At 38.0% G+C, this 66,509-nt stretch overlaps 3 protein-coding genes across 9 annotated transcripts; all 3 read right to left on the bottom strand.

Annotated features, from left to right (window-relative positions):
* Nucleotides 1–9,103: 9,103 nt before the first annotated feature.
* On the bottom strand, nt 9,104–29,772 carry atp13a2 (ATPase cation transporting 13A2). 3 transcript variants are annotated; one of them, XM_051662034.1, is made up of 29 exons: nt 29,626–29,772; nt 25,698–25,795; nt 25,420–25,587; nt 25,215–25,273; nt 23,794–23,863; nt 23,639–23,718; nt 23,464–23,541; nt 23,298–23,367; nt 23,064–23,198; nt 22,911–22,977; nt 22,632–22,763; nt 22,068–22,229; nt 20,497–20,607; nt 20,343–20,389; nt 19,965–20,153; nt 17,189–17,395; nt 15,971–16,078; nt 15,671–15,827; nt 15,427–15,538; nt 15,078–15,202; nt 14,605–14,789; nt 13,986–14,078; nt 13,767–13,846; nt 13,500–13,652; nt 13,166–13,262; nt 12,811–13,034; nt 12,566–12,717; nt 11,935–12,107; nt 9,104–11,822 (listed from the first exon to the last, which is right to left on the bottom strand). In XM_051662034.1, exons 1-29 carry the CDS (start codon nt 29,636–29,638, stop codon nt 11,655–11,657), a joined length of 3,513 nt encoding a protein of 1,170 aa, XP_051517994.1. In that variant the 5' UTR covers nt 29,639–29,772; the 3' UTR covers nt 9,104–11,654. The 3 variants fall into 3 exon arrangements, with proteins under 3 accessions (XP_051517994.1, XP_051517993.1, XP_051517995.1); XM_051662033.1 differs by having other exon boundaries at nt 29,620–29,752; XM_051662035.1 differs by lacking the exon at nt 29,626–29,772 and adding an exon at nt 28,712–29,031.
* Nucleotides 29,773–30,958: 1,186 nt separating this feature from the next.
* Nucleotides 30,959–35,540, bottom strand: LOC127420096 (succinate dehydrogenase [ubiquinone] iron-sulfur subunit, mitochondrial). Of its 4 annotated transcripts, XM_051662087.1 has the most exons (9): nt 35,202–35,531; nt 34,302–34,464; nt 32,835–32,968; nt 32,635–32,720; nt 32,367–32,503; nt 32,129–32,245; nt 31,914–32,010; nt 31,561–31,688; nt 30,959–31,390 (listed from the first exon to the last, which is right to left on the bottom strand). In XM_051662087.1, the coding sequence occupies exons 2-9, from the start codon at nt 34,302–34,304 to the stop codon at nt 31,322–31,324; spliced, it is 771 nt and encodes a 256-aa protein (XP_051518047.1). In that variant the 5' UTR covers nt 34,305–34,464; nt 35,202–35,531; the 3' UTR covers nt 30,959–31,321. The 4 variants fall into 4 exon arrangements, 3 of the variants coding, with proteins under 3 accessions (XP_051518047.1, XP_051518046.1, XP_051518048.1); XR_007893771.1 differs by lacking the exon at nt 34,302–34,464 and having other exon boundaries at nt 31,561–31,683; nt 31,859–32,010; nt 35,202–35,540; XM_051662086.1 differs by lacking the exon at nt 34,302–34,464 and having other exon boundaries at nt 35,202–35,528.
* Nucleotides 35,541–42,577: 7,037 nt separating this feature from the next.
* LOC127420099 (transmembrane protein 240-like) lies at nt 42,578–65,587 on the bottom strand. 2 transcript variants are annotated; one of them, XM_051662092.1, is made up of 4 exons: nt 64,772–65,587; nt 64,351–64,541; nt 50,731–50,939; nt 42,578–43,790 (listed from the first exon to the last, which is right to left on the bottom strand). In XM_051662092.1, exons 2-4 carry the CDS (start codon nt 64,440–64,442, stop codon nt 43,636–43,638), a joined length of 456 nt encoding a protein of 151 aa, XP_051518052.1. In that variant the 5' UTR covers nt 64,443–64,541; nt 64,772–65,587; the 3' UTR covers nt 42,578–43,635. The 2 variants fall into 2 exon arrangements, with proteins under 2 accessions (XP_051518052.1, XP_051518051.1); XM_051662091.1 differs by having other exon boundaries at nt 64,351–64,457.
* Between the last annotated feature and the right edge of the window lie 922 nt (nt 65,588–66,509).

The following is a 66,509-nucleotide window of genomic DNA, read 5'->3' as shown; positions in this document are numbered from 1 at the left end:
GCACCAGTGGCATACACAAGACAACTTTATTTGGAGTGTAAAGTCAGTTGACCTAGTTACTCTGGCTCTTGCAATACAGTGTCTATATATGAAGAGCAATACTACCTTTTCTGACTGGAACTCCCTGCTTTTTTTTTTTTTTTTAACTCCTCTTAAACCATAATTTACTGTACTGTTCAAGAAAGATATCTGAAATGACCTGCAGTTTATGGAAATACCCTTTAATCTTGCATCAAATACTTGTCATTGTTCACTTATTGTGCTGTAACAAATCAGACCAGACAGGTTTATGCCCTGCCCTGCCTGTGAACACAGAAATCTGCCTGTAAATACTTTTCAAAATGCCCATTTAATAAAGACTTTTTAAATAATTTCTCTGATTTCCAGATTTAGGTGTTTGATTAACCCTTTAATGCATGGGAATTTTATCAAACACTCTACATATTTTGGTCTTTAGAGAACTGGCACGTATATCTATCAAAAATGCATCTACAAAATCCAGATTGTGCAACATTTTTACAAATATTTTCAAGACAATTAGAAAATAATAAAATATATTTTGATGTTTTATTTTTCATACTGTACATCAAACTGACAAATGCAACCAATCAGGACAAATCTAGATCAGGATTCATTACTTTCACACTGAAATGTCATGAGATGCAACTGGCTGTCAAACATATTGAGCTACACAAGTTACACTTACACAAGCGATTTACGATTCAGTTTACTTGACATTGCGTCACTAAGCTGACGCTATGGGGAGTGTCCTTTTACACGACCTAGTTAAAATCCTTCTACAATAACGGCAATTCTAAGATTGGCTATGGTGTTTAAGCCCCGCCCGCAAAGCTGTCTGGTATAAAAGTGGGCACACAAACACCATTCCTCAGAATTTTGTTCCTTCAAAATAGCGATTCATCTCTCATCATAGAAGCCGTCGAAATACATGTGCCAGCAGATGGAATCTTTGCAAGCTTAGATGACTCTCCACTCCCCTGCTGTATTCCAGCAGACATTCTACACCTCGCCGTTGACGCTTCGTCGGTGAACGGGTCCTCACTTAAGTGACACACACCGACGCAGCGCTTCGGTATATATACTATATTGCCAAAAGTATTCACTCACCCATCCAAATAATTGAATTCAGGTGTTCCAATCACTTCCATGGCCACAGGTGTATAAAATGAAGCACCTAGGCATGCAGACTGCTTCTACAAACATTTGTGAAAGAATGGGCCACTCTCAGGAGCTCAGTGAATTCCAGCGTGGTACTGTGATAGGATGCCACCTGTGCAACAAGTCCAGACGTGAAATTTCCTCGCTACTAAATATTCCACAGTCAACTGTCAGTGGTATTATAACAAAGTGGAAGCGATTGGGAATGACAGCAACTCAGCCACGAAGTGGTAGGCCACGTAAAATGACAGAGCGGGGTCAGCGGATGCTGAGGCGCATAGTGCGCAGAGGTCGCCAACTTTCTGCAGAGTCAATCGCTACAGACCTCCAAAGTTCATGTGGCCTTCAGATTAGCTCAAGAACAGTGCGTAGAGAGCTTCATGGAATGGGTTTCCATGGCCGAGCAGCTGCATCCAAGCCATACATCACCAAGTGCAATGCAAAGCGTCGGATGCAGTGGTGTAAAGTGAAGACGCGTTCTCTGGAGTGACGAATCACGCTTCTCCATCTGGCAATCTGATGGACGAGTCTGGGTTTGGCGGTTGCCAGGAGAACGGTACTTGTCTGACTGCATTGTGCCAACTGTGAAGTTTGGTGGAGGGGGGATTATGGTGTGGGGTTGTGTTTCAGGAGCTGGGCTTGGCCCCTTAGTTCCAGTGAAACGAACTCTGAATGCTTCAGCATACCAAGAGATTTTAGACAATTCCATGATCCCAACTTTGTGGGAACAGTTTGGGGATGGCCCCTTCCTGTTCCAACATGACTGCGCACCAGTGCACAAAGCAAGGTCCATAAAGACATGGATGAGTGAGTTTGGTGTGGAAGAATTTGACTGGCCTGCACAGAGTCCTGACCTCAACCCGATAGAGCACCTTTGGGATGAATTAGAGCGAAGACTGCGAGCCAGGCCTTCTCGTCCAACATCAGTGTCTGACCTCACAAATGCGCTTCTGGAAGAATGGTCAAAAATTCCCATAAACACACTCCTAAACCTTGTGGAAAGCCTTCGCAGAAGAGTTGAAGCTGTTATAGCTGCAAAGGGTGGGCCGACGTCATATTAAACCCTATGGATTAAGAATGGGATGTCACTTAAGTTCATATGCGTCTAAAGGCAGATGAGCGAATACTTTTGGCAATATAGGTATATATATATATATATATAAATATACATAAAAAGAGCCGCTTATGTGTTCATGTCTTTTTAAAGATGTCATTCCGTGTTCCTTATGCGAGGGGCACATCCCGCCGTCAGATCAACATGAGAGCTGCATTCGCTGTCTGGGCCGTGCCCACGCAGAGACAGCTCTCATGGAGACAGACTGCCCTCACAGTGAGGGCATGAGTCTCAAGACGCTTCACTCGCGAATCGCCCTTGTTCTGAGGGACGATTCAGCCTCCCGCGCCCTCCCACCCGCCTCTTCTGTGATTCCCAAGGGATCACACAACGAGGCACAACAGGGCCGCAAGTTTGAGCAGGATGAATTTGAGGTGGACCTTGTGCCGGCACACATCCTGCAAGCCCCTCAATCTCCATGTACTACATCTATGCCAATACAGAATGTGCATGACGATCTTCAGCCCTCTGCAGGAGCACACGACCTTGTCACGTTCAGCGGTTCTGACGCTGGGGACAATGTTATGTCTCTCGCTACATCTGGCGAGTGATCAATGGAGGACGTCGCCGCTCCTTCCCCCATCGAGGGTGAAGAGCATGCACATGAAGAGCACGCTCTCCTCCAGCCAACAAATCTCCTTGATGGGAGTTCGTCTCAACTCCATGAGCGAGCGTGCGCATCTCATGAGTGAGCGCGTTCAGGCCATTCTCCAGTGTCTGTCTCAGTTCAAACTGGGGAGAACACTTCCACTGAAGCTGTTTCAAAAACCACTGGGGCTTATGGCAGTGGCATCTGCCGTCATTCCATTAGGTCTTTTACACATGAGACCTCTTCAGTACTGGCTCAAGCACCATGTGCCACGACATGCCTGGCACCAAAGGAGCATGCGCATCACTATATCTCACCGCTTTCTAGCTGCTTTAGCACCTTGGACAGCTCCTGCCTTCTACCAGCAAGGTGTTGTGCTGGGGTAGATTTTCAGGCAGAAAGTGGTGACCACGGATGCATCCAACACAGGTTGGGGTGCACTGTCGGCTGTTTTCCTAGCCTTGAATGCTTTTCAATCCGAAATAGCGAATTATCATGTTCTGATTCGCACGGACAACACGACAGTTGTGGCATACATAAACCGCCAAGGCAGAATTTGTTCCCTGCCAATGATGAGACTGACGCGTCGCCTTCCCCTGTGGAGCGAGCGCCATCTCCTCTCCTCTGTGGGCGACATATGTCCCAGGCCATCTGAATTACGGTGCGGACCTATTGTCATGCCAAGGAGCGATGCCGGGTGAATGGAGACTTCATCCTCAGACTGTCCTGAGGATTTGGGAAATATTCAGCAAAGCGGAGATTGATCTATTTGCCTCCGTGGAGAACGCCCACTGTCCCCTTTGGTACTCCAAGTCCCAGGCTCCACTAGGAGCAGACGCAATGGCCTACAAATGGCCTGTGAAACACAAATATGCATTTCCCCCGGTGTGCCTCCTTCACTCTGTCATATGCAAAAAAGAATTCTATTGTTTGTGCTGAAGTGGCCCAATCAGTCCTGTTTTCCAGAAATGATAGAGATTCTGGATGGCACTCCATGGGAAATACCGCTGAGGAGGATCTCCTCTCTCAAGCGCAGGGCACAATCTGGCATCCGCAGCCCAAGCTGTGGAACCTGCATGTGTGGCCCCTGATCAGAACGCGCTACACGTACCAGAACTGACTCAGTCGGTTATGAACACCATAACAGGCTAGAGCGCCATCTACGAGACGCCTTTACGCACTGAAATGAATGTGTTCACTAATTGGTGCTTTTCACATGGCAAAGACCCAGTGAACTGCCCCATACCTGAAATTCTTACATTTCTTCAAGAGCGATTGGACGTAGGGCTCCCTCCGTCAACGCTCAAAGTTTATGTGGCGACTATATCTGCATATCAAGCACTTGAAGCCGGCACCTCTATAAGCAAACATGATTTAATCATAAAGTTCCTTAGGGGTGCGAGGCGGTTAAATTCCCCTCGCCCAGCTACAGTCCCGACTTGTGACCTAACTTTGGTCCTAAAAGCGCTCGCGGGGTCCCTCTTTGAGCCTCTGGACTCAATTGCGTGTGCTTTCTCTTAAGACTGCATTACTGCTGGCTTTGGCCTCAGTAAACGTGTCGCTGATTTGCAAGCACTGTCAGTCGACAATTCATGTCTGGAGTTTGGTCTGGGTCTTTCAAAAGTTACTGTCAAACCCAGAAAAGGCCATGTGCCTAAGGTTTTAACCACACCCTTCAGAGCACAGGTGGTTCACATTCAAGCCTTTTTCCCTCCTCCATTTAAATCGGATGAGGAACAGTCCTTGCATTTGTTATGCCCTGTGCGAGCACCACATATGTTGCGCGCACCTGCCAGTTCAGACTGGCTGACCAGCTCTTTGTGTACTACAGAGGATGCACGAAAGGAATGTCCATCTCCAAGCAGAGACTTTCTCACTGGATCGTTGATGCGATTGCCCTGGCTTATGAGTCACAGGAGGCAAATTGCCCGATTGGTATTAAAGCACACTCAACTAGAGGCATGGATGAATGGTGTGTCCTTACAAGACATATGTTTTGCAGCAGAATGGTCTTCAAAACACATTTGCAAGATTTTACAACCTAGATATAACGTCTCTCTCATCGCAAGTCTTCTGTCTATAGTGCTTGCTATTTTGTTGGTCAAACATAAACTTATGCCCATCTTTTTAAGTACGGGCTCCCCTTCATTTTACACAACCGCCTGCATTCAAACCGTTGTATTTCCCAAAAGTCACACGCACTTATAAATAAAACTTCCTTCCCGACTGGGTTCATGAAGGGGTTCAGTCATACTATATGACTATAGTTCATATATCCATTCTGAATGTTCCCCTCCTGGCTCACCATGAGGGTCATTCACTTGTGGCATGGTCATGTCGGTTGCAATCCTGCAGGACTGCGGCATTGTGTTTTCCTCTCTGGGAGGGTTATGTTGTGTAGTTGTGATGGGACTCTGTTCCCCATAGCGTCAGCTTAGTGAGGCAATGTCAAGTGTACTGAATCATAAGGGAACGTCTCGGTTACATATGTAACCTCCTGTGACAAAGTTCTTTAACTCTCTGAAGGAGGCTTGAGCCAGGCAAACATCCAACGTAAGATACTTTATTGTCAGCATTTTTCAGTGTAAGAAAAACATTCAACACCAATGCTTTTCAGCAGCACAACACACAACGGGGAGCTTTTCAGCACAGCACGCACACACACACCTTCATTGCGTCTCTCTCTCTCTGTGTGTCTCAACTGCAGCTCTGGTTGCGGCTTTATTCCTCGCCCGCCAACACACAATCACCAACAGCTGGGCGAGATAATTCTCTCCAGGTGTCCATCCCGGCCTCACTCGACCCCGCCCCATTCGCCACACCTCGGTTCCCTGAGATGAAGGGAACGAGACATGGCGAAAGCTGACCACACTACAGACTCAGAGTTTTTTGAGGTGCGAGCGATGTGGTTTAACCAGATCTCACAGCAATGCTACCTACAAGAGTATTAAATTATAAGAGAAATATTAGTTGGGTATAATAATAATGTTAATATAGATATTATTAGTTATTATAATACAATTGTAGGGCTTATATGCCCACAATTCTGTAATTTCTTAATGTAATAATAATAACCATTATTATTATTATTATTATTATTATCAGGGCATGAAATTCGGCGTGGATAGTATTGCGCACATAAGTGTATGTATGCTCCACTTTCATGATGCGGGGAATTTCCGCATTATTTTATTCATTTTAACATGTAGCCATAGCTGAGAACTGGTAAACCAATCCATACAGATGAACAAATCAAATCAATAATATTGTCTTTGTATCAAACTGTAATTCCACAATCTACATGAATAAATAATCTCTTCCGTGTCTCGCTCTCCCTTATACAGCTTTCAGCTGCTCATTAAAGGCTTGTTGAGTTCAGTGTGAGTGCGCAGTGAGGACACGCATATTTACTGAATTAAGATGTTACAGATGTAGAGAGGGGGTCAAATCTTTCCACAGAGACCTGCCACCACCGCAGACAGCTGTCACTTGGATCACACTCGTCCTGCCACTGCTGCAGACAGCTCTCACTAGCTCCGTCACTGTTTAAGCATCTTCCTCGTGATCCATCATGTTACCTGCGCCTCCATCTCGACCCAGCAGCGTCACAGCTATGTTTCCATCCAAGTTGTAAATTAAAATTATGAGAAAAATCTGAATATTGCAAAAACAATGTGTGGATGATAAAGCCGCGTTTCCATCCATTGCGTTCAAAAGAACAAAATCGTCACTTCCGGGGAAATTGTAGCGACTGTGTAACACTTTTATTAATAAAATAATTGCGGTTTAGGACGCGCAGACAAAACACTTTAATAACTCGTTTCATGACTGGAAATGACAGCGTGTCACACAGTTCTGGGAGCACTGTGTGTGTGTGTGTGTGTGTGTGTGTGTTCCTCCATCATGACTTTGCGGTGTGGATCTATAAGATATTCTTTAAAAGTATCAATAAACCTGTGCAAGTTTGTGTTTAACTTATTTGCTCTGTAAACTCTACGCAGGCTTTGGATTTTTAGGACACCGGTATTTCAGCGTAAACGTTTTCTATGCGCATTTTGGAGATTTTGTTTTCGCATTTTGTTGTTTCCATCCAGCAGATTTTATGCGATATCCTAAAATGCGCATAAAAAAGTGTTGATGGAAACACTCCAACACGCACCGTCTCCGTTACTTGTGCCTCTCTTGTGATCCGCCACCGTAGGCCTATACAAAGATGCGCATGTACTGTTTCCATACACTAGGATATTTAAAACATGAATATGCATATTCTGTTGCCTCTACAATCCTGTCTTTTTTTTTTTCTTTTTTGCACAAGAAAACTTGATCCAACCTCACAATGTACAGCCTACATCGCCTCAATATATGCAGATTTGCAACTTGCACAACAGTAAAAAGGGAGGTAGGCTAGTTTACACTTTAGCATAGATCTAGCTCACTGCGAGTAATACATTGCATATATTGTCTGTATTGTTCTTCTACGGAGTGTTCTGTTGTTTTTTGTACTAATATGTGTCTTTACTGGTCATGTAGGCTATGTTCGTATGTTAGTAGGCCTATTGCGGTTCAGAAGACACTGTGTTTCATTTCATCCCCTGCCAAACAGGAAAGAAACGATAATAAAAGCACTTGAAATTCATCTTACAGATTTAAACTTAGGCTGCTGCAGAGTGCGGTAATAAAGTAACGGGGAGACACAGGGGCGGACTGGGAAGAAAATTCAGCCAGGATTTTGAAATTGGCCCAAAAGTTGTTGAGTTTGCTGTCCTTTTCTGCATATCGCTGCCCCTTTCTGCATATCGCGGCGCCATTTTGTGGCACGTTCTGCATAACGCGGTGGCCCATGCGGCCCCATTTCGCGGCCGGCCCACCGGGAAAAGTCCCGGTTCTCCCAATGGCCAGTTCGCCACTGGGGAGACCATAAAGCCTAACTTATTTACAATAAAACCCTACCATCCAGTCAGAATGCTTTGTGTCCACGATGTCTGTGGCAGTGTGATTATCTAATTTTAAATGACAAAATATAGACTACATCAGAATTACAATTGTTGTCTGTTTGTGATTGTGGAAGAAAAGTTTTTTATTTTATTCATTGCTTGGCACCTTATTTTAATCTTTGTTTACTGTTATTCCGTCCTATTTTATTATTATCATATTTTATTTTCTTGTCAGTAATTGTTTTGTGTTAATGCTTTGGTAATATTTTATATAAACACAATGACCCCAATAAAGTACTTTTTATCGAAATGGAATTAAACTGTGTTTGTGTGTGTGAGAGAGAGAGATTGTTCACACACACACACACACACACACACACACACACACACACACACACACACGCACACAAATAAGCAGCATTGACATGTAGCATCATTTCTGTTCAATCAAATAAGACATCTAATTATACAGGATCTTATTTGACATTATCTTAAAGCTTGACGCTCCATAAATATGTTATACAAACCCTAAATATTTTTACATAAGAGATTATTTAGTGTTAACACTGCTTTTAGCAAAATAACCCTAACTTTACAGGAGGACAAATATGACTATTGTAATGTATACTGTTCATGTGTTGCATTATTATTGTAACTTTACAATCAAGTGTCAATCAAGGCAATCACTGCAAACAACAGAGCTGTACAATACTAAATATGTACATCAAAATGAGATCATAATCTTAAAAACATTAATGAACAAAATAAGGTGTTTTTAAATATTTAAATTGCATATATTAAGTTTTTTCCCTACCAATCTGAGTCACTGTCCCTCAAAATGTTTGTTCTGTCAGAGATGATTTAGCAGGGATTGACCACTTCTATTAAAACGAATGGGAGAAAGGAGCTCTGAGCACTCAACAGCCAAGGGATGTAGAAAGTAAGTCCCGCCTTACAGTAAAAAGAGACAATCACCTTTTAGGTACAGACATCACCTGTCAATCAACTCGAGAACGCGCATGCGCATTAGCTATTCAAGCCGGGAAACATGCGTTTGCGTTCCGTCAACGCAAAACGCAGCTCTCACACTCGATCCGTAAACGCAGGGGCATGTTTATGATTTCTGAGGCCCCAAGCAACCGACCAGCCCGGAGCCCCAATTTAGAAATGTTTTGTTTAAATAATTATTTTAAAATGTTTAATTCATTCTATCACACATCGTAGCCAAGTACATTCAAAATGTTTAATGAAATAAAATCTAGTTAAAGATAATACATGTTTTCCAGTTTTAACAATAAAGTGACAAAGAAGCAATACATATATTTCTACAAAACACTTTGTTTTTAATTTTTTTAAATGAACTGGTTGTGCAAAACCTGCTACTTCACTCACTAACATGTTGGTATTCAGCTGTAATTTTATTATTATAAACCAACAATTATTTATTGTTGTCGAGTTTGTCATTATAATATGATACAGTATTGATTTTATATCTTTGAGGATTTGTTGTATGCAATAGTAATATATTTCTGTCTTATCTACTTTCACCTGGAGGCTGCAGTGTATTGTTCAACATGTTGCAAAAGAGGTTGTATTTTATGTAAGCATCGTAGGCAACATTAGTAGCAGTATTGTAACAGTAAACATTCAAGGCACGGAGGCCCCTCAGCACACTAGAGCAGAAGGGGGTTAAAACATTGCCGTTCATCAAGCGCTGAAATTTGCTTGGTGCAGAACAATCTGGAATAACGTTAAACACTGTAGCAGTCACCTCTTTGTCCCTGAACTTGTTCAGAACGTTCAATCTTTGTGACTCACGCGCTAAAAACAACCTAGACGCAGCGCAACGAATGAAACAGATCGCAGGTGTCTCGAGGTGCGTTTTTGAGACCTCAAGTTATTTTTAACTTGACACAGTGCCTAAAAATGTGCCGGTCCTGCGTGAGACACTGAAGAAACAGCGAGACGTGGTGCAACAGGTATGGACGTTCATCCAGTGCGTGTTTACAAAGGAAAACAATGGAAAAGCAGAGCAGACGTACGTGAACACGTTCGATGTGAACGGCCCCTAACACATCCGTTCGCGTATGTGAGTGAGAGAGCGTGCTCGAAACAAGTTCGGAAGGACTGTATATTTTTTTCATAAATTACAAAACCAAACACAAAATCCTACTTGGAAAAACTGACTTAAAAACTCGGTGGACCTCTAACGTGGACTGCTCTGAGAGCGCTGACGACAGCATGTTCGCGCCGCACGTGTACCCAAACAAAAACGCAGCTCTCACACGCGATCAGTAAACGCCACAGGCAGCTCTCAGATACAATCCGTGAACGGAATCTGGATTCAGTGGAAGTCTGAATCACACTTAAAATGCACAGGACAGGACATTGTCAAAAAGGATATTAACCCCCAATTAAATAATAATAATAATAATAATTGCCTTGTGTGCAACCAGACCTGCTCAGCTTCAGGGTGAAAAAGAAACACTTAAACAGCTACATTTCATCTCCCTAGAGCAGTTTTAATAAATTTTGTAATATACATAAACAATAATGATATATTAATACTATAATATTAATAATAGACATAATATAATTAAAATATTATCAATCTCTCTTTAATATACATATTGTACAAGCAAGGTTCTCTCAGGATTTCATTTGTTTGCAGAGCATTTCCCCCTGCTTCAAGAGCTGAATTCTGAAGGAAACACTGGTATGAATATAGCACTAATTTCTCTTATAATAAACAAAGATGACTGGGGCAACTTGCTCACCTTTTAGTGGTAACAGCAGTGCTAGAAGCTCCTCAAATTAAAAGAGCTTAGTTTCTATCAGTATTGTAGTATCAGTAAGTTCATGTTGAACTCAAGTTCTCAGGTCTAATCTTTTGATCCACAAATATATCTGAGCCATCTCTCAGCCATACCTCAACTGGTATGAACTGGTAACTGCTTATAGACACATTATGCAGACTAGTCATCTATCAGAATCCAGAATGTGTGACATGATTCATGTAGATCTGTTTCTTTAGAAAGGGGGGTGACTGCCCAAATTCACATACAGTAAGTTAATTAAGCATTGTATACACCACAGATCCCCAATATTCACAAATATGATGAAATCAAATTACGGATACTTTTATGGCACTTTTGCCTTTTTGGAGCACTATCTATACACGTAAAACAGCAGCTTGCATTCTTCTAAACTAAAAAGCAATTATACAGGTTTCAGATGACTTGAGCAGTAAAATGATAATTATTCTTTAACTATGAGTCAAAAGAAAGCAAAATACATCTGGAGAACTTGTAATGTTCTGGTTTAGCAGATTTACATAAATCAGAAATGTGACATTTTGGATCATGACCAAACTGTTTTTTGGCTCTTCTGCTCCATTTGTAGTTTTCATGTTTAAAACAGAAGCAAGTGCATCATGGCAATATGCCCTTTATTTAGTATAAACTGGTAATTTGCATGTACACATTTCTAATTCACCAGTATTGGTTAAAAAATATCTTCAGATCACTCGTCTCAGTTTTCACTCCACATCAGTTTGGTCCCTAAATTGAAATCATTCAGCACACCCTTTCAAAACATTTAAAACGTTTTTATGCTTTATTTATATTTTGTATTAGAAACATCATCATCAACAGTGATTTTTAGTTTACTCCTGTTGCTGCATGATAAAAAAGTCATGTGCCATATATAATAGGCAGAAAAGGATAGCGTCTGATACGCATACCTCACTAGTGCATTGAGAGGCTGTAACAGAGTTTTGGCATCCTTGGATATGTGCAGAGGGAGAGCTGGACTTGAATGCTAAAGCAGGAGACAGGTGTTAGCTAACACCAATGATGGAGCACTGTGGTGGGAACAAGGGCTGGTTCAGTGGTGGCCATGAGGGTGTTTCTGCTAACAAGGTGTCCAGACGTTTGTACTGCTTCTTGGACTCGCGTTTCCCTTGGAAATTGCGAAGGCAGTTTAGGGCACCTCGGTCAATAAGAATCTGTTAAAAGAGTGCGGGAAGGAATTGTGAATGAGTACTTAACTGCAATAACTGATATTGGTGGCATGTTTCAAATGCCATTTACACATACAGTACATGTACTTGTCTTTACCTCCAGCAAGTAACATATGAAGAGGTTAAGTGCAGCTACAGCCACCAGTAGAAGTTTATAGCTCATATCGGTAATGTCATAGAGCTGCAGCAGTTTATGGATGATGGTATGAGGAAAAAGCACCAGCCAGATCATAATTCCAAAGAAGACCAATAGTGTGACTACGAACAAAACTAAAAAGGAGAAAAAACATGTAGTCAGTACATGTACTGTCAGTAAGCTTATTAAACTAAACATAAATATAAAGCCTCTTTCACACCGCACACATATGCAGTGCTGAAGTGTAACAGCAAAAGCAGGCTTGCAATGTGCTTGCAGGCTGACATTGTTTTTACCATGTAACTTAACTGCAACTCTATACAGAAAATAAAGTGATTTCTGGATCACCAAACTGAGTACTTCCCTAAAATTACTCCCCAATTTCTATTTTCCTGAGAAATAGTTTATTGTGCTAAGACGTTTTAATACCATGTCTGTTTGCAGTGCAAAGTCTAAATTCAGTTCCTGCATTTGCAGTTTAGAGATTTCACCAGCAGGTGGTAATAAAGTTAATGTCCAAACTCAGTGTGAAACAGGTCTAAGAATAAGAGGGCAAAAACAAACAAGATAGAGCCAATGTTTAGAATCTCACCATTATAATATAGTGGTTTTTTGTAAGGATATCCTTTAGTTATCACAACAGACATGATGATATACTGGAACCCTGATAAGGCAAACACGCTTGTGTCCTCCATGTTGGGAAGGTTTGCAGCCCCCGTTTTAGTGGAGTTTAGGGGAACATACCTAAACAGTCACAGAGGAATAATATAGAAGTAGTATCGGGCTAAAAAGTTATTTCCTGTTACTTGAAAATGAGTTCTTAGTTATCAAACTTACCAGTCTTGTGACACAGTGATAAGCAAGACAGACACCTGAGCTAGGATCAGTAGTACAGTGTGTACCAATAAACTAGCAAGAACTGGCAGAGACAAAAGGCTGGCAGCTGGTCGCTGTGGATGGAGCCTATCGCTGGGTCCTCCTCTTCCCATCACTATAGCCAAAACCGTCACCAAGATCAAGTCAAAGAAGAGGAATTGCAAGTCACCCAAGTTTGTTTTCTCCTACAAAAAAAATAAAATCACAAACTTTGTTAAATTGCTCGATTCATTTTATTATAAACTTTATTTTACTACACTTGGGATCTTGATTTAGCTGATGATTTGCAATTGAATTTGGATGTGCAAACACTCACAGTGTAGAGAATAAGTACAGAGGCAAACTGAATCAGACTGTACAAGGCCATGTACTTGAAAAGACTGAATGATGTCACCAGTGAACACCTGCCTTCCCTGTTTTAAAACAAATTTCAAACAAATCAGGCATTTATTTGTCTCATTCCATTACAAACAGATAAATACAATTTAAACAGTTTAATAACTATGTTGGAACAATTCATTATTTATTATTATTACATGATGGCTCCAATATAATATAATATAATATAATATAATACTACAGTATTGTATAGAATGCTGAGTGAACTAGACAATCCATGTATAAGAATTGGAAAAGTGTGTGCTATTTACTTTATAAGTAAAGGCACACAGCTAATGTTGTCAGACTTGGATGTGAAAGGAGAAGCCACAGAGGCCTCTGCTTCAGATAATGACACACCAACATCTGCGGCCCTCAAGGCACCACAGTCATTGGCTCCATCCCCACACATGCCCACTCTGTAACTGCACAGGAGTCAGGAGAAATGGATATTGTAATTAGTGTTAAAGGCGATTTTACAAACCTATTACATACTACTGCTCTTTAATGCAGCTCTCTGCCATTTAACCTGTACTCACTTCAGTTTCTGCAGTGCTTTTACCAGCTGGGTCTTCTGGTCTGGGGTCATACGGGCATACACCGTACCTCTCATCAGAATCTGCAACATGGAAACAATGCGCACTGTTGGAGTTGGACAAATAATTTTGAAAACTATGGTGCACACATTACAAGTCAAAAAGTGGAATGATATTCAATATCAATCAATATTAAAAGAACTTTTCTATCAAGTAAGTCACCTTTGGAAGATATTCAGGGAAATGATCACAAAGTGCTGCAAAGGACATTCCATTTATAGCTAAATGATAGCCAGCACCACTCTGATAGAGGCCCTGAGGGCACAAGAAAAGGAAATCTTAATCTCTTTGTTGCTCTTCTTAATTTAAGAAATAGCTCACCCAAAAATGAAAATTTCCTCATGTTGTTGGTGAATGTAAGAATATCCTAAATACACTTTTCCATATATTGAAAGTGACAAAAAAAAGCCAACACAGAAGTATCATACAAGTGAATAACGACTTAAATTTTGGTGTGTTCCTCACACAAAGCCATCATATGACTACAGAAAACTTGGAATATAGCGTATGAGTCATAAGGACTACTTTTATTATGATTTTGCAACCTTTTTTTGAAGCTAGAAATCTTTAGTACCCATTATTTGTAATTGTAAGGAAAAATCTCCTTTTGTTTCCCACTGAAGAAAGAAAGTCATATGAGGTTGGAACAAAATGAGGGTGAGTAAATCATGATAGCATTTTCATTTTAGATGAACTATTTTGATGACCCTTAATGAAAAACACAAGACATAACTATGTCAGTGGTAACTTTATAGCAATCAATTGGGTCAGCTGAGCAAACCTGTGCTAGCACATCCATCGTTTCCTGAGTATTAATGATGGCTACTGCACCATCTTCTTGATGAAACTGCAGTGAGGCCATTGAACTGGCAGTAGGGGGCGACGCATGAACGAAAATAACCCGCTCATGTGACAAAACCATTCCACATGCTCGTGCTACGTTCACAGCTGTGAGGATGTTGTCACCTGACAGAGCAAAAAAAAAAGAAAAAACTTGCTGAATCACTTTCACAGAACCACTTCTGCTTGCATCTCATAAAGCTACAACAGACAGTGCCAACAAAAATGATAATTCAGAAGTTTAGTAAGAATTCAACTAGGCCTGACAAACAAAAAGCAAATCATAGTTATAAACAACCAGTATAAAAGCATTGTTATTGTTGGCAAAATTATATAGTATAACAGTATTGTTACTGTTGGCACAATTATACAATTTAACAGTGTTTATATCAAGTTTATTATTTTTGGACGTACCTGTAACCATTACAGGCCGAAGGTTTGCCAATTTAAGGGTATGAATTACTCCAGCACTCTCTGGCTTCACCTGATTTTTCATGACTAACAGACCCAGAAAGTTCATGTCTTTCTCCACATCCACCCTACAAGCAAACATCAAGATGTCATGCTAATGCTGCTACTTTCCAGTTAGTCAATGTGAAATGGAGTTAGCAACCCGGGGTTCTTTGGACTAACATGCACAAAAGAATCATTCACCATAACACCAGAACGTGCATTAAGAAACAGGGTCAGTTTTAATGTTGACTAAACTACATACACCAAAAACAAAGTATAAACTCGATGTACATAAAACAAAACAGCTGACCTTTCAACAGTGCTTAGGTCAGTCTCCTTATCAAGTTGCTTGTAGGCAAATCCTAGGACCCTGAAGCCCTGGCTTGCATACTCCCGGAGAGTGGGTGAAAAATGAGTAGGCACTGTCACAAGGAGAGCACAAAGACAGGAACAAAACTGAGTGCACCAATAAATAGGCAGTGTTCCATATACCCCATTTGCCTTTCTCAAAGTGTAAACGAAACCAGGACAAGTTTTAGGGGTCAAGTCCTCACCACTTTCTCTAAGGCAGAAGCTGGCCACCATCTCAGGTGCTCCTTTAAGAAATGCGACAGGTGAACCTCCTCCTGGTCCTACAGTCACCACACTCATCCTTTGCAGTGAAGAGGAAAAAGGAAACCGCCGCAATATTGCCACTGGCTGAATGACAGACTAAAAAACATAAAACGTGACAACTGAGTTAGTTGATAAAGATTATCTTTGCTTTGTCGCAATTCATTATTTAAGTCAATTCCTTCTTTCATCAGTGCTCACAACCATGACTGTTTCCTTGTTTAGCAGGGTGCATCACTTACAGTTCCCTCAGAGTGGAGTTCAGATGCAGGAGGCCTCATCTCAGCTAGTACTCTGTGTCTTCCAAACTCCAGATCAAGTCCCATATCATTTGCAGGCTCAGTCAGTGTCTGCCATTTGCATGCAATACACATTAAAGTTGCTTTAACTGACTAATTGACTAACAAATAAATACAACAGCTCACATGAGTCATAAGGTTAAAGGAATAGTTTACCCAAAAAATTAACATTCTGTCATTATTTATTCATTCTCATGTCGATACAAACCTTTATGCTCTTTCCGTAGAACACAAGGAAAAATTCATGATATAGCTCTTTTCCACACAGTTCATAGTGAACACATCTGTCATGCTCTAAAAAAGCACCAAAGTTAATGCTATTTGTGGTGATTTTGATTCATCTCAGGGTGACTCGAATTATCACTTATTAAAATTTGCATCTATAATTATACTATGAAACTTAACCCCTGCAGTGTTAAAGCATCATAAACATTGGTGACTTTTTGTGAAAATCCACCAAGACAGTCTCGCGCTTCAAATTGGAACACTTTGGCTTCAAAAGGGAGAGACACAAGTGAACGAGAAATATGAGTCAGTGTATGGAGGTGAATGAGAACGATCACTTAAGATTTGTTCAAAAAGACAGATTCATTCATGAACAAACAATCACTGATTTGTGCACTATATTCCAAGTCTTCGTAATACAATTGCTACAAAAAAAAACGTACAATAGCTTTGTGTGAAGAACAGACTGAAATAAGTCATTATTCCCTCATAATCTTCATCTCCACTAAAACTCTGAAATCTTTTCCGCATCCATGTTCAGATTTAAAAAATGGAATTCAAAAATTTGAGACCTGCAGCAGAGGGGATGATTATTAGGGTATAATAAATTATATATTTGTTTATTCCTCAAAGCTTTCACAAGTCTTGGAATGTAGCGCTTGAGTAATTTTTACTACTTTTATGCATTTTTGTTTTTTTGTCCTTTTTGGAGCTTGAGAGATGTGGTCACTTTACAAATTCTTGTGTTTTCCACAAAAACAGCATATGAGTGTGGAACGACATGAGAGTGAATAATGACAGAATTTCCATTTTTGGGTGGACTATTCCATTAATATGCATTAGATTACTAGAATTTCACTGCAAAATGTATTCTGTGCCAGTTTTAACACTAAACAACAATAAGAATAACAACCACTGTGGAAAACGAGCCATTACCCAGCCAGTGGACTCAATCATTTTGAGCTCTAGTGGGTCTCCAAGTGGTTGATCAGCTAGCAAAGCCACAGAATGACAGGAAGCAAGTGCAGAGAGCATCAGCCCAGGAGGGAGAAGACGAGGGTCAGGGACCAGCTCGCCAAATCCTGTTCCACTAGCTTCCATCACACCCCACACATCCAGACCCTCTTCTGTAAGAGTGCCTGTCTGAAAAGATCACAGTATACACTTTTAAATAAAGACATACAAACTTTATAATTTACAAGCTTTTGCTTTACAACCGATTATTCACTACTGGTCTGTCATGACCTTTTCATTGGAATGCCCTGTCATTCTGAGTCAGTTCGAATGTATTGGAAGATCAAGGGGAACACCTTTAAATACATTAACTTAAACACCTAAGTAAATGCCTTGAACAGTCCTTTTTGTTGACACAAAATACATGCATACAATGTGGGAATAAGGATGTTTGATTTGGGTATACAGCACATCCAGGTTGTACTTATTTACTTTAGGCAGGATCTTGATATTTTTCATACACGGCAGTAAAGTGTAACTTATCTTATTAGTAATGGTTCATAATCTGGTCAGTAAACATATCCATGTAAACTAGCTTCTATGGAAATGACCCTAAAAGGAATATTCTTAACAAGTCAACTGATCTAAAATGGTAGTTGCCACAAGCTGAATAATAAAAGAAAGAACTACTCTATTGGTCTCATACCAGGACATTGCTGACGTAATCTTTAAACAAACAGAATGCATTTGCTGAGCAATAAAAGTTTAACAGCCTAAAATGCAAGACTCTGAAAAAGGTAACTATAAAATGGTATTAGGGCAAAAGTTTGAAACTACAATGATAAGAATATACCATACTGTGTAAGGTGTAGGCTTGCAACAGTATATGGTGTTACTGGTTATACTCGGTACACAGGACGACACCAGTGCATAATTTAATACCGGTAAAATGGGTAAACATTATGAAAGAAACGTACTTAATGACAACACTCCATATCAATAGCCAAACGAATAGAATTGCCTACATAAAGTCACCTAACGAGTTTGCCTAAATGATAAATAAACCTAAATGAATGCATTGAAAGCCAGATGTTCTTTATCGACATATCAAAATTACTGTGTACGTGCACTTACAGAAGACGTTACATTTAACGTCTTCTGTAAGCGGGATGTGGTTTGCCCCATATTGTAGTGACCCGCACACAAACTGCACCCGAACGTGTCACAAATTTAGAGAAACTGACATGAAACAGACACCATTAGCGTGAGTTGGAGATGCATCCAGCTGCAGACTCGCATCAGGTTCAACTATTGGCGAGTTGTGTGAGAACACGGACGCTACCTGACCAAAGCGGCTGCGGGCGAAAGATCCAAGTAAGATCAATGCCACTCTGTGCACGTCTTCTGTCATGTTTCCATCAAAAGCAGGAGAATTTAGTCAAATATTTAGTCAAAAATACAGCATTCGAGTGCAATATAATCGTTTCCCATCATTGTGATTCCAAAACACCAGTAAAAACATATTCATGATGGAGGAAGATGGAGAGAGACACAATGAGAACTGTAAAGGGAAAACTGCAGCACTTAAAAAAAAAAAAAAAGGAATATAAAGAGAAATACACTACATTCATGTAAAGCTTTTTCTATAAATTTTTTTTTTTTTTTTACATGTACAAAGACAGTGGCCCTGAAAGGCCAAATTTATTTTAGTGATACCATTTTAGCATGTTAGTCAAATACTATAAATGGATAAGCCCAGTTTTAAACAGAGAGTGCTTTTCGTTGAGCTTTAAAAACAGAAAAGGCATATTAATTACAGGGAAGAACACCGTTAACTGAAAAAAACACTGATTCGTTCTTTTGGGAAAGGTAGTGTTTATTAAAAGGAAATGTGGATATAATTTTTTTTCTTTCTCACTGGTCATAGCCTTTTCCATTAGGCCTATTTGTTGGGGCGGTTCATAACGAATGCTTATTTGCATCCATCAGTGCTGTTTTTCAATGTAATTATGTTCTAGTAGTTGGACCTCCTTGACAGATGAAAAAATAACTTCAAAATGCATCTCGATACACCTGCATTCTGCTTGTTGCGTCTTGTGTTGTTTTAGCTCAAGGGCGCATTTGGTGCCAAGAAGACCATTATCGGAATGAACGAATGTATGATTCCCATAAAAGAGTGACATCTCCTGTGGAAAGCCAAGAAGCTGCATTACCCACTGCTGGCAAACGTGGCAAAAAATATTTGTGCATTTGCGCAACAAGCACCGCATCTGAAACGGCGTGGAATGAAGTGACTCCCCCAAGAGATCACTGCTCAAGCCTGGAAAGGTGGACATGCTCTTTCGTGACAATTTTTTTTTTACATGACTACTGTATATATTTATTGTTTTGCATGTTTGTTTTGTACATAGCGTATGTTTGCTGTGTGGCGTGTTGATTGAGGTTTGTTGAACAACATACAATTTAATCTGACTACACTTTATTTTTTCAGTTTCATTTTCATTTAGTTAAAATAAATAATAAATCAATTTAAATGTTTGAAATCAAGCTACCTTGTATTATTGTGTAGGCCACTGAGCAACGAAAATTACACCATAGCCCCACTGAGTGTCCAACCAACGGTATTACCGGTATAACCGGTTTTGAAGGCGGATACGCCGAACGTATGACAATTGTGACATTGTGGCAAGTCTTGTAAGGCATGTAGGTATTTTTCAAAAAGCAGAACAAATGATCTTCTGAAACTTTGTTCTCTCACCTTGTCAAAACAGAAAAGTGATATCTTGCCACAGATGTTAATGCGAGGAGGGCTAATGCAGAACACCCCACATCGCTTCAGGCGATTCTGTGCATAGATAGCAGCTGTAGTTATAGCAGCAGGAAGAGCCGGTGGAACTATTATTGTCACAATGTCCAGAGATCTAATGATTAGTTCGTTCCAGGTTGTCTGATGAAACAAAAGTGGATATATTTAAGAAAATCCAAGAAATCCAAATAAAAAGTATTATGCAAAGAATGGAACAGTTTTAAAGCGACTAAGTGAACAATTCCTTTAAAGTGACAGCACAAATAATGAGGTAGTTTATAATAAAAATATGGTGGACACAGTCCCCTTAATCAACTTTAAAATACTTACCTTGCTCATTGAAAGTATGACAAGGCTATAAATAGTGCCGACCAGTGCTGAAACGCAAAAGAATTTCATTCTGATAAGGGCCATATTCTGCATTATAACCAACACAAACAATAGTCATGGAATACATGAGACGGTAGCCAGTAACCCAATTTACCTAGAACTCCTAGGAAAAGTAGGAACTTCATTGCATCCCTGTAGAAGCGGAAGTCTAATGGTTGAGGGTAAAGGATAGAGCTAATAAGATCCCCTTTGGCTGTGAAAAATCCTGAGTAACAGAAATGAATGTGGTTTCAATAAGAAAACAAAAACTCAAGATGAAAGTAATTTGATTGCTTCTTTTTTAGCCAAGATTAAGCATAATAGCATATTATTGAAGAGAATTTAACCCTTTAAACTCGGATGGGTTAATGGCTGGGTCCTGCCAAGAAAAAATATTAATAAAGTCTTGACCAACACATGTATCATTTTAAAAGCTTAGAAGCTGTACTTTACAATGCATTTAGGCATAATGACAAAACTGAACAAAAGCTTTGAAATTTGCAGACAAATCAGATGTGTTCCATTTGATAATTTTGCACTGTACATATAATTGTAATCGGTAAAAACATCAAACTGATCAAATATAGCCATGTGTCAAATGTCGTTGGAAAGCTCTCAGAGTAGAATACAACCAGACTATTTGTTTTACTCACAGACAAAAATATAGCGAGTAACAGCTAAGTATATATCTTTGACATACGTTACATGTAAACAGGTGTTGCTTCAGGACAAATGAACAAAACATAAAATATCACATACCATTACTTGGAGGTGATTATGTTTAAAACGATCTCACACACAACGTAATAGAATGCATAGATCATTAGATAATCCACACGAAGCACAATGTGCATATAGCACATAATGTGCTATCTGGATAAGAACACGTTAGCTTTCCTGGATCAATTGACTTCATCGGAAATGATAATGTACATTGTCCAGCACCATGGAACGCTAAACCAATCATATTAGGATTCAGATTGCTGCAACCAGAGTTGGAAGTCATCCAAATATGGGCAGAGAGGATCCTTAACTCTAATTACTTATAGCCACCAGGAGATGGCGTCAAGTACATGACTCGATGGCTCAAATGACACAGAATGGTACAAAATGAGACCTCGTTACTCATGCTTGCATGATTTGGAGAGAAATTATACCTTAAGTCATTGTTGTACTTGCATGTGTAATTAGTTCTTATGTACCATTATTATGTTTGGAGAGGTTTGTGGACACTTGGAGTCGTTTTTGATGCTAGGATATATTATTCTTGTAATGCTATAACTTTTGATTGCTTTGACGTATTAACACAAAATTGTAATCAGTTACAGGTGACATGACTGGGAACAAAACAAAAGTTTTTCAGAGCTACATTACTTATACCCTGAGATATATAATGTCAAATCAGAAAAATAAGAATTTATCATAATCTATATCATTATAAAAAGTTATTTAAAATGATACCAAACACTTGACTCTCCTTGTTTTTTGTTTTTTTGCCGAGTTAAAAGCCTTTAATTTTGGGTATGCCACTGAAACAGGAAATCTTTAAAAAAAAAACTCATAGCTTAAAAGGGTTACAGTATTTAACAAATTAATAAGACATGATCAAATTTTTTTCAGGAAGGTGTATCCACAGTATATCTACAGTACATGCTTAATAAAAAAAAAAAAAAATTTTTAACTTACCTGTGCATGTTACAACAGCAATGGCCCTTTTCCCATTAGAGCCGCCTCCTTTAGCCTGGATAAGATTTGTGCCACAAAACAACGTGTGTCTGCGTTGAGGCTCTGGACTGTATGTGGCCCCAGAAACCGGCAATGGAGTCTTCATCACAGGTATACTCTCACCTAACAATAAGCAGTAAGTGACAGAAAGACAGAAGAGCAAAAATGGTAAGGGTCTCAAACAGTATGCAATAAACCTATAAAGAATGCTCTGTTGGACTAATGATGACCATTAAGCATTTTACCCCTGATAGGTTTTTTATAAGTACAGTGTTTGGACACTTAATTTACACTTTAAAATGCATCCATATCTTTTGCATTATTAGTAACTGGACAATTTCTAGGAACATGTCTATTGTTAATAGAATCCTAGAATAGGATCATTTGTTTGCACATTCATTTATTCAAATGTCTACGCAACAATATGCATACATTTTATCTGTGCCTTAAGTGTCCAAATTCTTTTTGGGGCCACTGTAAATTCAGTTCAATGCATCATTTTAGAAGTTGTTTGCATCCTCTCACCAGTCAGCATGCTTTCATTCACCATGCACTCCCCTGCCAGCAGGGCAGCATCACAGGGCAGGAGCAAACCCTCAGCTGGAATTACAATACAATCCCCTGGAACCAACTCCTCAGAGCTCACAAACTCCTCCTCTAAAAAAAAAAAAGAAATAGAAGCAAACAAACAAAGATGTCAATAATGAATAAACACTTCGATAAACAGCCAACATACCACTGACTATTGCTAGAAATTACTGAATCTAGCGAGACTTATTTTTGCCATTTGGCAAACAACGTCACCTCCAGTATCTCTGCGCACAGTAACATTCACTACCAAGCGGGCCATTCGGCGGAGAGTTGTGCTTTGCTGTAGAAACATAAAATAACTTCTAACTATATAAAGTCACAAAAACACATAAGAACTGCTAAAAACAACAACAAATGTTTATGTACCTTACGAATCTCATAGAGGGACACAGCAATAGAAATTAAGGATATGATGAAGATACAAGCAGCATAATAATAGTAGTTGTCTGACATCCACAGGATGATGCTAAACACCTGAAACACGTAGAATGGATTGAGGACCTGGAATATACAAGGAAACTGGTTAAGTATATGCATGCTTCATTTGACAACATTTTCAACTGAGAAAACATCATTTAAAAAGAAACTGAGAAGGCCTACCTCCTCAAAGAGAAGTTGCAAGTATGACTTCACAGGTACGTCAATAATATTGGCCCCAAAGATCTGCTTTCTGAAGGATAGAAAGGGTGTAAGGCCAAGAAAGGCAGTGATTGTGCATGGTATGAAATATATTTGTGTGTCATATATGCATTTAAGAGTTACAAACCTTGCACTTTGGTCTGCTCGACTCAGTCCTTGCTGTCGGCCATGCAGGTCAGAACAGGTCCAGCCTTCATTGAGAATACTGGGAACAAATGATTATTTACTACTTTTCAGTCACTATAATAACCATGTAAAGCTTTCAGAGAAAACTAATACAAAAACAAAAAACAAGACTGTACCTTGCTTTGCAGAAAGCTCCTTTCTTGGCCATCCATATGTAACGCATGCCCTCAAACATATAGTATCTAAGCAATGTTTTCTAGAAGAAGGAAAAACAAGATATGAACAAGATGGTCCAGAAATATACAAAATACCCTGTTTTGACTGCATTTACCTTTTCTGTGTGTAGCTGCACAGTGTCCCTACATTCATTTTCATCTGCATCTCCTACCACAAACTCCAAACTGGAAGAGTTGAACACAAGAGTTAAATAACTCTTTTAAAAAAAAAAAAAAAAAAAAAAAAAAAAAAAAAATTGCCATAATACAATATTTAAAGGGACAGTTCACCAAAAAAATGAAAATTCTCTCATCATTTACTTACCCTCATGCCATTCCAGATGTGTATGACTTTCTTTCTTCTGCTGAACACAAATGAAGATTTTTAGAAGAATATCTCAGCTCTGTACATCCATACAATGCAAGTGAATGGTGACCAAAACTTTCAAGCTCCAAAAAGCACATAAAGAAAGTATTAAAATAATCCAAAAGACTCCAGTGGTTTGGATGAGAACAGACCAAAATGTAACTAATTTATTTTTGCTGTATTTGACGCATGTATGCGCAGACTGCTAGATGGCGCTAGGAAGTGTAATCGAGTTTGAAATCATGATCACCAAGGAGACTGCATAGATCAAGTGTCACTTGCATTTTATGGATGTAAAGAGCTGAGATACTCTTTTAAAATCTTCCTTTGTGTTCTGCAGAAGAAAAAAATTCATACACATCTGGGATAGCATGAGGGTGAGTAAATGATGAGAGAATTTTCATTTTTGGGTGAACTATACCTTTCATCAAAATAATGCTGTTTAAATTAAAGATTAAGCAATATTAAGCGAGTAGTAATCGGCTGGTCATGTGACCTAACATGGTGGACCCCATAAAGGGACTCTCTCCATGTAGAATAAAACAGCTTTTATAAGATTACTGATATGACTGGAGTCTTCATCTCATGTAAGTGCTCACAGTTTTATACAAGTTTCAAAAGTACTATTAATTTCTTTAGGAATAAATCTTCTTTAATGAGGAAAAATTACTGCGTGCACCTTTAAAATCGGAATAAATTACATATGGTACAACAAATACAAACACAATGCATAAATATTTTACAATTTAAATAATATATAATTGTTTGTTTTTTTCACATTACAGTAATGAGAATTAGGTATTGTTTAACATTAAAGAACTGAGAATTGTAGGGGTATGCTTAATTGTCATGAAAATGATCTAACAATGAAAAACACTTAATGGGACAATAAATAGGCTTAATCTTTATACAAAACAATGTCTTTGAATTTGGGGTGAAATAAGATCCAGACATGTTCTTGACAGGTTTCATGGGATTCACTACTCACTACTGATCTATGAAAACCATGTTTATACTCCCACAATTTGTAAAATAGGTAACATATAATAGGTTACCATATTTTCAATGCAAAAAATAGCACAAGTAGAGGGTTCATTTTTGAAAGAAACTCAGATGCAAATGAATACACAAAAGGAGAAATATGAGTAATAAATGTACTGTGGCTCTTACCTGCCTTCCTCAACCTCTTCTGTAAGCACATCTATAACAAACTGTTGTCCATATCTGTCCTGTAATAATCAAAACACATGCTTCCTTGTAATGGAAAAGCGGGACCAAGCGATTTATCTTCTTCCAGATTTTGTTCATGTTTTACCAACAGATATTGAACATTTCAGTAAAATAGACACTAACAGTCTGCATATCGAGACAATACCTTTAATAGCAGAACATCTGCCATTGGAATGGGACAGGCGGTACAACGGGCCAGGATGCCAAGGCGAGGGCGCCAGTTGAAGAGCACTAGCAGCAGGCCTAAAGTACATACAGCCACAATGCGGCACAGCCACACCTTCCAGCATACCCATCTGTATCCCTGAACATCCTGAGAAGCAGATTACATATATAAATATATATAAAAACAACAAGGACAATCTTATTATCAAATGTTATAGAATTGCACATTGTTTAGACAGTAGAATAGTGGAATGGTACCATATGTGACACAGCACTAAGGTCCTTGGGCCTAGGATCTGTTATGATAGGCTCTGTATCTGGGGAGGTCGGCCCATCCAACCCCTGACCACAGCTCCCTATAAGACAAGATCATTAATTAATACTTCAGTCCTGAGCAAATTTTCGTAAAGAGCGTTAAGGCAGCACAATGCAAAAGCATCGACACAACACAATGTACATCCTTTGCAGTGTTCACTCCCTTTCCGTAAATACAAGTTTAAACTCTAGAGTCTAGCATGTTAATGGTGATTGCAGAGTCTCACACGGTTTTAAAGGCTGTATTATTATCTGTACCTTCCTTCCTGTTTGCAGTGTACACTACAGCAAACTTATGCAACATTTGTAAACATACTGCCACGTTGTGCACCACTAAGTCACACCCTGGCCTGTAATCATCATGTCACCACGTTGCACAGATAATGACACCTTTATAAGGGGTTCACAACAATCAACATTGTGTTTGAGCAAAGACCAATGACTTAGCTCAGCTTTGGTCCTTCAAAAGCAGTAGCTAGAAGAATCTAAAGAATTATGTCTCAAACCAGTTACTGTAACTCTACTTGGTGTTCTCAGACATACTTTTTTTTTCTACTGTTCTCAGCAATATCAACTTATAAAAATGCTTATAAATGACATAGCAAATAAAATTTTCCATTAGATTGACTGCTATACGATCAACCTACCACCGTTTTTGAAGTTTGTAAATAAATCTTGTAAAAATTTAAGCCTGAACTTGATGTTATTCCTCTTTTTTTTTTTTCAGATCATGTGCTAAATTTTTGATGTTTCCACTCAAACCAAAAAAAGATTGTGCTGACATTCACTTCTCAAATGTTTGCTTCATCACGAGAAAAAAAGCTATAGCAACACATATATAAACAAACATAAATATATACTGTGTATGTGATATATATATATATTATATATATATATACAGACACTTTTCATACTGTGCTATATTATATTAGCGATAGACCAAAAGCTCCATTTAAGGAATTTTGGCTTTTTACTTTTCCAGATCTTGAAATACAGGTTCTGCACTACAATAGAAGTAGGAGAAGTGAAGACAAAAGAGGAGGGGGATGTCTAGCAGTAAATGTGCTTGAAATATGGGCGTAGAATACATGGGGGATGTGGGGGACATGTAGTACATTTTTAGTCTAAAGAGTCTAAGACTAAAATTGAGTCTAAAGAGACCCAATTCCAGTCATAACAAAATGTGTTGTTACTGTGTTTTGCCTTTGAAAGGCAGTATTGTTGTTAAACTAATATATATATATTATACACACACATACACGAACAAAACACACACACTGGCGGCCAAAAGTTTGGAATAATGTACAGATTTTGCTGTTTCGGAAGGAAATTGTTACTTTAATTCACCAAAGTGGAATTCAGCTGATCACAAAGTGTAGTCAGGACATTACTGATGTAAAAAACAGCACCATCACTATTTGAAAAATTTCATTTTTGATCAAATCTAGACAGGCCCCATTTCCAGCAGCCATCACTCCAACACCTTATCCTTGAGTAATCATGCTAAATTGCTAATTTGGTCCTAGAAAATCACTTGCCATAATATCAAACACAGCTGAAAGCTATTTGGTTCGTTAAATGAAGTTTAAGATTGTCTTTGTTTTTGAATTGCCACAGTATACAATAGATTGGCATGTCTTAAGGTCAATATTAGGTCAAAAATGGCAAAAAAGAAACAGCTTTCTCTAGAAACTCGTCAGTCAATCATTGTTTTGAGGAATGAAGGCTATACAATGCTTGAAACTGCAAAAAAAACAACAACAAAAAAATGAAGATTTCATACAAAGGTGTACACTACAGTCTTCAAAGACAAAGGACAACTGGTTCTAACAAGGACAGAAAGAGATGTGGAAGGCCAGATGTACAACTAAACAAGAGGATAAGTACATCAGAGTCTCTAGTTTGAGAAATAGATGCCTCACATGTCCTCAGCTGACAGCTTCATTGAATTCTACCCGCTCAACACCAGTTTCATGTACAACAGTAAAGAGAAGACTCAGAAGTGCAGGTCTTATGGGAAGAATTTCAAATAAAAAGCCACTTTTGAAACAGAAAAACAAAAAGAAAAGATTAGAGTGGGCAAAGAAACATAGACATTGAACAACAGATAATTGGAAAAGAGTGTTATGGATCTTAACCCCATTGAGCTTTTGTGGGATCATCTAGACTGTAAGGTGCGTGAGAAGTGCCCGGCAAAACAGCCACATCTATGGCAAGTGCTACAGGAAGTGTGGGGTTAAATGTCATCTGCAAAGCTGTCATCAATTCATCAGAACTCTTTGAAGCAGTTTAAGTTCTGAATTTTTTTCAAACTGTAATAGTAACATTGTGATCAGTTGAATGCCACTTTGGTGAATTAAAGTATCAATTTCTTTCCATAAGAGCAAAATCTGTACATTATTTCAAATATATACACCACCAGTGTGTGTGTGTGTGTGTGTGTGTATATATATATATATATATATATATATATATATATATATATATATATATATATAGACAAGTTTATTTATATAGCACATTTCATTCACAGAGGTAATTCAAAGTGCTTTACATGGAAGTTAATTTTAAAATCACTTAATAAAATTAAGTGCAATCAGTAAGTGCTGCACAGTACACACACAGTCAGTAATGCATTTATACAGTATAATTTAGCAGTGTTGTATATACTGCACATGTCAGGTAGCTTGTGTTAGTTAAAAATGTGCTTCATGGGTTCCTATAAAGTGCTCAGTGAGTATATACAGCATGTTCTTCATGTGCTAAACATTCCGTCCCCTTCACTTTTAAAATAGAAACATTATGTCCAACTTATTTGAAAAGATAGATGTCATATCAACTGTCTTTTAATCAATATACAACCAAAGATTCAATCGATTTAGCAGCTATCTGTATTTAAAACACTCAGTGTATTGAAGAACTACAGGTGTATATTACATGGAGGGCAAAATACTTACCACACTTTGTTCTTTTCCCTTCTGCAAGTCACACAAAACATACAATAACCTTCACTAAGAGATTTATCTACGACATTACGGTTGTGTCCGGCGGATCAAACATCCACAAGGGCTTATATTCAAAGTAAACCAAATCCTCCAGCTGGCGCCTGATATGATAGGAATGGTTACTGTGCAGGTAAACCGCACAATGCAGGAAATCGACCGCCCCGCCTACATTCCTCTACGACCAGGTGTGCTGATGAATGATGCCAACAAAGATTTGCTCACCAATAAAAACACCTACGCCGTGCCAGCAGACGAAGCATTTTGTATATTCTTATCAAACCTGGCGGTGCTCTCTACAAAAAGGGTAACAAAGAAAATCCTAATTAGCTTTTGAGACGAATATTGAAAATATATAACGACTATCAAGCTGTTTGGAGAGACATGGTTTGAAAGCGAAACCTGCAGTTTTGTGGTTCAGACAGCCTGCACATCTGATCTCAGATTATTTAAACAGGGAGTAAACAATCCGGACAAAATCCTAATTAATCCAGTTTCCAATGGTCATCCGCTGGACTGCCGACTGAAACGAAATCAAAATTGCCTGACAGTCTAACTGCAAATTAGTACCGATATAATGACATAACTTACAAAGTATGATGTTTTGACATGAGCAACGAATGATCTGATACTGACTTGACACAACTGAACCGAGCAGCTAAACAAATGAAGGACATTCACAGAAATGAACAAGAAATAGGCTTATTCCTCATACGAATCAAATCTAATACCCTGTAAATTGCAGCTGAATTCATGCAAGAATAAAATGCAGTCAAGAAGAGTTAGGGGATACAACTATTCGTATGGTTAGCTTCGGTGACAATTTCATTCAGTATAGACATGCGCCAGCAAATAACACTTACACTTACCAGGCGAATCCATCTATAAACTAAACGAGACTGCCAAAGCCCATACTTCTCAATCTAGATGCATTGTTTTATTATACACAACCGCGTAAGTGTTGTTTCCACTCTCAGTTCTCTAAATGTAAACCTACAGCCCTTCTTCCTTTATATTCTGGTGGCAACTCACCCATTGACTGGTTGAACAGTGCCCACTGGAGGACACCATGAGACTCAACGTTCTCTGACATTTATTTACGTGATTTAGAATGTGATTTATTCTTCAATTTAATGTAGTTCACAATGTGTCACAAAAATAGGCCTTTTTCATAATTTATGATAGAACCTGGGTACACAGTTTGTTAAAAGATGACTGTGTGACATCCTCAAGCATTCACTTTTCTCAAAGCATGAGTGGTATTATAGGAATAGTCTTTCATCATGTACTTACCCTCATGCCATCCCAGATGTGTATAGCTTTCTTTCAACTGCAGAACACAAACGAAGATTTTTAGAAGAATGTTTCAGCTCTGTAGGTCCATAAAATGCAAGTGAATGGGATCCAACGCTTTGAAGCTCTAAAAAGCACATGAAGGCAGCATCAAAGTAATCCATAAGACTCCATTGGTTTAATCCATGTCTTTTGAAGCGATCCAATCGGTTTTGGGTGGGAACAGACCAAATGTAACTAATTTCTTACTGTACATCTTGCCATTGCAGTCTCTAGCCAGTGTTGGCACGATCATGATTTCAAGCTCGATTACACTTCCTAGTGCTTGACGCATGTGCATAGCGCTAGATGGCACTAGGAAGTGTAGTCGAGCTTGAAATCATGATTGCCAACGACTGCAGATGTCAAGATTTATAGTGAAAAAAAGAGTTATGTTTTGCTCTGTTTTCACCTAAAACTGATTGGATTGCTTCAGAAGACATGGATTAAACAACTGGATTCTGATGGATTATTTTTATGGTGCCTTAATGTGCTTTTTTTGAGCTTCAAATTTTTTGGTCACGATTCACTTGCATTATGTGGACCTACAGAGCTGAGATTTTTCTCTTAAAAATCTTTGTTTGTGTTCTGCAGAAGAAAGCCATACATATCTGGGATGGCATGAAGGTGATAAATTGAGATAATTTACATTTTTGGGTGAACTATCCCTTTAAGTTCTCATGGTTTTATCACATTTATTGTAACCGTCAACTAGACATCTACCATACATAGAAAATATTAGGACACAAGCTAGATCTTAATGAATGTTATTTGTGTCCCACCCGAACACTGACAAATATTTTGTTTCATTATCACAGGCTATAGTTTATCCACAATCAGGTAAAAAATCAAAATGATGACATTAAATACTAGTCCTTTTATATATTTATTTATTTTTTGCAGAGCACAGAAAGTACATTTTAGGCTATTTTGCTAACTTAAAAAATGTTTGCACACACAGACATACACACACTCTCTTTTTGATTAATATATCCAAACACATATGAGGGCTGTTTGTTTTTCTTCTTCTTCTTCTTTTTTTTTTTCAAAAACATTTTTTATATTCCAGAATGTGAGGTCTGCATTAACGGACATGACAAGCAAACACTTAATATTTCTTATTATTGGAACACTTTGTGATGAATTTACCTATTTACACAATAATTTAAATGAACTGAAATCAATGTGTACACAGGGTGTGTTATTTTCCAAATATACAAATCAGCTAGCAGATTATCGGTTTTCTTTATAAACTGCCATCATTTTCTTAATTTGTGCGATGGCTTTTCCAGGATTGAGTCCCTAAAAAGGAAAGAACAAAAAAGAGATCAAATGAAATGGTTAAAATAGGCTACAGCAACAAAACGATCTAAACATACATTGTAAACAAGCTTTGACTTAATGTCTAACAGCAGTAAGACCGATTGAAGGTTTGTCAAGTAAATGGCAGCTATGCAGTTTAAATAACAAACCTTGGGACATGTCTTTGTACAGTTCATTATTGTGTGACAGCGGTAAAGGGAGAAAGGATCCTGTAATTTGGAGAGACGCTCTTCTGTAAAGTCATCACGAGAGTCAATCATCCACCTATATGCCTGCAGAAATAAAGTGGAAACAGCAAGAGGTCAAACATTGTTTTATTCAAAGTGTTGGTCTGAACTAAGACCAAAAATTAAGGGTATATGATTCAGTGTTTAGAATAAAAACAATGTTAAAGAAATTACAGTAATTATTGTATAGCATAAATATTGTAAAATATAACAGATTAACCTGTTTGTAATTGCTAAAATTAGCATCACTCTAGAGAGAAATATAAATAACTGCATAAGCACAGCTGGGCCAAGATATTTATCTCCATTCCACCAATAACTAGGACAACTTGTGCTGCAGCACGCACAGAGGATGCATTCATACAGGCCATCCTATGAGCAAAGTAAAGGGCAATTAAAAAAATTATTAGCAAAGATCGCAATCACCAATTTGCGAAATTAACAGATTCCGCCTAAATCCAAACAAAATACTTTGCAGGGAAGATCATACCAGCTTTTGACGGTCCTCGATTGACTGGAGGTACTGTTCCTTTCCCTGTTTTGACTCGTCCTTCTTCTTCAGATAAGGCTCAATGGACTTGTACTGTGCATAAAAGTTGCTCATATCCTAAAATGACAGCAATTATGAGTATAGGATAAGTTTAAAATTGCAGGTTCATTCTATTTGATAGATTTAAAGATAAAGATGGATTATTAGTGGGGTTTTCATTTAACAGTGGCATACTCACAGGGACAAGATCTTTCACAACATACATGTGAGGAAGAGGGTAAATCTTTGTCACTTTGCTGGTATTTGAATCAATTTTGTTTAAACAGGCTAACGTGTTGCCCCCGTTGATGTTCATAGCACATGAACCACAGATACCTGTAATGACATCACATACGGACATAATGATCCAACATTTTAACAAGATGCAAATACTGTATGTTTATAAAAGTAGCGTCTAAAGTAGTTATTTTCATTCAGAATGTCTAGTCTTGTTATGTTCCACTTACCCTCTCTACAAGAACGTCTGAAGGTCAGTGTCGGGTCGATCTCATTTTTAATTTTGATGAGGGCATCAAGAACCATCGGACCGCATCTAGGATGGGAAAATGTCAATTTAAGTGATGTTTAATTCTTCAAATGTAAAGAGCCAAGCAAAACATGGAAACTGTAATGACTGTAACAGATGCATGACTATGAGTGTACATACGTGTTCAAATCAATTTCATAGGTTTGCATGCGTGGCTTGTCACCAGGTGTGTCAGGGTCCCATCTGTAAATCTGAAATTTCTTTATTCTTGGCTCAGGGGCAGGGGCAGCAGCAGTCTGGGCATATCGCACCAGCTGTGGTAGGACAGAGGGGACAAAAATGGGTACATATGTGATGCAAAGTCCTTTATTGAGGTTACTGACTTCTATTTAAAGGCAAAGCATCAGTATTAGTAAAAGTTATTTTAAAAAGCTTTTGAAAGTGAAACTGAAAGGAATAGTTCACCCATAAATGAAAATTCTCTCATCATTTACTCATCCTCATGCCATCCCATGCCAATCCACACTTATCATATCTAGGGATGTTCTGATACCATTTTTTTGAGAACGAGTACGAGTACCGATACTTTTTTTTAGTTTCTGAACTCCATATCAGCAGTTTATTTCAATTTTATCATCAAAATGGTGTTTAAATAAATAAATAAATTAAAACTTTAATCAAATGAAAGTATAACAATTAATTTTCAACATGATATTGTATTATTTTTATCAAATTAAGTGATTTTTTACAAAACCTCACAGCACAATCCTAAATACAACATTGGAGTTATTTTGGTCAAATAAAGTGCTGCACAACAGACCATAACAGGTGTGAGATATTGCTTGAATATAATACAATTGCTATTTATTTATTATTAGTAGTATTATAACAGTGAATATTACATAACTAAACAGTAGTGATCTATTTCTGTCATACTTTTTTCATTTAAATTGAACTTTTATTTTGGCGGAGCTTTTATTTTGAAGTGTTTCTGTGTTGTTATGAACAAGGAGCTCTGACGTAATGACGGCAGCTTCTCAGTCTGGAAAAGCCGGTCGCTACATGACCCAAAGTGATTATTAAACCACAAAAGGCTACTATTTAAATAAATAAATATGTACGTATATGACTCGTGCTGAAAAGTGAATTAGCACTCTGCCTGCTGTCATCCACTACAAACAGAGCGTGCGATGCTCATAATAGTGTTTTCCATGTATGAGCCAAGGAGCTCTTAAAGGTATGAGCAGTTTGTGTCTTTATGTCAGCACAATACCGGCTCCACACATTCACAAGCACTCACAATTAAAATGCTGCACATGCAAACTATATATTTGTTACATTAAATCACAGCTTTTGCTGTTAAATAATCTCACTAGGACATGATGTGATTTTAATTTGTGTGCTGAATGTTTATGTAATCACACTCGTACATCAGATGGTTTCGGTTTTTGGTATCGGAGCATTTTTACAAGTACATGAGTGTGGTATCAGACCCGATTCCAATACTAGTTTTGGGACATCCCTACTTATAACACTTCTGAAGATACGGATTTAACCAGAGTTGTATGGATTGACTTTTTTGGTGTCGAATCCCCCATCACCGAGTGGAAGTGAAAGTGGAGATGTATTTTTCTCACCCACACCTACCATATCACTTCTGAAGACATGTATTTTACCACTGGAGTCGTATGGATTACTTTTAAGCTGCCTTTATATGCTTTTTGAGCTTCAGTATGTTGGTCAGCATTCACTGGTTCATTGTATGGATCCACAGAGCTGAAATGTTCTTCTAAAAATCTTCATTTGTGTTCTGCAGAAGAAAGAAAGTCATACACATCTGGGATGGCATGAGGGTGAGTAAATGATGAGAGAATTTTCATTTTTGGGTGAACTATCCCTTTAAGTGCATAAGCCATTGAAGCAAATGAGCTCCACTAGAGCGCCACTTGTAGGTATAAAGGAGAAGTGCGTTGGAGTTACATCACTGTGTTACTCAACTCACATTGAAACGGTATGGACAATTGTTTTCAATATCACTACTTCATACTATAATGTTATTAATGATTATTTCAGTATCGCTCAATTGAAAAGAAATGTTGCACAGATATCATTTGAGAAGACAAACATGCAACAGCGGTTAAGCAACTATAACTAATCGCAATGTTACAGGTTAACTTTTAATCTATCAGATAACTAGCTCAGCCTTATAAACAATACATTTGGGTACAAAGTTCCGTGTAACGATAAGTTACCACGAAGAAGTCAAGAATACGACCGAAAGACACTACAGTTTTCTGCAATAGTTAGATAACGCTGTTTGAGTCAGTGTTTAGAAATGTCTCCGCTTTTTGTTGATTTAAATATTTCTCAATCTCCGAGGTAAAGTTCATAAAGATGGCATTTTTATTGTTATAATGACGCGACTTCTTACCGGAAATTAAACATAAGACACCTACGTTGAATGTACAATTCTTCACTATAATCGCCGTACACCATGCGGACTCTTTCCAGATGTTGTTGACAGAGCAGAAGATGTAAACATCTTACCATCAGTGCTCTAGAGTTGCGAAAAGCATCAGCGCTGCGAAAGAGAGACGTGGACACAAACGACATTTTCCACTTCAGTATTTTTATGTTGGAGTTTCTTGTCTTCTTGGGCACCTTGAACAGTTTCAAATATGTAAGTGCCACCTGCTCCTCCTCCAAATGTCAACGCAGATGGGTGTGATATTTCGTCAACAAAAAGCGACAGCAGGACATGTAACTGTACCTGAAGTCCTTTTACGCAATAGAAATGTAACAACCTCTCAATATTGTGATTAACTGCAGTGTGTTTATTAGGAATCGAGCCCATGACCTTGATGTTGTCATGTTCTAAAATATACTGTGTCAAAAGCTCTAATGAAGTGTGGCTGACAAAATGAACTGTTAATAATAATAATAATAATAATAAACATATAATCCAGCTGCAACTGGGGCACGTTGTCACAAAAGGTGAACGTGTGTTTAATTAACTGTATCTTTTTTTCCTGGGAAATAACGTGTAACTGTTCAATAGCCAAGACTTTAACGGAATAGTTCACCCAAAAATAAAAATTAATAACATCCCAGGTGTGACTTTCTTTCTTCTGCTGAACACAAATGAAGATTTTTAGAAGAACATTTCAGCTCTGTAGGTCCATACAATGCAAGTGAATGGTAGCCAGAACTTTGAAGGTCCAAAAAGCATACAAAGGCAGTAATCCATACGACTCCAGCGGTAAAATATGTGTCTTCAGAAGTGATATGATAGGTGAGAAAAATACATCTCCACTTTCACTTCCACTTGGTGATGGGGGATTCGACACCAAAAAAGTTGATTCCTCGACTCTGACTCGTCCTAGTATCGGATTCTTTTGTATAGGAATCGATTCTTTTGTTCAACTTTGTGATTGGCTCAAATCAATGAATTAGCGTTCTTAAGAACCAATCACATCCCCTAAAATACCTGTTGGTTGGTGGGGCACTTTTTAGTAACATACTCACTATGAAGGACAGAGCTCTTGATGTGGGCACTCTGAAGGGAGCATGGTATTACAGGTTGAATGTACCCTTCACTAAAAGTCTTGTGTAGGGGACTTTGTAAACAAAAAGAAAAAAAAAAAAGTTCTTACTTTTGTTTGGAATGACCCTTCGAGTGGCTTCCTCTTCCCTAAGTGCCCTTCAAGGGCACAAAAATGCAGTGTGGAAAATGCCCTAATGTGTTTGCGAGCAAAAGAGAGAGAGGGTGTGCGACAGACAGTGTTGGGTGTAATGCATTACTAAGTATTACTTATTATTTTTCTGTAATTTAATTACAGTTACTTCTGATGTAATTGTGTTAAATACTTTATAGGCTATAGAACAATTCTATTTAAAACAATAGTGAATTTAAAATCGAAATGTAACGTCTAATGTTAAAATATATGTTTTCTAATTTAACGCTGCCCCCTTAAATTCTTTGGCCAGTTCATGAATAATTTATTTGATTTTATATGCTTTATTTGAAAGAATTATAAGAACAGTTTCATGTCTATCTATGTATTTTTCATCTGGTCGAGGTTGATAAGGTTTTTAGAAAGTAATTAATAATAAGTAATGCAGTTACTTTTCAGACAGAGTAATTAGTACAGTACTCTAATTACTCTGTAGAAGATGTAATTAGTAGTTAGTAATGAATTACTTTTTTAGAGTAACATACCCAACACTGGTGACAAATTTAAAATCTTTTGGAACTTTGTGGTTGGGAAAGTGGGTTCTTCCTATTTGTCTAGTTTCTATTTGACAATGAAGTAAATTATTTCGGATACAGCCTGTTTCTTGTTATTTTCTCTCATAAAGTTGGACATAAGCATCACCAAGGGAATGACAATGTTTCCGGTCATTTTAAGGTAAAGTTACACAATGTCTCTAAATTAGACTAAAAGTTCGCTGTTATAATAGCAGGAGTTTGTCTTCATGTCACACATTTTAAAAACTAAATAAAGAAAATAAAAACTACATTTAGTTTGTGATAAACACCGCAATCTTCACAGGGCCATCGCCAGAACATATGGAATAAGAAACACTGTTATCTAAAGTGTAAAGGTAAGCTAGTGATATTTTTCAAATCAATGACCACACCAAAATATCTGACCAGCAGTTACAAAAAAACTTCAAGTTTATCACAGAGCAGCAATCGGACGCAGTAAGCAATGGATTGAGCGAACTACAGTATATACAGGTACGAGTGAAAATGAAGGATGATTTTTATAATTCCATTTATTTTCAGCTCATGCCTGACAAGCAATTTTAGGGGGTGAAAATATATCACTATCTCTGCAGAACAAAAATAGGCTTTTCCCAATCAGTGGGCATTTTCAAACCATTGAGATTCCCTACTTTCATTGGATAGTTTAGAAACACCCATCCCGGTTTGAAAACGGCCACAGATTTGAAAACACCCATTACTGTTCTGCAGAGACCTATACCTGGACTAACAGCCACCTCTGGTGACGGCCCTAAATTTTTACACTATCCCGATTAAAAATAAATTGAGGCGAGGAGTCGAATCTATCGACTCTTAATGGCTGAATTCTGGAATCGGAGTCCAAAAAACTCTAAATTGAACACCCCTACTTCCACATCCATATTCTTCTTTTGTTTTTGGCAAGTCACATTCTTCGTGCATATCGCCACATACTGGCAGGGAGGAGAATTTATATTAAAATTAAAGACTTAAATATTGATCTGTTTCTCATCCACACCTATCATGTCACTTCTGAAGATATAGATTTAACCACTGGAGTTGTGTGGATTACTTTTATGCTGCCTTTATGTGCTTTTTGGACCTTCAAAGTTCTGTCCACCATTATTTTGCATTGTATGGACCTACAGAGCTGAAATATTCTTCTAAAAATCTTTGTGTTCAGCAGATAAAAGAAAGTCATACACATCTGGGATGTTTTTATTTTTTAATTTAATTTTTTTCCTTTTTGGCTGAACTATCCCTTTAAGGTATGTGGCTATGTAGAAAATTACTTGAAAAAAAAATAAACCTTCCTTGAGAAAAAGTCACTGGAGTAAAAGGTGTGAGAACTAGCCCATGGTCTCCCCATATTCTACAATAATTAAATAGTTTATTAAATAATTAAGAATATTACAACAAAAAAAATTCGTATACCTGCTAAATCATAACCCTAATATTCATAAATGCCCGGTTAATCCTAACTGTATTCCCAACCCTAACATGATGTAAAAAAAATATATTTATATATATTTCTGTAACCCAGTTATTCAGGTTTTTTGTTAAATGAAACATCCGAGCACTTGCTCTGACCCAGAGCAATATATTTAATGCCAAATGGAAAGGGAGTTATTCTACAGCTATACTCATCAGTTTGAGAGGAAAAACAGGAAAGACAGCATTTTAGAAACAACTTTGCCAACATTTTGAGATAAACCTATGGGAAAAGAGCACAATATATAGAAGTTCATTGTCTTTACAACCCATCACCCCATCACTGCTGTAACAGCCGAAAACTAGCCTACGGTGTGGTTCTGAAGATATATTTAATATCTATTTTTGGGTTCACAGGGTAAGAGTTCATCTTGAGTGAACTGTTCCTCACTTCTTTGAGAGATATCTAGAATTCCGGTTGAACAAGCATTAAAATCCCTTCAAGGTAAAACTCAAATTATGTTTATCGGCCTTGTCTCATTTCCAACCACTCCAGGAGTCATCTACGTTTATTTGTCAAATGAGTCCCACTTCTGCCAGAAGAGCTTTCTCTTTGACAAATCCCTTTGACCTTACAGTGCATCCGGAAAGTATTCACAGCACTTCACTTTTTCCACATTTTGTTATGTTACAGCCTTATTCCAAAATGGATTAAATTCATTATTTTCCTCAATTCTACAAACAATACCCCATAATGACAACGTGAAAGAAGTTTGTTTGAAATCTTTGCAAATTTATAAAAATAAAACTAATCGAAAAAAAAAAAATCACATGTACATAAGTATTCACAGTCTTTGCTCAATACTTTGTTGAAGCACCTTTGGCACCAATTTGGAATAAGGCTGTAACATAACAAAATGTGGAAAAAGTGAAGCGCTGTGAATACTTTCTGGATGCACTGTATATGTGTAGGGAATTTTGGGGCAAACAGGATATCAGAAAATATTTCACTCAAATGTGTCAAATAATTAATTTTCCTTAGTCGGGTTAAACAGTTAAATTATTTGATTCCACACTTAATGAAAGGTTTATCTTGTTCTCTCTTTCACTTAAACCAATTAAAAGGGTGATTCTTTTCATGAGTGATTGTCCTTTTTCTGTCCAATACAGAGTCTGTACAGCACTAGCTTTACATAGTTTTACTTTACATTAAAAAATAATCATTTGTTCTACATGCATTCTTCTCAGGCATGTGAGAAGATACAGAAGAACAAGTATGTGATCTCTATAATACTCTTTTTATAATCCTTTAGTTTTGCTGGTTTGTGCCAGTAATTAACAATTAATTAATTGACACGCACAGTTGATTTAGTTTACTTTGATCTTTCTGGACTGGAGGAGAGAGAAAAAGTTGCGTGGTTGTAACCTTTATTTAGCTAGGATCTGCTACCGCAGGTTTCATACATTTTCTATTAGAACTTTTACAATATTTAATTTCTCACATATTGTAAGATATATTGTTACTGAATGGGAAAACGTCTTTTGTTGTTGTCTCTGGAAATGCCAGCTATCTTTCAATATTTTAACATCAAAATCAATCAAAATGCTTTTTTATTAAATTTTCAAGAAGTCAATTACATCTTGACTGTGTGGTAAAAATGGTCATGCATTACAAGAAAGACACCAAGAAAGGGGTCATGTCTGGTTGTGAAATCTATAAACTTGGATTAACCTGAGAGGTAAGTCCATAACTTAAGTACTGTCTAAATCCGGGTGAGAAAAAAGTAAAAAGCTGTGTTCTCTTCTCTCTCTGGTTACTGCATCTACCAAAGGATGGAGTTTTAAATGAGGCCATTGATGCCCAAGGAATTTGACTGAATCTCTAACTTACATGAATTGTGAAATGTTCTTGATTCATGGAATAATAGTGCCCAACACTTTCTCATCCTCATCCAAAACAAAGTACCAGTGAGTAGATTTCCAGTCTTCAATTAGACTGTGAAACCAATTGGGATGGGATAATATGGTTATAACAATTCAGTTCGATTTACGATATGAGGTTCACAAATCGATGAGCAAAATGCACAATATAATTTCTCGTCAAAATAAAGTTCTTTAATACACTATAAATGCTCAAATTTTAAATAATAAGAGTTGCTCATACACCTTTCTCTGTAAGAAAAGATCACAAACATATAAGCTTAAAACATAGTGGGCTACATTCAGGCTTATCAGGTGCAGAACAAGCAATAGAACTGAACAGAACCTGTCCTGAAAAAAGTATGTGAAAATGTATATTTACGTTTTTAATAATTTGTCATCATTATTATAATCAAAATGTAACTTTGTAAAAATACAAAAATTCTACATTATACTAAATAATATTATATCATGAAATTGTATATACAATAATGATATGAGCTATCACTGTTTGAAATAATGTGTAATTTACAAGTAATAACATTGAGTTTACATTCATTTGTATAAGAAATGCTAAATAGGTTACTGTCACTTTAAGGGTTCAACAGTGTTACGGTTTAGCGAACATTAACACAAATCTCTCCGTGTGAGATTAAAATTAATATTTCTTTTTACTTTTTTATCTGACTGTAAAAACAGAAAGGATATTGAGACACATTATTCAATGAAAGTAGAGTGCAGGCGGGGGCCTGGGTAGCTCAGCATGTATTGACGCTGACTACCACACTGGAGTCGCAAGTTCAAATCCAGGGTGTGCTGAGTGACTCCGGCCAGGTCTCCTAAGCAACCAAATTGGCCCGGTTGCTAGGGAGGGTAGCGTCACATGGGGTAACCTCCTCGTGGTCGCAATTAGTCGCTCTCGCTCTCAATGGGGCACGTGGTAAATTATGCATGGATCGTGGAGAATAGCATGAGCCTCCACATGCGGAGTCTCCGCAGTGTCATGCACAACGAGCCACGTTATAAGATGCGTGGATTGACGGTCTTAGAAGCGGAGGCAACTGAGACTTGTCCTCCGCCACCCGGATTGAGGTGAGTAACCAAGCTGCCACGAGGACCTATTAAGTAGTGGGAATTGGGCATTCCAAATTGGGAGAAAAGGGGATACGTTTTTTTTTAATTATTATTTATTTTTATTTTTTTATGAAAGTGGAGTGCGCCTCATCTTTGATGGACACACATTACACGGAGGAAACAATCCGTTTTAATCTCAAGAACTTTTCATCCAAACAAGGCGATTTTCCAGGTATTCCAGTACTTACATTTTTAAAAGCTAAATTCAAGCATTTAAGCACTTCAAGGACCTTGTGTGAACCCTGAAAACAGTGTAGAAAAAAGCACTGTAGGGGTAAAATCAACCGGTAGAGAGATTATAATGTTTGACGGGTCATTTCATTTATGATCAAATGGACAGAAAACAATGTTGCAGATTTCAAAATTTCGGGTTATGCCACGATATGGTTCATATTTTTTTTTGGTTTGCTATATATCAAAATTTGATATATCGTCCCATCCCTAGAAACCAGTCTTTTTTGCCCTACACACTCTCACGTCAAAATCGTAAGGCTCATTCGCATAATATCGTACGACTGCACTCGTCTGAATTCGTACGACTTTCACTTCGGCCAGTGACGTCACTGGACATTGTCTCCATCTAATACGTGACAATTACTTGCTTCTGTCACACACAACAGCTTCCTATCTTGTTTACACACTCTGCTGAACGGTTAGGTTTAGATAAGGGGTTTGGGTAAGGGCATAATATTAATAAGCATGTCCTTTACGCCTCGTGCGTGAAACTCGCGCTTACTTCCACATTTGACATCTGGGCATTTGCACATGATGAAATCATAAAAATGTATACGAACAAACTCGTACGAAATCATATGAAATAGCCAACTCGTAAAATATGTACGAATTTTCATGAGACTGGGTTGTTTTTGCCATAGCCTACTACAATTCTTTGAGAATGAAGCTACAGGCAAAAGCTCCAAACCACCAGCAAAGACAGAGCCCCTAACCCAACCCTTACCCTAACCCTATAGGTGAGTGGAAGTGCTGCCTCCTTTTGGAGTAACCCCTCCACATTCTGGAGTTTTCCCGCCCTCTTTTGGAGTTTCCACCCCCGTCTCCGGGCTGCAGCAATACCTACTTTGCTAAGTTTTTGGTTATGTTTTATGAGCCTGTAGAATTATATTAATATTATTAGCTATGGAAAACTAAAGAAAAAGTGACTATGTATGTGTTTCTCATTATGGATGTCATTTTATTGCCACCTCGACACATTTAGTCGTTCAGAAATGACCCAAAACTAGGTGTCACTGTTGTGCTTCAATGGCACTTTTAATAAAACAGACATTTTATCTTCACAACAGCAATGTCTGGACATAAAGAGGAAGAGAAAATTGGGTCAGGGCTCTCTGTGCTTGCAGGCTGGTTGTTCTTGTTTGAGTATGGAGTAGTTTAAAAGCAGACCAGGGAGGAGTATTGGACACAGTGTAGGGAAGACAATGCAAGTGCTAGCGGCTCTCTCACATTTGATGGATGATGTTCAAAACAGCAAAAAGAGCCCTGACCATACATTTAAATCTTCCTGCACTCTCTTTATTTACAGATAAAATTAATACATTCATTTATTCACATAGTAACAAAGCTAATCAATCTTTTTTAGAGTGATCTGTATCCAAACAGTTCACATGTCACATCTGCATTCAAAATTCATTCTTTTCATTTGTCATTTACTCTCTTTTTATACACTTCATGACTCTTCTATAAGAACTTCATACTTTTGTGTGGTCTTAAATCCCTTAAAACAATATGTAAAAGTATTTACATGAGCAGTAATCTCTAACTATACCATCACAAAACCATGACCTCGACCCTCCCACCCCACCCACACTTATCACCCATTTCCCAAAAAGTCATATCCTAATGAAAAAGCTAAAAAAAAAGGTAGGGGGAAAGCAAGAAAAACAAACTTAATTGATTCCCAATGTCACAAAAAACATTTCTTGCATCCTCCCCCATTCTAAAAGTGCATGCCTAGATTCAGCAATGGAAAATAATAAGCCTGTACAGAAACAAAACTTTCCAAAAACATTCGCCCAATTTCCTATCTCAGACATGGCGAACGAAGAGACAAATCAGGATATTGACAACAATAATCTTCTTTCTTCTTGATTTTTAGTTTTTGCAAATACTTGATCACATTGAGTGCTTTTAGAAGGTCTAAAAGTTGGTTCAAACTGTAGTGGAACAATTAAAGTGGGTCTCTGAGGCAGCAGCTGGTAATGGAGCAGTTTTGGGGAAACTGTCATTAAACAGTCAGAGGTGGCGGGGGCTGGGATGACCATTATGATAGAGCTTCTGCTTGATATGCACCATGTTTCCACTGGAATCCTCTAGTTGCCGCAGCTGTGCACGTCTACGGAGGTCCCGAAGGTTACAGAACTGGGGTAACCATGACCAGGAAGGGGTATCTGTCAGATGAAAAGAAAAAAACTGGTAAACTCTTGAACTTTGTCTATGTGAAACACCAGAAAAAAAAATATAATGAATGTATGGGGTAATACTTAACAATAATGTTGTATACATTAAGATTAGTTAATACATTAGGCATCACTACTAGCATTGAACAATATTTATTTACAACATTTATTAATTTGGGTTAAAGTTAATTTATAAATATACTACTGTGCATTCTTAGTTGCATTTCTTATGCATTAAAAATGTTAACGTACTGTATAGGCTAAAACTTCCAATGGCAAAAAATATGTTTATGGTAGGGATGTGCTAGGGTGGTAGACTAATTGACTAGTCGTCCAACAACTGACTAGTCAATTACTGGGGTCGACTACTAACATTAATATTTTTAGTGGTGGTGGTTTTAATGGGAGAAGCATTTCTCAAATTAATTAAGAGAAACAACTTCTTGAAGAGCATTTTTGCATGATGATAACTTGCTGTGCTAAACAGTGATTAACAGTCAGAACAGTAAAACCCTCTGCAAGAAGTTTAGTCTCTTTCATGCTTTTGGTTTAGTCCTTTTACGTGCTGCTGTTAAAGCAATCAAAGTGCCGAATTAACAATACATTTCAAGACGATCACTGTCAGACATTAAATCCTCTGCTGTGAGTAACGTTACCGTATATGTGAGGTGTTGTGGAGATATTAAAGTCTTTTGCAGATTCTGTCTGACATAGTTCTGCACTTTTGAATGCGAAACGAGGAAGCGTTGAACTATTTGATTATGAAAATCTTTAGTTTTCACATCCCAAGTATATGGGTGTTTCTTTAAAGGGGTCATGACATGAGGAATAAAATTTTCCTTGATCTCTTGACATATAAGAGGTCATTGTACTAAAAAAACTGTAAGTTTCAGAACTGAAAACTTCCTCCTTGATAGAAAAAGAGCATTTATTTCAACCAAGCTGCAAAAATGGCTGGTTTGGAATTTGTGGAACTTGTGATGTCACAAGGACTAAATACATCTGCATATGCAATGCCTATTTTTCCGTCATTGCACCCTTGGTCCCGCCCAATGGTTCTCAGTCAGTCACACAGTTGAAGTGGAGAGAGATGGGGCCTGTCATGGGAGATTCATCCTAAGTGGACTTACACAGGGCACCTTCATGTGACTGTCTGTATTTAAATGTTTTTCTACTTAAACATGCACAGACAGACGTCTTTGACCATTTGATACATACAGTGCATCCGGAAAGTATTCACAGCGCTTCACTTTTTCCACATTTTGTTATGTTACAGCCTTATTCCAAAATGGATTAAATTCATTATTTTCCTCAAAATTCTACAAACAGTACCCCATAATGACAACGTGAAAGAAGTTTGTTTGAAATCTTTGCAAATTTATTAAAAAAAAAAAAAAAAACGAAAAAAAAAAAAAATAAATAAAAATAAATCACATGTACATAAGCATTCACAGCCTTTGCTCAATACTTTGTTGAAGCACCTTTGGCACCAATTACAGCCTCAAGTCTTTTTGAGTATGATGCTACAAGCTTGGCACACCTATTTTTGGGCAGTTTCTCCTATTTGCAGGACCTCTCAAGCTCCATCAGGTTGGATGGGGAGTGTCGGTGCACAGCCATTTTCAGATCTTTCCAGAGATGTTCAGTCGGGTTCAAGTCTGGGCTCTGGCTGGGCCACTCAAGGACATTCACAGAGTTGTCCCGTAGCCACTCCTTTGTTATCTTGGCTGTGTGCTTAGGGTCGTTGTCCTGTTGGAAGATGAACCTTCGCCCCAGTCTGAGGTCCAAAGCACTCTGGAGCAGGTTTTCATCAAGGATGTCTTTGAACATTGCTGCATTCATCTTTCCCTCGATCCTGACTAGTCTCCCAGTTCCTGCCATTGAAAAACTTCCCCACAGCATGATGCAGCCACCACTATGCTTCACTGTAGGGATGGTATTGGCCAGGTGATGAGCGGTGCCTGGTTTCCTCCAGACATGATGCTTGCCATTCAGGCCAAAGAGTTCAATCTTTGTTTCATAAGACCAGAGAATTTTGTTTCTCATGGTCTGAGAGTCCTTCAGGTGCCTTTTGGCAAACTCCAGGCAGGCTGTCATATGCCTTTTACTGAGGAGTGGTTTCCGTCTGGCCACTCTACCATACAGGCCTGATTGGTGGAGTGCTGCAGAGAAGGTTGTTCTTCTGGAAGGTTCTCCTCTCTCCACAGAGAAACGCTGGAGCTCTGTCAGAATGACCATCGGGTTCTTGGTCACCTCCCTGACTAAGGCCCTTCTCCCGATCGCTCAGTTTGGCCAAGCGGCCAGCTCAAGGAGGAGTCCTGTTGGTTCCAAACTTCTTCCATTTACGGATGATGGAGGCCACTGTGCTCATCTGACCTTCAATGCTGCAGAAATTGTTTTGTACCCTTCCCCAGATCTGTGCCTCGATACAATCCTGTCTCGGAGGTCTACAAACAATTCCTTGGACTTCATGGCTTGGTTTGTGCTCTGACATGCACTGTTAACTGTGGGACCTTATATAGACAGGTGTGTGCCTTTCCAAATCATGTCCAATCAACTGAGTTTACCACAGATGGACTCCAATCAAGTTGTAGAAACATCTCAAGGATGATCAGTGGAAACAGGATGCACCTGAGCTCAATTTTGAGTGTCATGGCAAAGGCTGTGTACAGGTTTTTTATTTTTAATAAATTTGCAAAGATTTCAAACAAACTTCTTTCATGTTGTCATTATGGGGTATTGTTTGTAGAATTTTGAGGAAAATAATGAATTTAATCCATTTTGGAATAAGGCTGTAACATAACAAAATGTGGAAAAAGTGAAGCACTGTGAATACTTTCCGGATGCACTGTATCTCGGGCCGCTTTTAAAAGACGCTGTGTCAAGTTACAACTCTGAAGAAGAGAAGCTCTCTGTCATTCAGCTGAGCACAAACGAGTCATGGACGCGTTCTTTCACCCATCTGCATGTGGATGTGTCTTCAGCGTATTTTATAGTGGATTGTATGTTTGACTCATACCAATACGATTCAAGCTTTGCAAACAAACTGTTATTGAAGAATGAGGCAGTTAAAACACGTGGACACAATTGCAAAACCGTGAGTAAACAGTTTAATTCATGAATATTTCATATGTCATGACTGTGTGATAGTTTATGGTTCTGTGTGATAGTTTATGATAGTTTCATGACCCCTTTAAAGGAATAGTTCACCCAAAAATGAAAATTTGCTGATAATTTACTCACCCTCAGGCCATCCAAGATGTATCTGAGTTTCTTTCTTCATCAAAACAGAATTTAAGACTTTTAGGAAGAAGAACTTTATTTGTCGAATGGAGTCGTATGGATTATTTTGATGCACCCTAAATATGCATTTTGGACTGTCAAAAAATGGAGGACATTCACTTGCATTGTTTAGAGGAGGAGGCCTGAAATGAAATCCTAAAAGTCTTAAATTATGTTTTGATGAAGAAAGAAACTCAGATACATCTTGGATGGCCTGAAGGTGAGTAAATTATCAGTACATTTTCATTTTTGGGTGAACTATTCCTTTAACTTCGGGCACTTTCATGTCCCAGGGGTTGATTTTTTTTATTAAATCAAACATATTTCAACTTTTTTCTTTCTGTTATATGGAGTTCTCAAAACTGAATTAGAAACATTTTACCAGGGCTTCCTCATTTGTTTTGTTAGTACATTTCAAATGACTTTTATGTACAGATTTTAACTGTTTTAGCCTTGTCCCAGACAGCATTAAACTATGATATAAACTATTAAAAAGATGATAATCTAAACAAAGGGTAAAATAAGCATAAATCATGTCAATATTTATTGTGTGAAAATGTATGTGTAAATTATTATTTTTTTTAATTACGAGTTGTGCCATTTTCACAACACCAAAGTTTTTGCCACTATAATAAAGTTTTTTTTTTTTCAAAAGTTAGTGTTCTTGTTTAATAAGTCAGCAAAGGTGTCAGTTAAGAGCATGCTTGAAATGAAATATGAGACAAGTGATGTTTGAAGAAAAAATTTTATTGGGCGTCACGCCCAATCAAGATGTAATTTTGCCAAATTATGGAAAAAGTGTGAAAATGTCATTTTATTTTGTTTTTTTTAGGATACATAAAATGTAAGCCACAAAATCAGCCTTCGCACGACAAATGAGTTGTCCATTTTATTTCAAAAACATTTCTCCATCATTTCCACTAGAGAATTATATTAAACACAATAAAAAAAATTGAGATCTGGCAGAAATGACACTGTAGTGGGAATTTTCAATCTTATCTGGTGCATGTACACACACTATTGGACATTTTAAGAAGACAAATAAAAACAATTCATGAGTGTGATTTTTTTTTTTTTTTTAAAAGAGTTTACAGTGCCAAAAAGTCCACAGTGCCCCCCCCCCCCCCCCAATATATACATATATAAACATATATAATCTTATTTTAAAGTTTTACCATGAAAAGTAATCACTATGGAATATCATACATTCTTGATTTGGCTAATAACATGGTTAAGTGAAGCACATTATACAATGAACCAAAATGTCTACTCGTGTGTATGTGTGTGTGTGTGTGTGTGAGAGAGAGAGAGAGAGAGAGATCCTCAGACAGCTCTGCCCCTCACTACTGGCCCTGTTAGAAGTGTGTGTGTGTGTGTGTGTGTGTGTGTGTGTGTGTGTGTGTGTGTGTGTGTGTGTGTGTGTGTGTGTGTGTGTGAAGATGGCAGGGTGGGGTGTGGGGGATATTTATAGCATTCTTGGGTATGCCATCAACTAGGACTATAGTGAAGGGCTTACAGAGGAAGACAGTGAATAAGGGTTTTTTCAAGCCTTTTATGAATCAAAAGGAAGGGGAGCAGAAGTTAAATGAACACTTGCATATAAAGGGGATGCAATAACAGGTGTAAAAAGATAGAGTTCCTTAGTTTAAATAAAAGCGAAAGGTGGCAAGCCATCACTTTTATAAGCGCAGTATTCCATTATTAAAAAATAATTAACAAATTAATCCAAATACATTGCTCCTGATCTGAACAGAAAGTAAAATAACTAAATGGAAAACTGATTAAGGGGTTAAGAATACTCAAAGCGATGGCCTCCGTAGACTGAGGAATTAAAGAAATGAGACTGATCTCTAGAATGGGACAAAGACAACTAAAAATCTATGTGTATCTCTCAATGTACTGTGTATGTGTTTTATGTGCGAGTCGAGTGTGACTGCATACATACATGTCTCGCCAACTTGCCTTCCCTTTCCAGCTGCTCTTTGTCTATTTATAGCACTCACACAGTGCAAGGGTGCAGGAGTGTGCATGTGTGTTGGTGGGGGTGGGGGCATAACAGCATCTCCCTTCATTATTCCTCTCCATCAGCCTCACCTTCACTCCTTATATTGGTGAGGCTAAATGAGGTTGACCTGCCATCAACGTCACAGTTTCACAGCTGTGGTGTGCTTCACTAGAGGGGCATTCCCAACACTTTTCAGTAGGTCAAATATGGAGATATTATTTTCTTTTCTAGATCTGAATTTTGACACATATATTTCTTTCAGCTCGCTCAGTTTTATCCAAAAGCTTGCATACCAAACCAAATCACAGGTTGTGTATTTTTTTCAAGTGGAGGCTTATTTAACAGATCATATAGTAATATTTACTAATACAGTTCTTAATGAGATTCCTATGCACTAGTGTCCACTTGGTATGGTCTTTTCAGTTAAACTCTTTTGTTCCAAGCTTTTTGTCTTTGGTTATATCTTTAAAGGGCTAATTTACCCAAAAATGAAACTTCTGTCATCATTTATTCACCTTCATGTTGTTCCAAACACATATGAGATTAAATGATGACAAGTTTCATTTTTGGGTGAATAATTCTTTTAAATACATCCAAGGAATATTGTGTACATATTCATACTAAAAGCATTCCCTTTTAAAGTAGCATTTACATCTGCCACAGCATCTGTACTTCTTAGCCCCAATGGACCTCGGCAACTGTTATAAACAACTGCTGTTTTGCATGTGATTCGGTTACATTCAATGAATGCCTGCTGTTAATTTCTGCAGACACAGTCTACATCTTAATACATTCATTACTGAGGGTGATAATAACAGGGCAAAAGGGAAATGCTGACAGCTCTTGAAAATGAAAAAATGTAGCGGTGTATATGTTTGGGGACAGAAAATTACATTTTTGGAACTTTTGGTGGAAAAAAATGTTTTTAAAGGGTTTAATTATTGATTTGTTTCTCACACAGACCTATCGATTTGCTTCAGAAGACACTCATTGATCGACTGGAGTTGTGTGGATTACTTTTATGCTGCCTAAATATGACTTTTGGACCGTCAAAAAGCCAGCAGCTTCACGGCACCCATTCACTTTCACTCTGTGGATAAACAGAGCTGAAATGTGCATATAAAAATCTTAATTTCGGTTCTGCTGAAGAAGGAAAGACATACACATCTGGGATGGCTTAAAGGTGAGTCTATCATAAGAGAGTTATCATTTTGGAGTGAACTAATCCTTTAAGGCACATGGTCGTAACAGTATTGTGTTGCATGTTAATTCTATATTTTTTAAGATGACAGTGATATGACTTATTAGTATCTGCACATAATACATGGCATTTATTGAGCCATGAGAAAATATCACACAGTGTCTTTCAACCTCAAATGCATCATTCCAAATGAAATATAATGGCAACAAATATAAAAAGCATTCATGTAAAGGTTTCTCTTCATAACATTAAATAAAATATCACTCTAGGGAGAAAAACTGTTTAAAAATGCATGACCACTCTGTAACCCAATAATTTTTCAGTTTCATTTGTCAAATCTTGGCCTGCAGGATTCCTACAAGAATATCCTTTGACCCTTACATCTATGTATATAAAGTATATGCTTTCTCTGTACTCTTGGTTACAATGTTCTTCCAACTTACCATAATAGCGACTGGCTCTCCAGGCCCTCACAGCACAGTGCAAAGCTCCATCCAGCCACAACAGCAGCCAGCTGATACAGAACCCCAACAACAGCCCCAGCATGAGGTCCATCTCCTGTTTGGTCACACTGTCACTCACAAAGTAATTCTCAGATGAGTCCACGAGTGAATGGTCTCCGTCATATGGAATTACGTAGTGAACATGATGCCTGAAACAGAGAGGGGCTTTTTAAAATACAGTTGTAAATTTTGCAACAAAGGAGAAAAGTATAAACCTTAAATATGAAATAATGAAAATATAAAAAAGGACAACAATAGATGGGGAGAGAGACAATTAGGACATATTATGTAAATTACACAAACCATAAAGAAAAGCAGACAGGGAATAAGTGCTTTAATAACTCTCTCAGCAGGGTGGAAAAAATCTACGTTTCTGTACTGTTGCTAAACTGCATGTGTGTGTATTTGGATCCAGCTGAGCTCAACCAAGCTGTGATGTTTTCTTGGAACATATAAATGCATTGCATATGGCTTAGCACACAGCTTTTAGAAATAATGCAATTTATAAATGTTCAAATAATAAAATAATTCACGTTGCTCTGTGATTTTAATGGAGATCTATTGTAATATTATTTTACAGTTTCATGTTACTTTAGAAATAATTCTGCAGAATTATCTCCATGTGTCTTAGATAAGTATTAACTCTTCATCTGGTTTTGCAAAGTAAAAATTACTTCATATGATAGCGACCAAAAATAAATGATTGTGACAGTAATTTAAAATCTAGTCGCCATTGGTGACAGTTGGGATGTGTGCTTTCATTTGCGGTTTCGTCAGATATCATCTTGTGAGTTATTGAATACATCTTTAGAGTGCCAGTGTGTCTCGCACTGCTTTTCACCCATTCTGTTGATGATATGAGCTCACTGGCTGCACGCAACAACAAAAAAAACACAAGCCATGATGTCTTTATAATGAATCACCTGACAAAAGCTTGTTTGAACTCAGGAGCTCAGGTTAGCAGTTTGAATTCGAATCACTTTCTCAGTGAATCAGCCGTCAGTGTGTTCAAAAATGGGAGCGCAGACATTTCAAAATAGTAGTCCCATGTGTATTTTGGGTTTAAGTCCTGTGTTATGTACCAAATCTTTTTTTTCTTTTTTTTTTTCTGTTTATTATTGATTGTGATTGGAGCGGCACAATAAATTGCATCTGGGATTTCATTCAATTTGCACTCTTGTAGTCTTTGTGTCTGGGCCATCTAGTTACAGTAAAGAAAGACTAAGGTTTTTGTGTGTGTAATAGATATGTATGAGTCCCTCATTGGACCTAAGTATCAAAAGCTGGATCTCACATCACAAATAAATAAATTATATATATATATATATATATATATATATACTATACACTGGCGGCCAAAAGTTTGGAATAATGTACAGATTTTGCTCTTATGGAAATAAATTGGTACTTTTATTAACCACAGTGGCATTCAACTGATCACAATGTATAGTTAGGACATTAATAACTTCAAAAATTACTATTAAAATTTGAATGTTCAGAACTTCTTAAACTACTTCAAAGAGTTCTCATCAAAAAAATCCTCCATGTGCAGCAATGACAGCTTTGCAGATCCTTGGCAATCTAGCTGTCAGTTTGTCCAGATACTCAGGTGACATTTCACCCCACGCTTCCTGTAGCACTTGCCATAGATGTGGCTGTCTTGTCGGGCACTTCTCACGTACCTTACAGTCTAGCTGATCCCACAAAAGCTCAATGGGGTTAAGATCCATAACACTCTTTTCCAATCTGTGTTTCTTTGCCCACTGTAACCTTTTCTTTTTGTTTTTCTGTTTCAAATATGGCTTTTATTTTGCAATTCTTCCCATAAGACCTGCACCTCTGAGTCTTCTCTTTACTGTTATACATGAAACTGGTGTTGAGCGGGTAGAATTCAATGAAGCTGTCAGCTGAGGACATGTGAGGCATCTATTTCTCAAACTAGAGACTCTGATGTACTTATCCTCTTGTTTAATTGTACATCTGGGACTTCCACATCTCTTTCTGTCCCTGTGTAAGACTGTAGTGTACACCTTTGTATGAAATCTTCAGTTTTTTGGCAGTTTCAAGCATTGTATAGCCTTCATTCCTCAAAACAATGATTGATTGATGAGTTTCAAGAGAAAGCTGTTTCTTTTTTGCCATTTTTTGTCCTAATATTGACCTTAAGACATGCCAATCTATTGCATACTGTGGCAACTCAAAAACAAACACAAAGATAATCTTAAACTTCATTTAACAAACCAAATAGCTTTCAGCTGTGTTTGATATAATGGCAAGTGATTTTCTAGGACCAAATTAGCAATTTAGCATGATTACTTAAGGATAAGGTGTTGGAGTGATGGCTGCTGGAAATGGGGCCTGTCTAGGTTTGATCAAAAATGACTTTTTTCAAATAGTGATGGTGCTGTTTTTTTACATCAGTAATGTCCTGACTATACTTTGTGATCAGTTGAATTCCACTTTGGTGAATTAAAGTACCAATTTCCTTCCGAAACAGTAAAATCTGTACATTATTCCAAACTGTTGGCCACCAATGTATACAGTATATATATCATATATTTATTTGTGATGTGAGATCCAGCTTTTGATACTTAGGACCATTGAGGGACACATACATAACTATTACACAAGGTGAAAACATTCACTGATGCTCAAGAAGGCAACACACTACTATATGCATATTATACTTTATGTAAATACCTGTTATATAGATCCTGAAGGACATTACTAAATATAAAAATATATTTTATCTCTTATATTTGTATAAATTAATCAAATAATAAATGTGAAAACTTATGAGACAAAAGGGGAACGCAAATTTGTGCACTCAACTATACAGTGTATATATTAAACACACGATTATTGAACCATCAGCTGTCTCTTCTTTGGATTTCTATCTTTCTGTCTAAATCTAAATTGAGCAATTCTTTGATGTGACAACTAAAACAGCCATTTGGCTCCTAAATGTTTCAGTTACGAGCCAATGGATCCTTATTAATTTTTTTTTTTTTTTTTTAGTCTGGAGCCCTGCAACACTGTAAACCCTAATATGTTAGCAGAACTCAAAAAAATTTGAGCCAATCACTTACATCAAAAATTTTAAGTTATTAAACTCCCAATTTCAAGTTAATAGAACTTTCATATTTTAATTTTGTACGTCACACGCATGATTGCATAATTGCTCATAACTTGAGTAAGCTAACTCATACATTTTGATTGCACTTAACTTTAAATGTAACTCTTTGGCTGAACTTAAAATTAACAAGTAATCTCAACTTAAATACTTCAGGTAGAGGAAACCTAGCTAGTACTAGCTAGAATTAGCTAGTACAGTGAATGCTAGCATGCTGAATGCAAGCTGATGGGTAACATGCACTATGCTTTGATTAGCATAGCAGCTGCTCAATGAGTAAAGCAATAGATGAAGTTACTGCTTACAAACAAACGCTCCGCCCCATCCCTTCCCGTTCCCCAGTTTTTATAACAGGGTTTTTGAACTTATGTGTGAAATAAGGTCTGTGGTACACATTACTTGACGATACTTGGATGTTTTTTCTACAGCATAAATTACACACTTTCATACCTCAAATGTGAATTTTGAAATCACTGTGCAATTTAAAAAAAAAAACAAGTATGTAATTCAATACAGCTTCAAAATTCATGTTTGAGGTGTGACTGTGTGTAATTTATGTTGTAGAACAAAACGTCCATGTATCATGGTGAATTATCTTCCGGGTTTTTGGACTACGAGCTGAACAGCTCTATATGGAACAGTTCTAGCTTGTACATATCCTCAACCTAAGCTCAAGCTTACATTCATCTTGTACAAAGAAATTGTTTTTAAAAAACATTTACTCTCTCTGTTGAGTGCCATGCAAAGCATGCTGGGAAATATAAATCCCCTGCCCAGTTTCAGTTAAAGTTCCTGTAAGAGACAAGTTCATTTAAGGTGCACTCAGTAATTTTTTATTCAGTAAAAGTTTAACTCCTAAAGACATGAATTGTAATTTTGCAATATATGTAGGAAATCATGACCACTCACATTAAAATGAAGAATCCAGCCATATCAGAAACCCTATAAAAGCTGTTTTATTCTACATGGAGAGGGTCCGCACATGGGGGTTGCCATGTAAGAATCACATGACCAACCGAATACTACTCACTTAATCTCAGTAATTGTCCTGTTATTTGACACTTTCACTCATTGATTAAAATAATCATGGCTGACTGTGAATACTAAATGTCTACAATGGCATCTGAAACTGAAAACAATTGATTTTAAATGATGCTGCATCCAAGCCGCTAGGTGTCAGTGTAAGTCCAAGATGACACAAAAACAAAAGTTACTGAGTGCGCCTTTAAACTCAAAACAATAAAACAATTCAGGTTACTTAAAAGGTGTCAGTTTCGTGAACTCAAAAGAAAGAGAAAGTTATAAATACTCATCAAGGTTAATTTATTTTAACTAATTTGTATGATTTAATTTTTTCCTACTCAAAACAATTAATTATTTGAGCATTAGGGTTTACCGTGAATGATGAAACAAAAAATGACAATATGGCTGTGTTTATATGATTTATGAATTGGCTTTAAGTTTCATGTAACAAACAAACAAATTAAGACACATGAGATTTGAGTACGGTGATGCCATGCGAAGGGCAGACATGTGAGAGACAGCTCTGCGCACTTTGCTATTTTTTTTTAAATTATTTTCATGATATAATCCGGTGAAATTCAATACACCCAGTTACACATTTACTGTTTGAGGTAAACATGGCAAAGAAGTCAAAATCCTCGGGCTCTGGAGACATTAAAAGACAATTACGGGTTCAAGATGAAAGCCCAGACAGGCCTGTGGACCAGGGACTCGATTTGGATGGCGCGGCAGGAGAAGGAATCCAGCGTCAACTGTCCAACATGTCGGTGATGTTGACGAAGGTACTTGCGGACTTGGAGGATCTCGCTGTAATATGTCGATCGATTACGGTGATGGAAAAAATTCTCTGAGCTAGTCACAAGAGTGACAGATGTTGTAAAACTAATAGATTTTTTGGAGTCATCAGAGAGGGAATTAGCCGCTAATCCGCCCGCGACCAAAGTTGATTTGGAACATGTTCTAGAAAAGCTTGAAGATCTTGAGAATAGAAGCCGCAGGAATAACGTTCAAATTGTTGGAATTCATGAGCATGAGGAGGGCAGAGATATGGTGAAATTCCTAGACGAGCTTTTCCCGAGTCTGCTCGAAATAACAGGCCACAAGCTGGAAATCGAGCGAGCTCACAGAGTCCCAGCTCACAGATCTGCTGAGGGAGGAAGGCCCCGATCGATTCTGGCCAGATTTCTGAGATCATCTGACAAAGATCTCGTGTTGCACTAGGCGAGGAGCAAAGGAAAGCTTTCTTGGAAGAATTACAATATTTTCTTGTTCCCGGACTTTGCGAACTCGACAAGAGAGAAACACGATCGGTTTAGGGAATGCAAGAAACTCTTACATCAGCGGAAGATCACTTTTGCTCTGATGTTTCCGGCCAGACTGAAAATAAACACCAAGGACAGCAGCAAAGTATTTACATGTCCCAATCAGGCAATGTCTTTTATTGAAACAATGGGTGAGTAACCATTGGGTGTTTTTCTTGTGAGTGGATTGACTCACTGGCTTTCGGAGGAAGCTGGGCGCCATTTTTATTTCCTTTTGTGTTGGCTCTGCCGAGTGGTTGGAGTTTGTTTTGTTTTGTGGATTAACACTTTTCCTTAAAGAAACTTTTGCATTGACAGAAGATCACTTTTACAATGAACGGATGACCGCAAAATATCTACATGCCCACACAAAGGATGTCTTTTATAAAGTTGGCGGACTGTGCAAATCATGGGATATACTTTTATGCGGCCTCCGAGTGAATTGACTCTTGATCATCCGAGGAACCGGGATGCGTGTTTCGTTTCCTTTTGTGCTGGTCCCGCTTAGCGGTTGGAGCTTGTTTTGTCAAATAACATTACTTCAGGACAGTTATGGATGAATCTGTCAGTTCCTTGTGCTTATGCCTCCTGTTGGCTGGAGTATGATTTGTGGAGTATTTTCGTGGGACATTGGAATGATTATGTCATCTGCTGCACTCATTAGCTGGCTCACTGAAGATTCGTTTGTCTGACCAAGGAAACTGAATGGCTTTATATCGGCTGGAATTGTTTTGTGAAGGAACACACCTTCGAGGCAGTTTTGTGAATGAGTCTACACATTCTTTGTGTTTATTCTGCCTATTGGCTGGGGTTTGTTTTACAAAATATTTGATGTTATGTATGTTTTAATCTACAAATTTGTAAGGCAAAATTGAGCAATCCGAAGGCAAAGTTGTCGCGGGGGCTCTCGTAGGCATACATGGACTCTTTGAGTTAAAAGGGATTGACGCTGGTTGGCGCTGTCATGCACGGGGTTAATGCGCACGTTTTTCTTTTTTCTGTTTGTTTTGTTCGGGGTTTTATTGTTGCATTAATGTTGAAATGTGGTCTTCATAATTTTGTTTTTGGCACACAATTTATTTTTTCTATTATATCAAAATGTCAAATGTTAATATGAGTGTACTATCTCTCTCCACGTGGAATGTGAATGGGTTGGGGCACCCCATAAAAAGGAGGTTATTTCTTTTCTTAAACATAAGAAATATGATATAGTGTTTCTTCAAGAAACGCATCTTTCCCTGCAGGAAGCTGAAAAATTTGGGAAGATATAGGGTGGACATGTTTTCTTTAGTGCTGGCTCAAGTAAGAGCAAGGGAGTCATTATATTGATTAATAAACATCTACAATTCAAATGTCTCAAACAGACTAAAGATAAATTGGGGAGAGTCATTATTGTTTTAGCTGAAATTCAAGGGCAAAGGTTGATTTTGGGTAATATTTACGCACCTAATGCTGATGATCAGGGCTTTTTTATAGATCTTGAAGGGATGTTGCAAACCGCTGGCACCCCTCATGATATAATTTTGGATTTTGAATCTTTTGATGGACTCAAGCCTTGATCATAGTGAAGCAAAAGTGTGTAAGCTCCCTAGAGCAACATTGATGCTTCACAGGATGTGTAAAATCTTGGTCTTACAGATATTTGGAGACTTTTGAACCCATCTGGTAGAGACTAAAATTTTCATCAGTCCATTTTTTTTTATATCCAAATCCCTCATTTCATCTGTTGTTGACTGCTCAATTGGAAACATTTTTGTCTCGGATCACACCCTGGTGAGTTTAGAGGTGTTGCCACATATAGAGTAAAGGAAATCATATAGTTGGCACCTTAATGTATCCCTTTTGCAAAATCCTGATTTCCAACAAATGTTAAAGACTGAAATCAGTGTTTATATGGAGACCAACTGGTCCTCGGTATCCTCTGTGGGCGTGGCTTGGGAGGCACTTAAGACGGTTCTTAGGGGCCAGATCATACAGTATTCCTCATTCATCAAAAAATCCAAAGCACGAGAACTCGTGGAGTTGGAAGGAAATATTAAAAATGCAGAGGCAGAGCTGAAGTGCCATATGTCATCTGATGGCCTCAGAGAATTGACCCGATTGAAATATAGATATAATACCATTTTGTTGCAGAAAGTGGAGTTTTGGTTATTCAGGGCAAGACAGTCATACTTTGAGTCGGGGGACAAAGCAGGGAAGCTTTTGGCTAGATATATAAAGCAGAGAGAGTCTTTTTCTACCATTCCCTCAGTGAAATCTGCTGGTGGTGAAATTTTTACCTCAGCCATTGATATTAATAATGCTTTTAAAGTATTCTATCTTGATCTTTATAGTTCCACATCTTCGTCTACTGATGAAGATATTAGAAACTTTGTGGAACCATTAGATCTTCCTAAACTGAAGATTGAGAAAAAAAAAATGCTAGATTCTGAGATAACCTTGGAGGTGCTTGACGAGGTAATTAAGTCCCTACCTACTGGCAAGGCTCCAGGGCCAGATGGTTTTGCCGCAGAATATTTTAGATCCTATGCTACAGAACTGGCTCCACTTTTGTTAGAAGTTTATACTGAATCATTAAAGAATGGAAAGCTTCCCCCAACCATGACACAAGCCCGGATCAGTCTGATTCTTAAAAAGGACAAGATCCAAGTGAGTGTAAAATTTACCGTCCAATCTCCCTGATCCAACTAGATGTAAAAATTTTGTCAGAAATTTTGGCTAACCGATTAAGTAAGGTTATGACATCTCTTATACATATAGATCAGGTAGGGTTTATTCGGGGCCACAGCTCTTCTGATAACATCAGGCGTCTCATCAATATCATGTGGTCAGTAGCAAATTATCAGTCTCCGGTCGCTGCCATCTCACTTGATGCCGAAAAGGCATTTGATATGGTAGAATGGGATTATCTTTTTAAGATTTTGGAAATGTATGGGTTCGGGAGTACAATTATTGGTTGGATTAAGTTACTTTATTAAAACCCTGTAGCAGCGGTACAAACAAATGGATTAATTTCAGATTATTTTACTCTGAATAGGGGCACTCGGCAGGGTTGCCCTCTTTCCCCATTATTGTTCTGTCTTGCCCTGGAACCATTATCAGCCGCGATAAGAAAGGAGGATGATTTTCCAGGGGTGATTGAGGGAGGTGTGGCGCATAAGCTTCTGCTTTACGCAGATGATATTTTATTATTCATCTCCGACCCCACTAGATCTATGCCTTGGCTCCACAGAATTATTAATTCCTTTTCCAAGTTCTCAGGATACAAGGTCAATTGGTCTAAATCCGAAGCTTTGGCTTTGACAGCGTACTGTACAGTAATGGCCTTCCAGCTGGGCAGCTTCCAGTGGCCCAAACAGGGCATTAAGTATTTGTGAATTTTATTCCCAGCAAATTTGTCTGATTTAGTCAGAGTTAATTTTGATCCCTTAATAAAAAGGTTTTCGAATGATGTGGACAGGTGGGCTTCATTACACTTATCGATGATTGGGAAAGTTAATGTAATTAAAATGAATTTAATTCCAACATTCAACTACCTGTTACAATCTCTCCATACAGATGTCCCCCTCTCTTATTTCAAGCAATTTGATAGCATAGCGAAGTCTTTCATTTGGAATGGTAAGCATGCCAGGTTAAATTTCAATAAGTTACATAGGCCAATTGACAAAGGCCTACCCAAGATTTTGTTTTATTATTATGCATTCGGTCTCAGACATTTGGCTCATTGGTCACTTCCACCTGAGAAAGCCCCTCCCTGGTTTCTTATTGAACAAGAAGTTCTTGCCCCTATTTCGCTATGGCAAAGCCTTTCGATCAAACTAACCGGAGAAGTTAAATCACACCCTGTTATTTCGCATTTGCACATGGTTTGGACTAAAGTGTCCAGAGTGTTTAATTCAGACTTTTATTTAAATGATGCCTCAAGCATATGGCTGAACCCAAAATTACATATTAATAAGTCCCTTTTCTGTTGGTCAGAGTGGATTGGGAGGGGGGTTACTAAACTTGGTGACCTATATGAGAGTGGAGTACTGAGATCTTTTGATAATTTGGTTCAACATTTTAAGATTCCTAGATCCCAGTTCTTTAGGTTTTTACAGCAGCGCCACCTGCTCTGTACTGTTTTTGGGAGTGGTGTACAGCCCCCCCTAAAGCGGCAGATACTTTGGAAATGGTGATTACTGCTTATGGGAAAGGTCATGAAGCTTCTGTGTATTACTCCCTGTTAATTCAGAGCCTGGGGGATGGAGCTTCATCTTCTCTCAAGAGATTATGGGAGAAAGATTTAAACTTGGTATTGGAGGAGGGAGAGTGGGCTAGGATCCTAAAAAGCATCAGGTCTCCATCTAGAGATGCAAGAATCCATCTGATGCAATTTAAGATTTTGCATCGGTTCTACTGGACCCCCTCTAGATTATATAGGCTTGGTCTTAAAGACTAACCCACCTGCTGGCGATGCCAGTCAGAAGACGGGGACACAACCCATGTTTTTTGGGGTTGTATTAAGATTCAGGAATTTTGGTTGAGGATCCAGCGTTTTGTGTGTGATGTACTGGACACTCAGTTTTCATTTTGCCCCAGACTTTGTATTTTGGGTGATGGAGGGGTCCTGAATATAGGAGATAAATATATGAAAAGCTGGGTCCTAACCAGCGTGATGATTGGCAGACAGTGCAGAGTGGTGCACCGAGTTGGGTAAAGTGGCAGCTTTCGAGGAGATGACTTCCAGATGGCTGGGGAACCTGTCGAGTTATGGGAGAAAATGGGGCAGTTATTTGTCTCAATTGGAGAGGTCCTAGTGTGGGGCAGTGGAGGGAGACAATTTTTAATTTTTTTTTTATTTCATTATTTTTATTATAAAGGGTTATAAGTTGATTCCTAATGCATAATTTTGTGGTTACATTTATTTTAGTCTGTCTTGGAATCAATAAAAAATGTTAATAACAAAAAGACATGAGATTTTTTATGCTTTTTCTGCGCACCAATCGAGTTTTCACTGACCACAGTTTAATGACCCGTTTTGAGTGCTATTGGTCCTGATATGTGAAACAGAATACACTCTATGTTTGGAGAGGGGATATAGGCTTATTTGAAATCACCAAGGTCCATCTGTTAAGAAACTGTACAACCCCAATTCTGAAAAAGTTGGGACAGTATGAAAAATGCTAATAAAAAACAAAAAGGAGTGATTTGTAAATTATATTCACCCTTTGCTATATTGAAAACACTACAACTACACATTATATGATGTTTTTCCTTGTGAATGTCCTTGTTTTTTGAAAATGTACAGTAATTTAAAATCAGATAATGGCAACATGCTCCAAAAAAGTTGAGACAGGGGCAATTTAAGATTAATAATTTGACGAGTTGAAATAACAAGGCGATGTGAAACAGGAGATGTTAAACAGGTGAGGCAGTCGTGTCATAGTATATAAGGAGCCTCCAAAAACAGCCTAGTCCTTCAAGAGCAAAGATCATTCAAGACTTGTCAATTTGCCAACAGATGCTTCAGCAAGTAATCCAGCACTTTGAGAACAATGTTCCCCAAAGACAAATTGGAAGGATTTTGAGCATTTCACCCTCAACAGTGCACAATATAATTAAAAGATTCAAGGAATCTGGTCAAATCTCGGTGTGTAAAGGGCAAGACGAAAATCATTTCTGAATGCGTCAGACGTCACTGTCTTAAAAAATGGCATTCATCTGTAATGGATATCATGAACATGGGCTTGAGATAACTTTAGTAAACCTTTGTTATTTAACACCATTTGCCACTGCATCCACAGATGCAAGTTAAGACTTTACTATGCAAAGCAAAAGCCCTACATCAACACTGTCCAGAAGCGCTGCTGACTTCTCTGGGATCGGTCTCATCTTAGATGGAAAGTAGAAAAGTGGAACTGTGTTTTTTGGTCTGAAGAGTCCACATTTCAAAAGGTTTTTGAAAAACAAAGTTGTTATTAGCGTCAGGTCCAAAAGCCAGTGTCTGTATGGGCCAGGGGTGTGTCAGTGCCCATGGCATGGGTAACTCGCACATCTGTGAGAACACCATGAACGCAGACAGATATGTAAAAATTTGGGGGCAACTGCCATCCAGCACCGTCTTCTCCACCGTCTTTTCCACCGTCTTTTCCCTGCATTTTTCCAGCAGGACAACTTCAAACCACATACTGCCCGAAATTCAAGTGCATGTAGAGTGTGGGTGCTAGACTGGCCTGCCTGCAGTCCTGACCTGTCTCCAATTGAGAATGTGTGGCGCATTATGAAGCACATCATACGACAATGAAGACCCTGTACAATTGTGCAGCTAAAGACCTAAATAATGGATGAACGGGGGAAAATTCCACTTTCTAAGCTTAACAAACTTGTGTCTTTAGTGCCCAAATGCTTAATAAGTTTTATTAGAAGAAATGGTGTTGTTTCACAGTGGTAAACACTTGACTGTCCCAACTTGGACCGTGTTGCAATCATCTGATTTGAAATTACTGTACATTTTCAAAAAACAATGAAATTCACAAGAAAAAACATCATATAATATGTAGTTGTAGTGCTTTCAATATAGCAAAGGGTGAATATAATTTACAAATCACTCCTGTTTGTTTTTATTAGCATTTTTCATACTGTCCCAACTTTTTCGGAATTGGGGTTGTACACAACTGATTTCCATCAACATTTAGGAGCACTGTTAAACAAGCACTCCTTATAGTTGGAAACAATTATAATTTGACCTAATTTAGTACTCTCATCTAGATGTTATGTTCTTACATGAACAACTTGTAATCAACAGATTAAGCAAATTTTTTGCAAAAATAAAAGGACAACATGAGGTTCTTTAGTAGCATAACACAGGTTATCTTTAGTAAAGAAGATTCTGTCTTAAGAATAATTGGATAAAGTCCATCTAAACTTAAAGGAATATCCCGGGTTCAAAACAAGTTAAGCTCAATCAACAGCATTTGTGACAATATTGATTACCTAAAAATTTATATAGACTCATCTCTCCTTTTCTTTAAAAAAGCAAAAATCTGGGTTATAGTGAGGAATAATGGAAGTAAATGGGGCCCAATTAATAAACGTTTAAATACTCACTGTTTCAATATTATAACCACAAGACGTAAACAGTATGTGTGTTAACATGATTTTACTGTGATAAAATCGCTTACTTACCTTTACTTTGTAAAGTTATATCTTATTGTACAACCTCATTGCCATGATGACGTAACGCCGTAAACCCTAAAACCACCGTAAAAACGATTATTTAAACAACTTCACGGCTCAAATAATAGATGAGTTTTAATAGAAGAATTAATGTAAGTGCTTTTATAAAATTATAAGCTTCACATTTCTGCCTTTAAAATCTCTAAAAATTGGTCCCATTCGCTTCCATGGTAAGTGCCTCACTGTAACCCTGATTTTTGCTTTTTTGAAAGAAAAGGAGAGACTAGTCTAAATAAATGTTTGTGGTTATCACCATTATGCAATAAATGCTGTCGATTGAGCTTAACTTGAAATGAACATTTTCCTTTAATAAACATTTTCCCATGATTTTTGGTACTAAACTGAACAACATAACAAAACTGCATTTAAGGTGTTACTATTACGGTGCATTCACTCAACGTAGTCCTTATGTATTAAAATCGGTATGGCCAACACAAGCACCCAAGAGAACAACATCTCTGGATGTGCTTGGAGAAAAAGCACCCCTTGATACGCAGAAAAAAAATAAAATAAATAAAACACACACACACACACACACACACACACACACACACACACAAGCAGGGAAATCAAGGAAAATTCTCTTAATAAAAACTGACGCAAACCAACAGTGGCTGCTATGTATTGCTAATCTTTAAAATTACGCCCAATTTATGGCCTAAACACCACGAATATACAAAGGCTTTATATAATGTGACAACATGCTAATGGATAAACCAGATGAAATGGAAAAGACAGTGTTTCGGAGGTTAGAGAATGGTTCAGGCCTAAGAGCTGTTAGTAATAGATGGGGGACCTATCAATGCGCGTAATAGCAACGTTTCATTGTTGTCTCTCGTGATACAAATTCCATGCATTATTAAAATTTGTTGTGTTTATTATTACCTTCCACAGTTGCAATGACACACGCGGTCTTCCCCTCGTAAATGCGGTAAGATGTAGTTGTGAAAGCGGTCCAGGAGTGCGTTCATGTCCATTAAACACGCTATCGCCTGCAAAGAACCATTCGAGTCAACCAGGACATGACAAGCAGTATTGGAACACAGCAACCGCTACATGACCTGGTACTGTGACCACTGCAGGGGAAAATACACATTGATACATTTCCATATCAGCCAATAATAGAAACAAGTGTGCTTGAGCTGTCTTAATTTGATTTTGTTTAAATGGACCACGTACTCCAATTCTGTATTTTCTCCTCGTTAAAAAAGCTCCCCCGATTTCACTTTTTTTTTTTTTTTTTAATGAGAGAAATAGATATTTGTAAGCTAAATGATGATGTGCATAGGCAGCCTAATTAGCTTACCATTACAACTGAAGCACCGAGGATCATAAAAATCATGGTGGTTGTGATCATATGCATCAAAACTTCCAAACTCGCCTTTATCCTCTTCACCCAGTCTTTTCAACAAATCCGGTTAAACTAAAAACATGCCGTCCCGGGAGAAGACGCTCATGGAAGCGCCCTCACCACTACACCTGCTTCTCAGTCCTGAGCACGCCAGATTGGGAAATGTTCTGAAGGTGCATAAGGGTTGGGATGACCAAATCTCACTATCCCAGCGTATTAGCCTACACACCCGGTGTTCACCCACATCCAGTGACACGCTCCGCCTCAGCAGCGCGGTTCGGTATCGTCGTGGGAGGGTGCTGAGGAGAGTGTCCTAGTCTGATTACTGATGCTCTCTCTCCTCCTTTGCGCTCCAACACCGTTGAAAAAGCCGTGCGAAAACGAGCAAGGCCGGTGCCCGTTGGTTTTGTTCGCCTAGATATTGTCGGAGTTGCCAACGTCTTCCAGACTGAGAAGAAATGCTCCCGTTTCATGCATGTGTTATTTAGTACACCATTGATGCTTTTCGCCGTCAAGGCTTTTTTGTCGCATGTTCAAGCAGTCGGCTTTACATAGGCTATCTCCTGTGATCCCCACACTGCTTGTTGTTCTTTAAGATCCTTCTTTCTTTATATCCATTTTTGTTCATGCAGCGGCTTCATACCTTCATCCACGGCAGATAGAATCGATCTCGTTTCCGCGCGTGAGCGTATGTGAATAGAGAGAAAGAGAGAGGGGGAGAGGGGGGTTTGGGAGTGGTAGAAGAGTCTGACTAATTCATTTCTTCCCGAAGACATGGCTGATCTTTTTCAATTAATGAGATGCTTTTACATTATATAGGACGCACGCAGGCATCCCCCAAGGTAGTTTTCCCAATCCATCCTTGCGCCATGCACTCACGCGCTCTGCAGTTCATTTTACGCCATTTCGTTGAGCCTCTGTATCCCACCTCATGTTGCCTGATGCTCTGCACGTTAACTAACACATGTAAAAGGACCTTGACCGAAGATTCAAAGCATTGACTTGGCAGGAATTCAAGCTTTTAAGCCATATTGTTCCCTGTCTGTTTCCCGCGTGACAGTGATACTTGATGCACTTAGTTTCTTTCCAGAGCGTGTAGTAGTGCAGACTGAAGATCATCAATATTTTCTTGAACAAAACGCAACAAAATTCATTTTGTTCTTCTGCAGGAGCCTTAAAGTGAATGCAATAATAATAAAAAAAATAATAAAAAAAATATCAGATACTTTCATGTTTTCAACATGCTTTTAATACAAAACTTTCTGCTATTTTTGTTTTTCACGATTACACACTGATGCATCACTGGTAACTTACAACTTACAACCCATCTTAATGTGTGAAGGTCACTGAAAATATACCATGATGATGCCGGCCACATTCAGCAACAACGCATTTCAGCACCCTGGAGAGCAGCCACAGTATAGATTTACTGCTGACCACCATCAAACCCCACCATCTCTCTTTCATTCACTCAGTCACTCTCTCTCTTTCAATAAACCGACACAATGTAGACTGAAATGGAGAAAGAAATCAGTTCTAGATTGCTTTGAATATTTTTACAGCTGCATTTTCATTGCAAAGCACATAACAAATAAATAAATAATTAAATAAAGAAAGAATTAAGCTTTAAGAATAGGTGATTTATGACTTTAATTGATTTATGACTGATTATGAGATAGTTTCAGCCTCCAAA

The sequence above is a fragment of the Myxocyprinus asiaticus genome, chromosome 29 (assembly GCF_019703515.2).
Source record: "Myxocyprinus asiaticus isolate MX2 ecotype Aquarium Trade chromosome 29, UBuf_Myxa_2, whole genome shotgun sequence".
Lineage (NCBI taxonomy): Eukaryota > Metazoa > Chordata > Actinopteri > Cypriniformes > Catostomidae > Myxocyprinus > Myxocyprinus asiaticus.
Note: the sequence above shows the minus strand (reverse complement) of the source record. Positions and strands in the feature narration are given on the sequence as shown.

What these genes read in the sequence shown, in the direction of transcription:
- atp13a2 (XM_051662033.1), bottom strand. An exon ending in CACTTTTCTGTTTTGACAAG is followed by an intron (nt 17,396 to 19,964) that starts GTGAGAGAACAA and finishes TGATCTTTTCAG; the next exon opens with ACAGGCACTCTTACAGAAGA. An exon ending in CTGTACTTATTCTCTACACT is followed by an intron (nt 13,035 to 13,165) that starts GTGAGTGTTTGC and finishes TTTTTTTTGTAG; the next exon opens with GAGAAAACAAACTTGGGTGA.
- LOC127420096 (XM_051662086.1), bottom strand. Translation starts at nt 35,267, where the DNA reads ATGTCGTTTGTGTCCACGTCTCTCTTTCGCAGCGCTGATGCTTTTCGC. An exon ending in TTGTGAAAGATCTTGTCCCT is followed by an intron (nt 32,246 to 32,366) that starts GTGAGTATGCCA and finishes CTGTCATTTTAG; the next exon opens with GATATGAGCAACTTTTATGC. An exon ending in TCTTGGCCCAGCTGTGCTTA is followed by an intron (nt 31,689 to 31,913) that starts TGCAGTTATTTA and finishes CCACTTTATTTC; the next exon opens with TGCAGGCATATAGGTGGATG.
- LOC127420099 (XM_051662091.1), bottom strand. Translation starts at nt 64,828, where the DNA reads ATGCATATGATCACAACCACCATGATTTTTATGATCCTCGGTGCTTCA. An exon ending in TCGGTGCTTCAGTTGTAATG is followed by an intron (nt 64,458 to 64,771) that starts GTAAGCTAATTA and finishes GGTTCTTTGCAG; the next exon opens with GCGATAGCGTGTTTAATGGA. An exon ending in TGTCATTGCAACTGTGGAAG is followed by an intron (nt 50,940 to 64,350) that starts GTAATAATAAAC and finishes TCTCTGTTTCAG; the next exon opens with GCATCATGTTCACTACGTAA.